The sequence below is a fragment of the Sciurus carolinensis genome, chromosome 16 (genome assembly GCF_902686445.1).
Source record: "Sciurus carolinensis chromosome 16, mSciCar1.2, whole genome shotgun sequence".
NCBI classification, from domain to species: domain Eukaryota; kingdom Metazoa; phylum Chordata; class Mammalia; order Rodentia; family Sciuridae; genus Sciurus; species Sciurus carolinensis.
Window position 1 is genome coordinate 48,557,799 of NC_062228.1, and position 54,612 is coordinate 48,612,410.

Genomic DNA, 54,612 nt, shown 5'->3' on the forward strand with positions numbered 1-54,612 from the left:
GCCAGGACTTACTGGGAGATGGTAGAAGTGCTGGCAGAGAACTTTGGCCTCATATTCAGACTATTGACTTGAATCTCAGGACCTCACTGTGAGACACAAGGTTTGTTGGTTCTTTGTCTTGTGAATTCAAAGAATGAAATCCACAGACATGAAGGGTGAAAGCAAAGTAACAGGATTTATTAAAGTAATAGAAAGAAAGCCAAGCTCCTGCAGTGGGAGCCAAGTTGCTGCTAGGTGGATGTTGTCAAAGGGTTTAATATGATGAGATTAGTGGGGAGTAAAGTGGCCTTGAAGGCCACAGGCTAGAGATATTTTTTAATATATATATATATATATATATATGTATATATGTGTATATATACATATATATATATATATATATATATATATATAGTTGTCAGTGGACCTTTATTTACATGCAGTGCTGAGATTCGAACCCAGTGCCTCACACATACAACAACCCCAGCCCTAGATTTTAAAGAAGTGGGTCTGTGAGTCCAGTCACACCAGGACACCTGGTGTTTATGCGACCCTTGTTTAATCAGGATGTCAATCATGTACCACTTCAGCTCAGGGACTGGCTCAGGGTTGCAGGGCATACCTTCAGGCTCCAAGGGAGTCACCAGCCACTAGCTATCTACTTCATTTGTAAACTCTTGGGCCCAGAGGGACCCTTAACCCTGTCTGCCTAACACATTTTTTTTGGGGGGGTGCCGGGGATCGAACCCAGGGCCTTGTGCTTATAAGGCAAGCACTCTACCGACTAAGCTATCTCCCCAGCCTGCCTAACACATTTGTATCTCTGCTCTCAACAGCAAGATTAAAGAAAGTGGTTGGCACTTGGCATGGTGGCTCTGTGCCTGTAATCCCAGTGATTCAGGAGACTGAAGCAAGTTTGAGGCCAACTTCTTCAATTTAGTGAGGTCCTTAGTAATTCAGAGACACCCTGTCTCAAAATAAAAAAATAAAAAGGGTTGGGGATGTGGCTCAGTGGTAAAACACCCCTGGGTTCCATCCCAGAGACCAAAAATAGATGGCTGGCAAAAAACCTCAATTGCTCAAAGTAAACACCATACTGATAACTCAGTTAAGGTTCTTCATATATTGTGCCAGAAGGGAGGCTGCATATGGGTAGGGTCTCTGACTCCTGGAACACACTGACGACTTTCTTGCCTTAAGACTTTAGCATCTGCTGTTCCTGTTGCTCGATTATTTGTCCTTCTCCCTTCTTATCCTTCAGAGTTCATTATCAAAGTCACTTTCAGCAAGGTCTTTCACAGCCCAACTCAAAAGTTCTCTTACTAGTTTCCATCCTAGTTGTCAAATTCATGCCCCACTGTTTTTTAAAAAAAAATTAATTTGTTCTAATTGGTTATATATAACAGAATGCATTTTCACATGTATGCCCCACTGTTTTTAATAATGTTTTCTTTCTGTGTGTGTGTCTCACTGGGGTCTGAACCCAGGAGTGCTCTCCAACTGAGCTACATCCCCAATGCTTTTATTTTTTATTACTATTTTATATTTTATTACTATTTCCAATACTGTGTTTAAATATATTTTTAGATGTCGATAGGCCTTTATTTTATTCATTTATTTATATGTGGTGCTGAGACTTGAACCCAGTGCCTCACACATGCTAGGCAAGCAGTCGACCACTGAGCCACAACCCCAGCCCTTGAACTTATTTTAATTATGCTGTTGACTGTCCTTGTCCTCTACTTCTGTGCCTGCCCTTCCAAAGCGCCCCCTCCCCCAGCATTTTTTTTTTTTTTTTCTTTTTTGGTACAGGGGATTGAACCCAGGGACGCTTAACCATTGAGTCACAATCTCGGCCCTATATTTTATTTAGAGACAGGATCTCGCTTAGTTGCTTAGACTGGCTTCTAATTCACGATCCTCCTGCCTCAGCCTCCGGAGCCGCTGGGATTCCAGGCTTGCGCCCCGCTCCTCCATCCCCCTCTTAACCGTCAACTCATGCCGCCCTGCCTCCGGAAAGTCTTCCTTGACCCCCAATCTGGGTTGGGTGTCTTCTTTGGCTCTCCCCTTTTCAGGTGGGATCACTCTACCTAGCTTCCCCAGCACAGCCCTGACGTGGGTCTGTGGCTGGCGGGTGGAGAATTTCTCCCTATCTGTACAGGGAATCCTGGAAATGGGGTCATCACCTGCCCTGGTATTCTACCATCCCAGCCCCTGTTCACTAAACCCTAGACTTTCTGCAGCACAGCCCTAATCACTCTTGTCATCACTACTCGGGAATGCTCCTGTCCAGTGAACTAGGACCACAGCGGGGTCCTCAGTGTTGCGCCACGAAGTAGGCGCTCAGTGAACGCTGAATTTAGGAATAAATCCCTGACCTACAAAGGAAAGCTAAAGCAAGAAGGGCAGAAAGCCACAGGTTTCCAAGACACGTGTGCCGCCCACTCAGAGGCCTGGCCTGAAGAGAAGGCACTCGGAGGTCCTCACCAAGACCCAACAGCAAGCGTGCCAGAAGTCTCGGCATTCAGCGGCTTGATCCCCAACCCGACAGCTACCCATTGGGGCGGAGCCAATAGAAGCCCCGCCTCTTTCCCTGCGCCAGGGGCGGGCCCAGGTGCGCCAAGGGCGGGGGAGCATCCTCTCAGGTGCCGGCTCTCTGCGCCTGCGCTGTGCACGCCCCGCCTCGCCAGGTGCTCCCCGCCCCCCTGCCCGGCTGCCTCCTTCTAGCCGCTTCCAGGCGTCCGCCATTGGCTCTGGCGCCCCCCTGCCAGTTTGGCGGTGTGGCGCGCTCCTGAGTTGGGAAGGGTCGCTGAGTGCCGCGAGGGGCAAAGGGAAGCGTGGGGAGCGGACCGAAGCGGCGAGCACGAAGACAGTGTCCGCCCACCGAAGGTGCGAGAAAAAGCTTTCTGAGCCTCGGGCACCTCACAGATCCCGTGGGGGCAACCGCACCTGAGCCGGTGGGCCTCCAGCGCGCGTGCGCGACCAGGGTCTTCCCGCACCTGATCGCGAGACCCCAACGGCCTGCGGCTCGAGGCCTCGGCGGCGCATCCCGGGCACCCGTCATGGCGCAGCTGTGTGGGCCGCGGCGCTGCCGGGCGCTCCTCGCCCTGCTGGCATCGCTGCTCCTCTCCAGGGCCGAGGTGGCCCACGGAGACCGAAGCATCCACGGTGAGGGCCCGATGGGTGTCCAGGGAGGAATGGAGGCCGGAGGCGGGGCTCTAGGGGCAGAGTCTGGGGGTAAAGTGGGTTCGGGGCCCGGGAATTGCGGGGGAGGAAATTGGGGGCGGCTTGGGAATGGTCAGGGCGCCTTGCGATTGAGTCCTGAGGAGGTCTGGGGGCTCTTGGGAATGCACGGCGGGCGGAGGAGAAAGGTTGGGAAAGTTTCCTTAGGAGGAAGGAGGGGCCGAGGGTATTGACCAAGAAGGAAGTGGCCTTGGCCCTCCCTGGGGCAGGAAGGGGGTGAGGAGCCGCACCGAGTACTCTTCCTGGCAGCGGAAAGTTCCATGGCCAAAGAAAGCCAAGGCAGGCCACGCCTCTGAGGGTTGTGGGTTGGATTTGGTGACCTGGTGGCAATTTTGGCTTCAGGAAGAAACCCCCATCGCCATCTCTTTGAATATTGAGCCACAGTCTCCAGAAAGTTTTCTAAATCAGTCGCAGTTGGGTTGATGCCCAAGATGAAGGGGTTTCTTGGTGATGGTCGAAAAAAGGAAGAAAAGAGGAGCAACTGGTGGCCGGGAGAAACCTTGCCAAGGTGCAGAGATGAAGCTCCTTCCTGCCAGAGAGTATTGGCAACCAGCAGCTGGGGTTGGCTTCTTCAAGTGTTGTTATAAGCTTAACCGCTTCAGACAGGTACCAGAGGGTTTTGAAAAGAACTCTGGAAAGAAGAATCCATTGATTCAGCGAACTTAGCCTCTGCCATGTGTCAGGGACTGTGCTGGCAGTGGTGACAACAGTTGATTCCACAGAGCTTGGCATTCACAGAGCTTGTAGTCCAGCGGGAGAGATGGTGTACATCTAAATAAAGAGCCCTGACCAAAGATTAAATGACTAAGAGGTAAATGAACAGGGTGAAGTACAGGAACAGAGTGACAAGATGAGGGGGGCTCCTTTAGCTCCAGTGGTCAGGGGAGGTCTCTCCGAGGAGGTTGGCATCTGAGCTCTGACATGAAGAATGAGGAAGTGGCAGCCACACAAAGACCTTGGGAACCAGTGTTCAGTTGTCTGGAGATGATTGAGTGCAAAGGCCTTGAGTGTGGAACAAGCTCATTGAATTCAAGGAAAAGAGGGAGTCATAGCAGAAGTGAGAGAGGGGGACTGGGAGGAGGGAGAAGTGGGCAGGAACTAGGCGGCCCAGGGCTTTATAGGCCAGCACATTGGGTGAAAAAAGAGAGGAGCAGGATGTGTGCCTGCCAGGTCATCATCCCCTGTGGTAACTTCTGGAGAATGGTCAGCTGCCCTGTTGTTGAGGTAGGGGGAAAAGGAAAAAGTTGTCCAAGTTGTCAGGAGCCAGTGGAGAGAGGTACAGTCCTAGAGGGCCTGGAATGAGGAGTGCACGTGTTGACTGTTGCAGTACGAACCAGAATTTGTCAGCCCTTCTGGGCTTTTTCAGATGAAGAAATGAAGTTAGGATGTGTCTCCAGTTACCTGGCCTGGGACTGCTTGTGGTTACTGCTTCCTCTGAGCGCAAATGTGTTGTGGAAATAACCTGTCGTGGTGGTGACATGACAGGCCTGCTCATACAACAGTCATTGACAAAGCCAGGTCTGACTGCAGAGGCCTTCTCTGTTCTTTGTGTCTCCCCAACCTGACCCCACTTTTCCCCTGATTCTGCTGGAGCTGGCTGGACCTACTGACCTTTCAGAAGTTCTAGTGTCTGACGGGGTGAACTATTGCCCTCACTTATCTGGAGTGTTGTTTTTGTTTGATTCAAACAACTTGATCTGAGGCAGGAGGCAGTTTTGATCCTGCCCCCCTTCTCCCGTTGCTTTGGTTTTCTCACAAAGAAAGAATATCTGCTGAGCAAGCTGTTTGTCCTGGCACGTGTGCTGCCAGATGAGTGTGTGGAGAGACATGAATGGGGGGTGAGTCTAAGGGAGTGATTTTCTCTGCAAAGACATGAGGAGGCTGAGGAACATGAAGATGGCAAGGCCGACAGCTTGTTGCAGTTGAGGTTCTAGAGAGAATGATCTAGAGAACAGGATACATGGGCAGTGATTGTAGGTGATGAGAATGTGGTTCCAAAGAGCCTGCTGTTATTGAGACAAGGTCTACCGTGTGACTGTAAGAGTGAGGAGTTGGGAGGACAAGTTCACTGGAGGAGGGAAGGTCAAAGAACTGAGGCCAGAGGATCATCTTTCTGGATATGGAAACGAGAGTGCTGAAAGCAGCCTGAGAGGCAGTGAGCCCAGATAAAGATGGTGGAGAAGTGAGGAGTAGGGACATGGGTCAGATGAAGCACGTGGGCAGTGAGCAGTCTGCTCTGATAATGTGGCTTGGGGAGGCTAGGGGAAATGGTCTGGAAGCAGGAGGTTCAGGTTCTAACTAGGGTAAGGTGACAAAAATGCTCAGAGAATTGCAGAAATGAGCTTTTGCTGAAGGGTCCAGGAATTGGGGGTTGGAGATAGGACAAAACAGGCTGTGTGGGGATGAGGATTCACTCTGGGGAGGTGTTTTTTTTTGTTTTGTTTTGTTTTGGGTTTTTTTGGTACTAGAGATTGAAGCTACATCCCAACCTTTTTGATTTTTTTAAATTTTGAGAGAGGATCTCAGTTGCCAAGGGTCTCTCATGTAGTTGCTGAGGGTGGCTGGCCTCAACTTGTGATCCTTCTGCTTCAGCCTCCGGAATTGCACTCTGGGGCTTCTTGTCTGTGATCAGTGTCTCCTGGTCTGAGATTGACCATGTCGGTGAGGCTCTTGAGTGATGGAGGGCAGTGGGAAGGGCGTGGCAAGTACACGGGGCTTTTGAAGGCCTGGAGGAAGAGTCCTGACTCCAAACCTGCAGACAGGTAGGGAAAACTTTCCTTGTGCTGGGTTTTCCAGAATCGGGATAAATCTGTCTTCCATAGAAAATGGCCCCTTCCTGGGAAGCTTCACGAAATCTTTTGGTGACTTGGGTGATTTCTAGAGTCAGGAATTTCTTATTTAAGACGTTTGGTGTCTGGGGTTGTGGCTCAGTGGTAGAGTGCTTGCCTAGCATGTGGAGACACTGGGTTCGATTCTCAGCACCACATAAAAATAAAGGTTCATCCACGACTTAAAAAAAAAAAAAAAAGACATTTGGCTCTTGGCTTTGCTTGAAAAATAAGACCTGGTGGAACCTGCCCAGAACACAGGCCTTTGTTCCCACATAGCACTCATGGACTGGAGCCTGGAGCCTTCGGGGAGGGACATGTACTCCTCTACCAGTCTATAATTATTTACATTTTGGTACTGGGGATTGGACCCACGGGTGCTCTACTGCTGATCTACATCCTCAGCCATTTTTAATTTTTTTATCTCTCTCAGCCTCCAGAGTAGCAGGTGTTACAGGTATGCACCACGGTGCCTAGTTTATTTGTCCACCTTTTATATCTGTGGGCCTTTGGGTTGTGGCCCGCACCTTGAGAATATGCTTCATTTTAAAAAAGGAGATAGATGACATCTAACAGCTTTTAGAAGTTGTACAGTACTAGTGCTGTAAGGGAGGTGAAAAAAAACACTTTATCATGCAAATAGGCATGATTTTTTTTTCCTCTTCTCTCCATGTGATATTTGGGATTTTTTGTTTTGCTTTGTTTTAAAATATGTGTTGTTTTTTATTTGTAGATGAACACAATACTCTCATTTTATTTACATGTTGCTGAGGATCATACCCAGAGCCCCACACATGCTAGGCAAGCGCTCTACCACTTAGCCCCAGCCCTATTTATTTTTTTATTTTGACACAGGGTCTTGCTAAGTTGCTTAGGGGCCTCTCTTCAGTTGCTGAGGCTGGCTTTGAACTTGTGATTCTCCTGCCTCAGCCTCCCAAGCTGCTGGGATTATAGGCATGTGCCACTGTGCCCTGCATTTGTTTTATTTTTGTGGTACTGGGAAGTGAACCAGGGGCTCATTTATGCTAGGCAAGCAGTCTACCCCTGAGCTATATTCCCAGCCCTTTTTTCAGTTTTTGTATTTTGAGTTGGTCTCACTAAATTGCCTAGGTGACTTTGAACTTGTGATCCTCCTGCCTTAGCCTCTTGTACTGGAATCACAAGTGTGTGCCACCACCACACTCAGCTTAAATTCTGATATTTAAGGGCCCTGAAGTACATACTTTTGACCGGTACAGTATTTCAGAGATTAACCTTGGAAATTCCTTTAGGAGCTGTCATTTAAGTGTAGTTCATGCTTCCTGTAACTTTTTGCCTGGCCTTGGGCGTCAGCTCGTGTTAATGGTTACTTGACTTAGGGTTCTTTGTGGGCTGCTCTTGGGAATTTCCACTGGAGCCTGGCAAGGCAACATTCATTCCACAACCTCCACTGACTTCCAAGCGATCTGCAGTTTCCTTAAGTTAATTACAGCTTCCCCAGACTTCAACACAAGGTGGACTTTCAAGAAAATCTCCAGTGAGTATGTCAGTCACCATTCCTTTCCCTTCCTCCTTATTCCCACAGATAGTTGTGACAGATGGTCAAACTTCAGATGACACGTAAGAGCTCAAGTGTGCCTAGAGTTAGTAGCTGATCAACATCTTATGTAATTTTTATCGTTTATAGAAGAGGTGCTTGATCTGCTTGCAGGCAAGCCACATTCAAGTGCTTATTCACTGATATAAGCAACAATTTTTTCCCCCAGTACTGGGAATTGAACCCAGGAATGTTTTACTTTTGAGCTACATCCCATTCCCCGCCTCTTTTTTTAATTCAATTTTGAAACAGGGTCTCACTAGGTTGCCCAGGTGGGCCTTAAACTTTCTGCTTCAGCCTTTCCCCACCAGCTGGGATTACAGGTGTGTGCCACAGTGCCAGGCGAGTTAGCAAATATTTATCAAGCACCCCTCAAGTGCCAAGGCACTGTTTTAGGGTCTTAAAATAGAGCACTGAACAAAACAGACACACCTGGCTGTTTTTTTGTGACGAGAGGAAGATGGTGCTGTAAACAAAGAAATAGGTCAATATCTGTGCTTTTAACATGAGTATTGTGGGGTTTCTGTGCTTAGTGATGATGACATGGGCTTTGGGGGCTCACGGATTACAGTCCCTACAGGATGATGAGGACCTTGACTTTAGGTCCACTGAGGGAGAGTGTTTTCTTTACAACAGAAACATTTCTTTGCTCAGCCTGGGATGGAGAAAGGAAACCTTTCTTCCACTCTCCTTCATTATACCTGTGGTCAAGGTCATTTGCACATTCAGGCTTGTCCTTGGGTAGCTGGCCAGGCAGCTAGGCCTCTTGTTTTTCTGTTCTGAAGCCAATGGGGAGGCCAGATAAGGGATGAGTTGCCTGTGATCCATGCAAGAGAGGAGAGAGCTCTGCAGGGGTCACACTGAAATGACATCATCCATCTGGAGGCCTTAACCCAGTGGGCACAGGACAAATGAGTCACAGATGACTCCAGAAGCATCAGAGTATGGATTATGGGTTTGTTGTATGATCCTGGTTACAATATCATTTCACAAGTTTGTTTCTGAGAAGATTTTTTAGAAAACTTCTTGTGAAAGAATGAAATGTGAGCTGGGCATGGTGGCACATGCCTGTAATCCCAGTGACTCTGGAGTCTGAAGCAGGAGGATCGAGAGTTCAAAGCCAGCCTCAGCAATTTAACAGGGTGCTAAGTAACTCAGTGAGACCCTGTCTCTGAATAAAATTTAAAAAAGGCTGGAGATGTGGCTCAGTGAGTTCAATCCCTGCTACCAAAAAAAAAAAAAAAAGGAAAGAAAGGAAAAAAAAAAAAGAATGAAGTGCCAGAACGTTGGATGCTGAGGCCCAGGAACTTTGAAGTTTAATTACTTTGAAGTTTATTTGAAATGCATTTCTCATTGGAAATCATTTTACCTTTTTTTCTTTCTTTGTGGCACTGGGCATTGAACCTAGGGGTGCCTACCACTGAGCTCCATCCCCAGTCCTTTTTATTTTAAGATAGAGTCTCACCAAATTACTGAGGCTGGCCTCGGAGTTGTGATTCTTTGGCCTCTTCAGATGTGTGCCACTGTGCCTGGTTCACAATGATTCTGAACTGGGTTCTGGGTGCATGACTTCGGAAAAGTAAATACATAAATTAAAATCAAATTTCATGGGCCGATTAGAAAAAATGTGTCTAAAGGGACTCCTTAGAAGGATGATGATGAAAAAAAGGTTAAATCATTGTTCAAGTGCTAGTCTTTGCTAATTTCTCAAAGTTGGTCCTTGCTTCACAAAAGGACTCCGGAATGAATTCACAGAACTGGTTCTGTGAAGGACTTGGAAATGGTTCGTTTCCTTCCAAGTGCTCTAATGCGCCACTCAGTTCTTGCTGTGGACTTAGGTGAGGGTAGAATTTAACAGTTCTGTTTTAGTGATGAACATGAAGTGACGGTAGGAGTGGTGGTTTACCTTGTGCTGATGGTTTATGAAATATAAGCTTTCATACCTAAATATGTCAAAACTTTATATATAAAACACCAAGATTTTATAACCCTTATAATTTAAATTGGATTTGTCATTGTAAATGTTCTTACCTCATAAATAGAGATTATTTTAAAGTTTCTGAATGAGTTGTCCTAATAATGACAATTTGCAGATGCCCAAGCCTAGAGGAGATAGATGGGTAATTGCTTTCTGTACTGGAAACTGAAGCACTCAAATGTGTGCAATCTGTTCACCTAACCAAAATAGGTGGCTTCATAGAGCACCATAAACTTAAGGCTGATTATAAAAATACCTTTGGAATTTTACCTGGTAGAATTAAAACTTCTTTTTGGGAGATTAAAGTAGGAGAATCTCTTGAGCCCAGGAGTTTGGGACCACCTTGGCCACACAGCAAAACCCCCATCTCAAAAGTAAAAGCCAAGCAAACAGCCTCGTGTTCCTCTTTGGTATTCTCTACCTCTTCAGTCACACAAACCTTGTAAGCTTTCCTCGTTCCTTAGGAAGAAGGCACTCAAAATCCAGATGGGTAAGCAGAGCATAATGATTTTTGTTGTTCTTTTTGTGGTTTTTGTTCCCACTCTGCCACTGGGCTACATCCCCAGCCCTCCCACCACTGTGGGTTGGTGGTGGTGTTTTGGTTCAGGGATTGAACCCAGAGGTGCTTTACCACTGAGCTGCATCACCAGGCCTTTTTGTTATTTTGAGACACGGTCTAAGTTGCTGAAACTGTCCTGGAACTTTCAATCCTCATGCCTCAATCTTCTGAATCACTGGGATTGCATGCATGTGACACCACTCTGGGCTGTTGTCCCTGTCTTATTCTGGTCCCTGGAGGCTCTGCAAATGGTTGTGCAGCAAGAAAATCAAGGGGACAGTTGATACCTGGGTTGATGTCCTCAGCTATTTGGCTCCAGGTTGTGCTTTGGTTTTCTGTATCCCATGCATCCTATCAGTCACCACGTTTGGTTGGACTTTCTAGTGAAATGTTTTGTCCTTCATCTTCATTCCCTCTGTTCCTATATTATTAGTCCAGTGTTCATAAAAACACAGTATCTACTATTTATTAAAAGCTATTGCCACTGGGAATGTAGCTCAGTGGTAGAGCACTTGCCTAGCATGTGTGAGGAGACCCTTGTTCATTCCCTAGGACTGCAAAAAAAAAAAAAAAAAAATCTTTTGCCAAATATTATTTTAAGCACTTCTAATGGGTTAAAAGCTCCTTAATCTTCACAACACTTGGATATTGGTACTGTGTGTCAGAGAACAACTTCCCATTTGCATAGTTTTTAAAAAATGAATCTGCAAGCTTGTAGAATATATCTTTATGGGGCTCATGGAGAAAAGCCAGCTGTCTCCTCACTTCCTTGTTTACAAGTGAATTCAGGTTACAGGTGGTATGTGCTACTTCCCCAAACAGCCAGAGATTGGGCTAGGGAGGTAGCCCAGTTGTAAAGCCCTTATCTGGTATAAATGAGACCCTGGGTTCAATCCCCTGTACTGCAAAAAAAAAGGGGGGGGGCACAAGATTAATGGGGCAATTTTTTTTGTTTCTGTTCTTTTGCATTAGTGGGGATTGAGTCCAGGGGTATCCACCACTGAGCTACTCTCCAGCCCTTCTTTTGTTTTTTTAAATTTCAAAACAGGATCCCACAACTCAAACAACTTATTTATTTATTTATTTATTTATTTTTGTGCCAGGGAATAAACCCAGGGACACTTTACCCACTGAGTCAGATCCCTAGATCTTTTTATGTTTTATCTTGAGACAGGGTCTTGCTAAGTTGCTGAGGGCCTCACCAAGTTGTTGAGGTTGGCTTTGAACTTTTAATCCTCCTGCCTCAGCTTCCCAAGTTGCTGGGGTTACAGGCATGCGCCACTGCACCCAACCCTAGCCTCAAAATTCTGATCCTCCTGCCTCAGCCTTCTGAGTAGCTAGGATCACAGATATGCACCACTGGGTCCAGTCAAAGGGTAGTATTTGCTAACAAACTTGTCAAGAAATACTTTGGTGTCAACTAGATTCAAACATGTATGAATCACATAAGGAAGGTCTTCACCTCAACTTAGGCCCAGTTATAATGTCTTATTGTCTAACATTCACAGCCTTCGCCCTAACCCAGGGAGACATGGTGGTTCCATAATCAGAGCTTTGCTTTATTGTCAAAGCCTCTAAAGTCTGTTTGCTTGCTTGCTTTGTATTTTGAGGTGGGTCTTCCTATGTTGCCCAGGCTGGCCTTGAACTTTCAGTTCTGCTTAGCCTCCTGAGTAGCTGGGATTACAGGTTTGCATCATCACATCTGGCATATTTTTCTATTTTTTAACAGCTCCAATTATTTCCTTTTGTGGTTATCTTAAGTTATTTACCCAGACAAACAAGATGTCATGGTAGTGAATTTGCAGCTGTTTTAAGTCTGTGAACACCCAAGCCCTTTGTAGATGTGGTAATACTTGCCCTAGTTTTTTGTAATTCTTGAATTAAATGACTTTTTTTTTTTTTTTTTTTTTTTTTTGCATTTTGATACTAAGGAGGCCTATTATCTGTTCTTTTCTGTATAATATATGATTTTCAAATATGTGAGGATTATTGTTGCAAATAACCTCCTTTTGGTCCTTGGAATTTGAAGTGGCTGTTTTGAAGAGTAGAGCTGTTTAGCAGTGAGTAGTGGGCTATGGCGTTTTTGGCAAAGGACTAACCTGAGGAATGTGGTCTGTTTTAAGGAATGCGAACCCCAGGAATCTGGGCTGTCGGTTTGGCCCCCACAGGAGAGACTTGGGGAGTTCCATCTGAGCAGTGTTCTTGTACACCTTCTCTCAAGAAGGCCTTGTCTGGGCTGGAGTGGGGCTGGGGTTGTGGCTTAGCGGTAGAGCACTTGCCTAGCACACATGAGGCACTGGGTTCCATCCTCAGCACCACATAAAATTAAATAAGTAAAATAGAAGTATTGTGTTCATCTGCAACTAAGAATTAAAAAAAAAAAAAAAGAAGGATGTGGTAGACTGCGGCTTGCGATACCACCTGCCTGGGGCCTGTGAGCTGAGAGGTCTAGTTATTAATTTTTTTTTAATGGTTGAGAAAAACCCAAAGAAGAACATTTTGTGTCATATGATAATTATATAAAATTGGAGTTCAGTGTCCATAAATAAGTTTTATTGGAACACAGCCATGGTCATTTATTTCCATACTGTTTATGGTGCTTTTTATGCTGCAGTGAGAGTAGTTGCAGCTGAGACCATGTGACCCATGGAGCTATACAGGCAGGGTTTTCAGCATAGGAACTTCATTTCCTGACTCCATGAAATTACCTCTGACCCCCAACAACAGGGTTTAAGTTTCAGTCATCGCGGTTTGTTAACTGTGACTGTTTGGGTGAAGTAGAAGTGCCAGCTGCTAGCCGTTCAGACTGCAGATTCCTGTAAGTTACATCCAGTCTAGAGCCTGGCTGCTGCATGTCATCCCTTGGTTCATATGTCCACAGCACAGCATGTAGTTGCGTGTCTGCTTGTCCCTATGATAAAACCCCAGAGTACAGCAAAGAGAAAACAGAGTAACTTCTGAAGGTGAAATTCCAGCCAAGCATAAACGAAGTGGCAGAAAAGCCAGCTGGGGGAATGTTGACACTGCCGCCATTTCAGAGGCTGTGGCTATGTGACCAGAGGAGTTTCATGACTGCTTTACAGAAACCAGAAAGGTAACTTGTGGGTGATGTCCCAAAGCAAGTCATGGCAGCAGAAACCTACAGGGAAGCAATTCTCAGGAACACTGTAAGAGCAAAGGGTAAGATGCTGGAAGCCAGTTCAGATCTAGAAAAGCTGCACAGTGTTGCTGGCTCCATGTCATATGAGAATCATTCTATAAACATTGTTCATTTGGGGGGAAGAAATTAACACTTTAATTTTCATATTTGAGCTTACTGTGTACTAAATACTCATTTCACACTTGTAATTGACAACATTTTACAATGTTTTGACATCCCCCACCTACCTTTTTCAGTTTTTTTTCTGAGACAGTCTGGTTAAATTAGGCAGGCTGGCCTTGAACTTTGTGATCCACCTGTGTAGTTAGGATTATAGACATGTTCCACCACACCCAGTTTTGAAGGCCATGGAACAGTCTCCATTGATTGAAAGATTGCTTTGCTTGACCCCCAACACCACAGGTTACTGCCTGTATTTACTGTTTGGCCCTGACCCATGCTCTGGAGGAAATAGATATTGCTGGGTGTGGTGGTGCACACCTGTAATCCCAGCTATTTAGGAGGTTGAGGCAGGAGGATCCAAAGTTCAAAACCAGCCTGGGTTGGTTGGTTTGTTTATTTATTTTTGATGCTGGGGATTGAATTTAGGGGTGCTTTACCACTGAGCCACATCCCCAGCCCTTTTTATTTTTTATTTTGAGATAGGGTCTCCCTAAATTGCTGAGGTTGGCTTTGCACTTGGATTCTCCTGCCTCAACCTCCAGAGTCACTGGGGTTACAGGTATTTTGCCACCATACCCAGCCATCCTGGGCAATTTAGTGAGACCCTGTCTTAAAATAAGAAAAAAAATAAAACAGGTTGGGAATGCACCTCAATGATAGAGTGACCCTTGTTTCAATCCCTGGTACCTCACAAAATAACCATGAAAACAAAACAGCCAGTTATGGTGACACACATTTGTAATTCCAACAGTGTGGGAGCCTGAGGCCATCCTGGGTAAGTTCGTGAGACTCTGTCTATAAATAAATAAATAGGGCTGGGATGTAGTTTAGCAGTAGCACCCTGGGTTCATCCCCAGTACTGCAGACAGAAAAACAGATGGGCCGAGGGGGAGGAGCAGAAGGACCTCTTCCTGATGGACTTCAGTCTGGTAGGTGACCCAGAACTCTCGTGACATGTCTGTCAGACAAGAACACCATGTGCTTCAGTTTATAGCACCCATGGGAGTCTAGTGTATCAAGGGCTAGAACTCTAGGAGTTATCTTTGCTTGTTTTAAAAAGTAAGCTTCAGGGCGGGGTAGCTCAGCGATGGAGTGCTTGCCTCGCACGCCTGAGTTGCTGGTTCAATCAATCCCTTCACCACACATCAAAAGTAAGGTAATAGGTTCTGGGCTGTGGCTCCCGGCAGAGCGCTTGCCTAGTATGTGTGAGGTACTGGGTTCGAGCCTCAGCACCACATATAAATAAATGAATAAATAAAGGTCTATCAACATTAAAAATATTTTAAGAAATAAAATAATATACTCTGAATGGATATAAAAAACATGAATAAAAGATAACACCAAGTTCAAGTTGATCATGAATTTGGGAGAGAGGGAGAACAGGCAGGATTGAAGTGAGAACTATATGGAGGGTTTCATCTATTTGTGTTTTAATGCTTTTTAGTTAGATTTTGATAAAACAGGAGTGACTATACCAGTGTTAGGGTATTTTCTGTAGTTTTCAGTATATTTGTAAAGTCAACATACTTTGTAACAAAGTAGGCACAACTCCAGCTGCTGGGGTTTTTTTCCCTTCTTTTTTGGAGACAGGGTCTGCTAAGTTTTGGAGGCTGGCCTTGAACTTGTGACCTTCCTGAGTAGCTGGGATAACAGGTTCCAACTGTGCTTTTTTGAAGAATGATTAGGGACTATCTTCTCAATCTTGTAAAATTAAATTGACTTGGTAGTGCCTCAAGCCTGAAATTTCAGTAATATCCTTGTTAGAAGGTGACAGCAGATCATTCCAAGTGGTTCTGTCAGGTGAAGTTATTTGAGCTCTTGACTGGTTGTCTCGTTAAAGCTCTACTGACCGCAGAACCAGAGAAACTTGTTTTCCGTGATACCATTCACCAGTTTGTTTCTCAATTTGACAGCAGCCAGTGTTCAAACTGCCTGCCAGGATCTTAAGTTAGGGTCATATTTCAGAAAATATGTGATTTTTAACCTTTTTTGGTTTTTTTTTTTTTTTTTTTTTTGCTTCTGCAAAAGAATGCTAGTTTTCTAAAGATGAGTTCCATTTTTTTATTTCACATATTATGAAGTGAGTGCTTCCAAATTTGGTTCCCATCAGCTTTTTCTCGTTCTTCCTGTTTATTTTTTATTTGCAGTACTGGGAACTGAACCGAGGGGTCCTCTACCACTGAGCTACATCCCCAGTACTTTTTAAATTTTATTTTAAGATGGGGTCTGGCTAAGTTACCCAGGCTTGCCTTGAACTTGCCCCTCCTGCTTCAGTCTCCTGAGTTGCTGGAATTACAGGCATGTGTCATGCCGGGCCCTTAACCTGTGTTTTGAAAACATGTTGAATGTAGTTAATTTTGCATTTTAGCATTTGTGAGCATACAAATAGGACTTGAGATACCTTCCATGATTGCTTCTCAATAGTAGTCTAAGGCCAATCATTTTATTTATTTTTTATTTTTAAATTTTTTGGTAGCAGAGATCAAACCCAAGGGCACTTTACCACTAAGCCACATCCCCAGCCCTTTTTATTATTATTATTTTTTTTATTTTGAGACAGGGTCTCACTAAGTTACTGAGGGCCTTGCTAAGATGCTGAGGCTAGCTTGAACTTGTGATTCTCCTGCCTCAGCCTCCCAAGGTGCTGGGATTATAGGTGTGTGCCACTGCCCTCAGCTGTTGTCATTTCTTAGTAATAATAAAAGAACTCATTAAGGAATAACTTCCTGAAATTATGTCCAACCACATCCCCCGAGCCTTGGCCAGTGCTTTCAGTATGTTTCTCTCCATGACCTGTCATTTAAGTGTGACTGGAAACAGGCCCCAATGAGGCCTCTGGAGAAGGGAAATGACCTTGTTGAGCTCTCAGACTGGGATAACAGCCCTGAGGAATCTTTGGCTTTTAGGCAGCTCAGTTCTGTTTCTGCTGCCTGTGGAAGGCTCCCTACCCGAGTGCTCCAAGGGATGAGCGGGAATTCAGAACCCAGCTCTGTTTATTGCTTGCCTTTATCCACCCCAAGGCTCAGAGTCCTCTTTTGAAAAGTAGGGGTGTTACTTCATGGTTCACTTTTTTTTTTTTTTTTTTTTGGTACCAGGGATTGAACCCTGGGGCACTTAACCACTGAACCACATCTCCAGCCCCTTTTTAAAAATATTTTATTGAGAGACAGGGTCTCGCTGAGCTGCTTAGGACCTCCCTAAGTTGCTGAGGCTGCCTTTGAACTCGAAATCCTCCTGCCTCAGCCTCTTGAGCCACTGGGATTACAAGAGCGTGCCATATTTCACTTTTATTGTGACCATTAGAAATAGGCACATGATATGCCTGGCATAATGTTAGGTGGAGGCAAGAAGTGGGGTGTCAAAAAGTAGGTAATGCTCTGCATGTCAGTTTTTTTTTCCTTTTCCCCCCAGTACTGGGGATTGAGCCCAGGGGCGCCCTATCACTGACCTACATCCTTAACCCTCTTTGCATTTTATTTTGAAGACAACCTCACTCACTAAGTTGCTGAGGCACACCTTGAGCTTGTGATCCTTCTGCCTCAGCCTCCTGAGTTGCTGGGATTACAGGGGTGCATCTGTATGCGTGCTCATTTTTTAAATCTGAATCTGCCGTGGTACTTTAATTTAAAAAAAAAAATTTTAAGGAAGATGACAAATCATGGAAGTCATCATAAATACCAAAATATTTCTGGCTTTTATAAAAGTTTTTTGGAGAGCAATGAAAGAAAAAGTTCATTGGTGTTATTTGTGGTAAAGTGAAGACTGTATGTGTTTTATGAAGGAACACTGCCTCCTTTAAAGCAAACACACAGACTAAAACAAAGTCGCTTTCCATGACCTCAGTTCTCTCAAGCCTGCAGAATAAAGGTTCATGCCGTACAAGTTTAAATGCAATTTAGTAGTCAGGCATGGTGGTGCTCTCGGTGGTCCTAGCTACTTGGGAGGCTGAGGCAGGAGGATCAAAAGTTTGATGCCAGCATGGGCAACTTTGAGAGAACCTGTCTCAGAATAAAAAGAACTAAGGATGTGACTCACTGATAGAATGCCCCTGGGTTCAGTCCCCCAGTGTGGGGTGGGGGCATTTAGTTAGTGAAAGTATGTTGACAGAAAGAGACTCCTGGGGGCTGGGGTTTCTGGCTCACTGGTGGAGTGCTTGCCTGGCATGTGTGAGGCACTGGGTTCAATCCTCAGCACCACATCAAATAAATAAATAAACAAAGGTATTATGTCCATCTACAACCAAAAAAATATATATTAAGAAAAATAAAAAAGAGAGAGACTCCTCCATTCTGAGACACTTCCTTTCATACTCACAGAAAGGCGTCTCCCCCCTATACTGGAGCTTGAACCCAGTGCTCACACATGCTAGGCAAGCACTCTACCACTGAGCTACAGCCCCAACCCCTCAAGTTTTCTTTTAATACAGATGTTTTGACTTCCTCTGGGCCATCAGGGAAGTCCTTCATCCCTCTTCTCATGTAAGCAAACCTGAAAACAAGGCTGCTTTTTGGATCTGTGAAGTTAGTATGTGGTAATTTAGAACTGTCCAGACAGAATAGCCTTCCAGTCCCCCAGAACTTGTGACAAGGGTGCTCACATCCGAAGAAAGAGCTTTGTACTCCCTCAGGGTGCCGGGCCACAGTGTGCCAAGAGGTGTCTCTGAGGCAGGCCCTGGCGGTGGGTTCAGATGCGGCCAGGAGTCTTTGCTCTGCTTCTGAGTTCCATTGGCGAGAAGAGCCCTAGAATCATTCAGTGAACGTCATTGTTCTGACTGCAGGTGACTCCCAGTGACCTGCTGCATGTCAGCTTGCTTTCCCAGGTGGTGTACTGGCAAACACAAACCTCTGGCATGCTTGACAATTGATTTCTTCTTGGATGCTGGTTATTTAGCGTTTAGGTTTCCTGTATTGACCTGTGGGCCTTGTTAGCGCTGTCAGCATGCCCATGTCTCCTCAGGGACCCTGGTACTCCTGCAGATCTGAACCTATAAGATGAGGGCTACCTTTAGGCACTGTGGAATTCACTCATCCTTCGGTAGATCTTTTTTTCTTTTCTTCTTCTTTTTTTTTTTTAATCTTTTTTAGTTGTTGAAGGACCTTTATTTTATTTACTTATATGTGATGCTAAGGATGGAGCCCAGTGCCTCAAGCACTCTCCCACTGAGCCCCAGCTCTAGCCCCTTCTTTTTTTCCTCTTTATATACCCTCAGGCTTTTGCTTCCCAGCATCTAGCATGTAGCTGTCACCCTTGCTTATGTAAAGCCACCAGTTGCTACCATGATGCCATGGTCTGTGGTGTCCGGTGGTTCCCTCCAGACTGCCTTGAGCTTTGTCGGCCCTTCCCTCTGGTTTTTGGTCTTCGCTTTGAGATTTAATTCACATACTATGGACTTCATCCATTTAAGGCAAACAATTCTTCCCTAAAGTTTTTTTTTAATACCAGAAACTGCTTAGGAAGTGTGACTGACATAAAGCAGAGTGATCGCCAGGGCGCTCAGCATGCCTAGGCTCTGGTGGGCTGTGGCTACTACTGGCTGCTCCTGCATAGGTGATGCTTTCAGTTTGGGATTGTAACTGGATCCCGTGGGTCCTCTTCATCTTGTCCTGTGGATCGCAGTGCTGCCTCTGGGCTTGACGCGTGTGAGTTGGGCTGAATAATATGCTGGAGGACTCTGTTCTGCATGTTTTCCCTCAGCCTTGTTGATCCTGTGTTGTGTGACCTTTGGTGCATTGTCAAAAGTGCCTGCTGCAGTGGATACCGGATGGTTCTGGTTCTGGTTGCCTGGGACCTGTTGCGTTGCCCATGCTGACCTCAAAATTGTAGGCCTCTGCCTCAGCCTCCCAAGCAACTGAGGCTGTGGATGCACAGGGCACCCAGCCCCCCGTTGGCGCTGCTTTTAATTCACATGCCATAAAATCATTTAAGTATACATTCCAAGGATTTTTACATTTTACAAATTCATGCAGCTATCACCACAATCCAATTTTAGAACATTGCCATCCTCCCCCAAAGATCCCCATGTCCATTCTCAGTTACTGCCCATCCCACCCCCAGCACTAGGGAATCACTGAACCACTTCCCCCTCAGTCAATTTGCCTTTTCTGGACATGCTGTGTGATTTCATTCACATGAAGCGTTCAGATAAGGAGCCTTTTGGCTGATGGTTTAATGGATGGTTGCTTTCAGAGGATCACTTCCTGCTGCAGAACATGCCTTTTCTGCCTGCTAGTTACCTGGGACTTCCTGGCATATGTGGGAGCTCCTGGGGGAGGGAGCGTGCCTTTTGCACAGTAGCAACCTTTTTCATGGAGAGATCAGTGTTTCCAGAAACATCTGGTTTCATGCCTATCATGCAGTATTTTGGAGACACAGCAGTCTTGTATGCTTTCAGAGGTTGTTCCCAGTTGGTGAAATGCGCCAGGCAAACATGGAAACGACTAAAGAGGGGTGAACAACCACCCATGAGCAAGTGTGCCACCTGGATGCTTGTATCCAGACCTGGTTATCATGCACCCTTGTGCTGGTCCCCACGCAGATCAGGATTAGTGGGGGCTGGAGTGCCTGGGAGATGGGGAATCGCATGGTCGAGTTATTTTTGGTGGTTTCCTCTCCTGGGAGTCATCAGGAGAAATGTGATTTCTCTAGGCTAGTTTTTTCGCCCTTTCTGAGAGGCCATTTAGCCTTTTATATGCAAATGAACTGGTTGGACTTTTATAACATTGTTTTTTATTTCTCTGACCAGAGCGGGACCACATTTTAGGGACTCCTGGAAACCCAACTCCATTTCCTTGTGCTCAGATGGGAACCACTGAAGTTCTGGGATGGCGGTGTGGCCTGCATTGCCTTTGAGGATGGGAGAACTAGAGTTGGAACGCTTGTTTCTAAGGCTCTTGTGACTTGAGTGGCCTGTCTGGTTGGAGAGAGGATAAAAAAAGTTAGGAAAGTTGCACTTGGGGGTGCTTTACCCACCGACAGCGCATCAAAGACGAATGTCTTTGATAAGGGGAGCAAGGGCAGAATCGACTCGCAACGTTGTGTGGGTGGGCCAGGCTCCTGCTGGATGGCGTGGTTCTTCCCGCACAAGGAAGGACTCGCCAAGCAGGCCTGAAGGCAGCTCACAGAGGGACTGGCTGGACCTTAAGGCTCTGTCTCTTAGAGATCTGGAAGATCGTGGGCCGCCTCCTATAGGAATGTCCTTTGAAGCCAGGGTTGCCCTGTCATAGCAGCTGGGTTCTGTTTTGTGTTTCAGACTTTTGCCAAGTTTCGAAGGTGGTGGGACGATGCCGGGCCTCCATCCCCAGATGGTGGTACAATGTCACTGAAGGGTCTTGCCAGCCATTTGTGTATGGTGGCTGTGAAGGGAATGACAACAATTACCAGAGCAAGGAGGAGTGTCTTGAGAAATGTGCTGGCGTTACAGGTGAGACCTTGGTAGTGTGGGAGGTCTTGTTTGTTTATTGGCTATGGACACCTCTGGCTGTCGAACCTGTCAGAGGTTTAAAAAGCAGAACAAACTAGCTCAGTGTGCTGGTCCCTGTGGCCTCACAGTGGTTCACAGGCCTCTCCTCTTCCCGAAGGGGAGAGCAGACCTTTTCTGGTGATTCTGAGTGAGGGTACCCCCCAGCATAGTCCTGGAGAATGGGACTTCAACCTGTTCTCAGGCTGCTCTTCTGTTCCCTGGGCCTTTGGGTTATTTTTACCTCTTGGGCAAATGACACAAAAAGCTCATACAGCCAAGTTATGAGTTGACACTGGAATGTGGGTCATGGGATCAAGATAATGTTGATCCTGACAGCCTAACTGTTAAATAAAAACCCAACACCCCCACCAGCAGGCCCTGGCTCATCCCCAGCCTGGGAGGAGGACTCCTTGAGAGGTAGTGGTGGGGAGGTGTTGGCCTTCTGGGACCTGATCCTTCCCAGATGTTCCAGAGCCCACGGATGGGGCCGTCCAGACAGTCTTGTAAGATTTTCAGTGACACTGTTTTAAAATCAGTATGTGACTTCTTGCAGTATTGGGGGGTGGGGGGAAGCAGGGGATGGGTACAGGGATTGAACTCACGGGCACTGGACCACTGAGCCACATCCCAGTCCTATTTTAGAAACAGGGTCTTGCTAAGTTGCTGAGGCTGGCTTTGAACTCTCGATCCTCCTGCCTCAGCCTCCCGAGCCACTGGTATTACAAGCGTGCGCCACCTCGCCTAGCTCACACAGCTTTTCTTGATGACTTGGCTTTAAGGCTGTGACTCTTCAGCATGGACCCTGTGTGGACCCCTCAGGACCTACGACAGCCCCCAAGCCTGCCCTGCATCCTTGTCTGGTGCTTACAACTTTCTGTCTTTACCCACTGGCTCTAATTCCTCTTTGCTTTGCTGCGCGTTCAGAGATCAGATAAGCTTATTTAAGTTTGTAAAGAGGGGACAACAAAAGTGGCCTTGGCAATGACCTCAGGTCTAAAGCAGTGCAGGAACACATGAGCCCAGCAGTGCGCCCCATAAGGGGCAGTTTGCTTTTCTCTCAGCAAATTTGGAGAGCTGAGGAGGCAGAGTGTGATCTTAGATCAGACGGGTCAATCCCTTACCTCTCGGGGTAACTGGGAACTTTCCAAGATGGTAACTGAGGAAAAAAGGGTTTATTTTTCCATCATAAGTGATGATGCCATGTGGGGCACTGTATTGTGCTCCCTCGCTGTGCTAGCCCCATCTTCTCAGGATGAGGGTTGAGGTATTGGGGACACGCAGGGGATAGTGGATGTAAGCAGGAACATGGCTGCTGGGGGCAAGGGTTGTGTTTTGCTGGGAGAAGCAGGTTCGCTGATTTCCTGGAGGTGGTCCAGAGCCGGGCCCAGCTGCAAGGACCTGAACGCTCAGCTGTGGCACCAACTGCAGCTCTTGAGGGTCTCACAGCGGCCTGTGAAGAGCTGAAAACTGCCAGAGCCACCAGTCCCCAGAGTTTTGCTAGAGTATCTCCCTCCTAGGCAGCCACGCTCTGGGGAGGCCAGATGAGAATGGGAATGCCAACTTATTAATTTACAGCGATAACTAGAACCGCCTAGGGGACAATACTCCTCAGCCCTTTTCTTTTTATTTTCTTGAGACAGGGTCTTGCCAAGTTGCCTGAATTGGCCTTGAACTTGTGATCCTTCAGCCTTAGTCTTTTGAGTAGCTGGAATTACAGGAATGTGCCACCACGCCTAGCACTATTTAAATTTACACTGTTGTGTGCCCCTTAACTTTTTAATTTATTTTTTAAAATTTTGAAACAGGGTCTCTGAAAGTTGCCCACGCTAGCCTCCCTTCTTAAAAGTCACTCAGCGTGTCTTTGCTCTGATTTCCTTAGAGTTGAAAACTCAGAGCCAGCCCGGGTTCTTCATGACTGAGACATGGCATGCTTGTGGTCCAGCATGCGATGAGCCAGGTGCCATGGTGCACGCCTGGAATCCCAGCACCTCCGGAGGCTGAGGCAGGAGGATCTCGAGTTCAAAGCCAGCCTCAGCAACACAGTATGTCCCTGTCTCAGAATAAAAGATAAAAAGCTGGGGATGTGGCTCAGTGGTTAAGTGCCCTCCATTAAGCCCCAGAACCAAAAGAAAAGAAGTGGGTTGCTAAGTGGTGTGCAGGACCCACTCACGCCTGCTGGCCCTTCTTCACCAGACAGCTGGGAGGTGCTTTCTCACTGCATTATTTGTTCCCTTGCAGAGAATTCCATTGATGGTCTGGACACCAGCAGGAGTGGAGCAGGTTCTTCTGTCCCCAGTGGTAAGTTTTTAAAAGGACCCCAAAGGAAATGAGGGCCTCCCAGATGGTAATCGAGAAAGGACACTGTAACTTGGGAGTCGTAGAGGCTTCCACCTCCTGGTTCTGTTGGCTCAGGATCGGTAAACATGGCTCTGCCTGGGTAGCTGGCTTTGGGCTGCAACATTCTGCCACTGAGAAGCTGTCCTTGTCCTGCCCACAGGAGGGTCAAGGGTTTCACGGTGCCTCCTGGCTGCCCAGTGGAGGCTCAGGCCCCTGCCTTGGCCCGCGGGCCTCGCCTGCTGTGCTATCTCACTTCCCACCCCAGCTGTCTCGCCTGTTCTCCCTCCTTTGCTCCCTGTTGTCTTGCCGTCTCCCGTGCTCCGTCCTTTGCTGCCCGCCCGCCTCTCCGCCTGCTGCAGTCCTGATCTCGAGCTTGGCGTTAGCTTGCTTTGTAGTGCTGACAGTAGCCGCCCCACTCCTCCTTTATGCTTAAGGACTCTGCAGCTGGAGCCTGGGTGAGTGGCACATGCACTAGCAAAGGCACCTCAGGGGCCAGTGACCAGGCAGTGGGCTCGGGGGGCCTGAGAGACCTGCCCTGCAGGAGGGAGGGACTCTGCCCCACTCTTGTTCAAGGAAGAGATCCCCGGGTGGCTCGTGCCCGTTCACTAGTTGTGACCTGGGCTTTGGCCTCTGACTCACACTAATGCCTGTGAGAGTGTTTTGGTGAGGTGGCTGTGAGGGTCGGCTGACTTGTAGCTTGCTACTTGTGCTAGGCCAGGAAACCGTGCCTGTCCTGGCCTTTCTCTGCCTGGGTGCCCTGTTCACTCCCTTGGCTGGCCTCTCAAGTTCATCCAGAACCCTGGCCCCACCATGGTAACTCAGGTGTCCAGCCTGTTCAGAAAAATTTCCTCAGGAGAGTGAAATTTCTAGTTGTATCAGGAAGTGTCTAATCACAACAGAAATGGCATCTGGGTCAGTTTCCATAGTGGTCTCTAGGTGGGACTGTTCTTTCACTGTGTTACGTGCACTGACTGGCAGGTGCTGTGGTCCACACCCTTCCTTAAAGGTGACACTTATGTCTATGCTCCCATAGTGGGCCCTTTTAGACCCAGTCCCCACTTGGCCATGTGTCCTGTATCTGTCCCAGCTTCCCTGACAAAGATGTTTGTGTTTCAGTTCCCAGAAGGCAGGATTCTGATGACCTCTCTGATGGTGTTTTCAACTATGAAGGTATGACTTTTTAAAGAAAAATTATGCATGGGCAGAACATGGTTTCTTACCTAGTGGGCAGTTGAAAGTTTCTACTGAGGGAGGAGGGCCGGGGTGTGGCCCAGTGGTAGGGCACTCGCCTAGCACGTGTGAGGCCCTGGGTTCCAGTCCCAGCACCGCAAACAGCACAAAAAAAGAGAAGAAAAAGAATTGTAGAATAGGGCATTTTGGCCTTTCTGAGGTGACAGCATTCTAAGCTAGGATGGGGGTGACAGTCCCTAGTAGATGCTCCAGGCTGTGCCAGGGGAGAAGATTTATTGGAAGGGAATGGAGTGTGTGGATCTAGAACTTACCTTCTGCTCGTCTCTCACCAGCTGTGTGACTGTGGGCAAGTTGCTGTCGCTCCACCTCACAGTTCCCGGGTGTGAAATTAGGGTCCCAGGACAGATCTTGTAGAGTCTGAGTCAGGACACAAAAGTTGCCAGGAATAGTCCCTGGCGTCGCGTCATCAGTACGTGAGCACAGTCCTGGCTGTAAAGAAGCCATCTGAGGATGTAGGGCAGAGTGGGCCGTCCATAACTCAGCAGGTCCTTTACCCAGGGAGATCTCTCCATGGAGATTTCTCCGCTGTGTCTGCTGAGGCACGTTGTAGCTCTTCCCTCCTCCTGGGCCCCGCTGATTCGTGCCACCTTGCCTACAGAGTACTGCGCTGCCAAGGCCGTCACTGGGCCCTGCCGGGCAGCCTTCCTGCGCTGGTACTTTGATGCTGAGAAGAACTCCTGTGACAACTTCATCTACGGAGGGTGCCGGGGCAATAAGAACAGCTATCTCTCCAAGGAGGCCTGCATGCAGCGCTGCTTCGGTGAGGCTGAGTCTGTGGCCCTCCCGAGGACTCGAGTCCCTCTCTCCATCCCTGAGATGAGGGCGTTGGGAATGCTGTTCTTTGGACCCCACCAGAGCGGCAAGGCCTCAGCCCCTGACAGCTAGCATTCCCTCAGAAAAAGTTCCCTGCAAGGACCCCAAGGCTGAGGCGAGCCTGAGGGGCAGCCTGGATTGGTGGCCACTCTGTGAGCTGGGCAGGGCCATGAGCTGACCTCTCAAGAATTGTGCGCTCTCTTCCAGGAAAGGAGCCGTATCCTGTCCTCCCCCCTGGCACCAAAGGTTAGTGACCTCTTGCCTGTCACCTTCCTTTCTCCACGGAGCTCAGTCTGCTCAGCTGCCTGTCACCTTCCTTTCTCCACGGAGCTCAGTCTGCTCAGCTGCATTTTCTTTAGGCTCATGTTATCTTGGCCACATTGTCTTTTCACTCTAAATATCTTTTTGGTAGAAAGCTCTGTCTTTACATGAGATGGTGAGGCAGCTTGGCATATGTGGTGGCCGTTTGTCCCAGCATACTTTGTACACAAATAGGCTGGTGTGAGTCAGTAATTCCACAGGCCATCCCTGCCACCAGGCTGACCTGAGGGTTGAAGGGAACTTGGCTGTTGTAGGGTATAAACAGTTGGTCATGGGTTTCAGAGAGGAGAGCCACATGAGCCCCAGGCCAATGCCATCGTCCCCAAGCAGTCTGGCCTGACAGAGGCTCAGCATGCTCTCACTTTTGTTTCTGAACCTGAGTTGTAAATGGTGATCTTGGCACAAATAACTTGCCACACTGGTTTGGCCCCTTTCTTGACCTGTTTACCTGCTAGGAGCCAAGACCTGACCTGCAAGTCTGCCTTGTTCTAGAAGCTGGAACCTGGTTTCCCAGGTGTGGGTTTGGAAAGCTGCCCAGGTCTTAAGAGTTGGTTGGGGGGCTGCGGTGGACAGGGGAATCCCCAGAAGCCTGGGTCTGAAGTTCTTGAGCCAGCGGAGGAGGGAGAGTCAAGTGGCCGCCCAGGAAGCCATGCACCTTAGGCAGAACCCTGCCTGGAGAGAGGGCATCTTCACTGAGCAGTGGGCAGCCACGGGCAGCCACTGTTATATCTGCCCAGCAGGTAGGAGCGCGGCCCCTCCCTCCCAGCGCAGCTCCACCTGGTGTCATCCCAGCAGCAGTCCTCTTAGCCACCTGCAGGGTCACATGTTTTTCTCTGCTGATCAGGAGTGTGTGTGGACACACAACCTTTGGGATTTGATGTTACTCACCACAGGGAAGCTTCGCTCCCTGGTGTGCATCTGTTGCACTCCCATGTGGTTCGACCCAGCTCATGGCAGGGATCTGAGTAGAAGTGGCATGTTTCAGAAAGGAGGAACACAGAGCCACCTTGTGCATGTGGCACGGCACCTCCTTTTTCAGGGGTTCTCCTTGGTGACTTCCCTGGCAGGCTGTCTCCCCAGTTCCAGTTCTCCAAGCCCTACTGGGTTGTTGGAGGTGTCTGTTCCTTGTCCAGCTCATGTGGGCTGTCGTGTGTCCTTGGGGAGCTGTCTCTGGCTGCTTGCCTCCTTACTCACTGATCTCCTGTCTTGTCCCCAGCGGTGGTCCTGGCAGGTCTCTTTGTGATGGTACTGATCCTCCTCCTGGGAGCCTCTGTGGTCTGCCTGATCCGGATAGCGCGGAAGAAGCAGGAGCGTGCTCTCCGCACTGTCTGGAGCTCTGGAGATGACAAGGAGCAGCTGGTGAAGAACACATATGTCCTGTGAAGGGCCTTGTCGCCAGAACGGGGAAGGAAGGGGAGAATGTGTGCTTTTTAAAAACTAGAGTGATTGATTGTATCTGCGAGATCATTAGGGCTTTGGTCTGTTTGTTGCTCCGAACGGTGAGGAGGTGCTTCCTGAGCCAGGCGGACTTGCTTGGGAAACCCTCATGGGCAGGCGCTGCTTCTCGACCCCACCGCTGGCAGCACCCACAGTGGGGTCCCCCTTCTGTGCCCAGGTGTCGTTTTCTGTGCTCATGTCGAACCCCATTGCCTCCTTTCCCACCACGAAAGCAATGTTTAAAAGTTTCCTTGGTTTGTTTGATTCATGGTTGTTGTTGTTGTTGTTGTTGTTGTTTTTAAGTAGAAACAAAAGGTTTTTTTTTTTTTTTTTTTTAAATTAGGGTTCTGAAAGGAAGAAAATAAAACATGTAAGTTTAATAAAAAAGGGTCTTTCCTTTTAAAAGAAATTTCAGCATGTGCTTTATGTCTTCATTGATCTACAAATTTATACTCAGATTATCTCAAGACTGGACGTGGTATGTTCCATTCCAGAAACTGACCCTTCAAGTATCATCTTTCAGATCTTTTTGAATATAACCCACAGTGTGAAATAAATTTTACATTATTGTGTGCCTGTGAAGTTTCACCAGACAGCATTCAGCTTGACCATCTGTGGACAATTCTGGTACTGACACCAGGCAGAGCAGTGCACTCCTGTGATCCCAGAGACTTGGGAGGCTGAGGCAGGAGAATCACAAGTTTGAGGCCAGCCTCAGCAATTTAGTGAGGCCTTAGAAACTTAGTGAGACCCTGACTGAAAAATAAAAGGGGGCTAGGTGTAGTGGTGCACACTTGTAATTCCAGCGACTCGGGAGCCTGAGGCAGGAGGATTCAAAACCAGCCTCAGCAACTTAGGCTCTAAGCAACTCAGAGAGACTCTGTCTCTAAATAAAATATATAAAAGGGCTGGGGGCGCTGGGGCTATAGCTCAGTGGTAGAACACTTGCCTGGAACGTGTCAGGCACTGGGTTTGATCCTCAGCACCACATAAAAATAAATAAAAGTGTTGTGTCCATCTATAACTAAAAGGGGGTGGGGGCTGGGGATGTGGCTCAGGGGTTAAGCATCCCTGAGTTCAAACCCTAGTACCAAAAAATAAAAAATTCTGGTGCTGGGCCAGGCATGGTGGCACATGTCTATAGTCCCAGCTGTTTGGGAGGCTGAGGCAGGAGAATTGCAAGTTCAAGGCTAGCCTGGGCACCTTACTGAGACCCTGTCACAAAACAAATTGTTAAAGGTCTCGGGATGTGGCTCCGGGGTAGAGTTCCCCTGAGCTCAATATCCAGTACACCCCCCCACCAAAAATAAAAAATAAGAAACTGGTGCCAGGCACAGTGGTGCCTACCTATAACCCCAGCCACTCAGGGGGGATCATGAAATCAAGGTCCGCCTGGGCAACACAGCAAGACCTTCTCAGGTGAAAACAAAAAGTTACGACCACAACTAAGTATTGATCGCCGGGACACTAATGGCCAGAAACCCCCCTTTGAAACACTGACTCGGAGGGCACAAGAGGGCTGGGTAATGTGCGTCCTGTCAGGGAGGACCCTCCTGGATGGCGCGGTCGAACCAGCGTCACTTGGAGTCTGATCTGTGTCTCCTGCAGTCTCCCACCTGGGCAGGCCTGGCTCTCCCTTCCCCAGCTTTTCTGGGAGGACTCCCGCCTGCCCTGTTGACGAGGAACAGAGCCCTGCGCTGCTGAGTTGGGTCCCCAGGCCAGGCTCAGCCCTGCTTCCTCCCGTGACCTTCCCTTCTGGACTGGAAGCCCCTTTCTTCCCTCCCTTTCCAAACAAGGTAGTCCTGAAGGTCTGGCCGGCATCCTGCACGCCCCGCCGCGGCCATAGGAGCCTGGGCCTCACTCCCGGGTGCACAGATGCAACTTGACACTTTGAGATGTTGCTTTGGACTCTCCTTGCAACAAAAGGACTTGGCGTCCTTCCCTTGGCCCTTCCTAGAAATCCCTGAAGGCTTGAAAACCAATTCCAAAAGCAAGTTGGGCAAATGCCTCATGGCTCCTTCCGCGACCCTTTCCCGTGGTGGGTGTTGCTGGTGGACTCTGGCCATCCCTGCTGAGCCTGGCAGTCCTTCGCCGCCTGTTCAGGCATCGAGCCCATTGGCTCAGCTGGTGAGCAGGCAAGGCCTGCTTGCAGCATCCCTGGCAAATGGAGAGCCCAGAGCTCCTGGAGAGCTGGGTATTGGGAAGAGGCTCCGTCAGTGGCTCTGTGCTAATGCAAGGGCCACCTGAGCACCCAGAAGCAGGTCTCCCTGGCCGGCAAAGGACCCTCCCTCAGGGGCTGCCCTGGCTGCTGCTTCCTCACGGTACCAGGGGTCTGACCATGGTGGACACTTGCCTGGTCACAGTGCTGCTGCTACAGGCTGCTCAGCTGACTCCTGCCATGCCCTTGTGATGCTTGGTGCATAACTGTGTCAGGTTTTCTACTTTCAGCACCATTTCCTGGCTGACAATGGTGCTTTTTGTTGCAGAGGCTGCCCAACGATGGCCAATAGCTATGGCATTCAGTGAACGTTTCCCCTTCGTCATCCCAGGCCGCTGGCCTCACTGAGAGGTAGGATGGGCTCTTAAAATATCAACCGAGCCAGGCATGGTGGCACACGTCTATAATCCCAACGACTCAGGAGGCCGAGGCAGGAGGGCTGCAAGTTCAATTGCCAGCCTCAGCAATTTAGTGAGGCCCTAAGCAACTTAGTGAGACCCTGTCTCTAAATAAAAAATATAAAGGACTGGGGATGTAGCTCCAAGATAAAGCACCCCTGAGTTCAGTCCCCAGTACCCTCCCCCAAAATCAACTCAGGTACAATGGTACATGCCTGTGCTCCCAGTGACTAGGGACACTGAGGCAGGATGGTCCCAAGTTCCAGACCAGCCTGGGTTCACTTCCCAGTACCCAAGGAGGTGAATGCAAGGGCCTGCAATGTGACTGAGTGGTAGAGGGTTCCCTGGGGATTGGACCCAAGACCTCACACACACGTGCAAAGATCTCTCACTCTTCCTCCTTGTCCACACACTTGAGGGCAGAGAGTGTGGCTCATCCCAAAAAAGTTTTCTCCCCAGGCCATCTGGGTAAGGATCAGTATAAAAAAAATCGAGGTTATATATAACGTTCATTGTGTTTTGGGATGCTGGGAATTGAACTCGGGGGCATTTTACCACTGAGCCACATCCCCAGCCTTCTTTAACTTTTATTGTGAGGACTGGGGAGATAGCTGAGTTGGTAGAATGCTTGCCTTGCAAGTACAAGGCCCTAAGTTTGATCCCCAAGACCACCAAAAAAAAAAAAAAAAAAAAAAAAATTTGAGACAGGCTGGCCTCGAACTTGAATCCTCTTGCCTCAGGCTCCCAAGTTGCTGGGATTACTGGCATGTGCCATCACACCTGGCTAGAGTATTTTTAAACTCTGGAATTCTCCCCCTATCATTTCTGAGTGTGATGAGTTTTTCCTCCCCCTAACATCAAGCCCTGACTATAAGGGGACCTGCTCAGCTCCGGTCAGCCTTGAAGACAACGGCCACTCAGCTGGGAACCTGTTTGCCAATCCTCCCACATGGGCCAGAAGGGGAGCTGGAATGAGGCTCTCCAACAACAGTGGAGTTTGCAGGTGGGAACCACCACGGTACGTCTCTAAACACAAACAGAACAATAGCTCTGTTCCGATTTTAAAGATATTTTTATTTATTTTTGTATCTGGGATTGAACCCAGTGGTGCTTAACAACACTGGGCCACATCCCCAGCCCTTTTATTTTGTATTTAGAGACAGGGTCTTGCCAAGTTGCTGAGAGCCTCCCTAAGTTGTTGAGGGTGACTTTGAACTTGCAATCCTCCTGCCTCAGCCCGCAAGTCACTGGGATAACAGGTGTGCACCACCATGCCCAGCTACTTCATTCCAATTTTGCTTATGTGAAGTCATGTGCCTGACACCTGAGGAGTCCTGGGTAGTACCCTCCGTGGCACCTGAGACCACATTCAGCAGCATTATCCATGTTTCCGAGTCAAGTTTAACAATTCCAGAGCCAAAGTACCCCGTGCCCCTCTCTGCAGGTTTTGTGTTTGTGCTTGGGGAGGTGGGCCACAGGATGTCTCTCTGCTGGGAAAGATGATTGCCCTTTAGCCCTGTGGTGACACTAAAGATCAGCAGGTAGAACTAAACTTCCTTGTGGGGGCCTAGCATTAGATACATCCAACCTGTGGAATTAAACCTGGACCCTCCCCCAGGCTGCTGGGTGGCATGCTGCAGGCTTAGGCTGCTGCATATTGGTCTCCTGCTGCCCGGATTCCTGTTGACAGAAGCTGTATGAGACAACACAAGCAAATTTGGTCCCAGTCTCTGTTGTCAGATTAATCAGTGACCATTAGCACAGCACACTTGTGAGATTTTACCAGAAGCCAACACCCTGTAAGATTGGGGAGTGGATTCTGGGGAGAAACAACCTTCTCACAGGGTCTCTGCCCCTGCAGGTCTTGGGTAGGCCAAGAATGTGTAACCCCAGCTGGGCACAATGGCACATACCTGCAATCCCGCGACTGGGGAGGCTGAAGCAGGAGGATCTCGAGTTCAAAGCCAGCCTCAGCAACTTAGCGAGACCTTGTCTCAAAACAACATATAAAAAAGGGTTGGGGATATCATCCAGTGGTTGTGCATCCCTGGGTTCAATTCCTTGTATAAAAAAAAAAAAAAAAAGTGTGACCCTGACAGCTCTTTACCCAGGATTAGGTTTGCAGCAAGCATCTTGAGGGAAGAAGGAATGACTCCCTTTGGGACAAAGAGCAGGCTTGGTGTAATGTGAAATTTCCCAAACCCAGCGTACTCCCTCCTTTGAGAGTGTGTGTGGTGCTAGGAATTGAACCCAGGACCTTGCATGCTAGGCATGAGTCACACCCCAGCCTATTAATGTTCCTTTTTGTAACATACCCATGGTGTGGGCAAGTGCCTACCGGGGCCCTCGGCTTTGCCCACAGGGCAGGGAACCCAGCACAGATACTACACTACGCTTTGCTCACCAGGAGTAATGAGGTCCTTGCCTGTGGCCCCGGAGGCTGGATGCTTCTGCCTGTCTGTTTGAAACAGTGACCAGCCAGCAGGTTAGCTGGTAAGTCATAAAACCCGTCCCAGAGCTGACAGCTGGATGGAGGCCGAGCGTGGACCTCCCCAGCTGGATTGTCAGCCCTTGGCACCTGCCAGAGAATGGGCCGTCCAGATTTTCTGATTATTGATAAATATCCCAGGACATCAAGGGCCAGAGCAAGATGGGCTGTAGTCAAAGGCCAGCGCAGCGTTGTTGTCCGGTGGGAAAGGAAACAGCCTCTGCGTGCTGTGTGCTTCAGGTCATCCGTCGGCTAGGATGTGGTTGATTTCAAAGAAAATTTTCCAGAACAGGGATCATGATGTTTATAGGGCTGGGCGCTCCACCCTTGTGAACTCCAGGAAAGACTAAACCTAGTTGCTGCAGATGCCTTTCCAGTCAACCATGTCAGGCCCCAGATGCTCAGGAGCACCAGGCCCACGGGGGACAGCCCCTCCCCTCAACCCACGCCATCCCACGCCACCCGGACTTCCCTATCCTCAAAGTCAGAATCCAGAAATCTCTTCCTAAATTGCAGCAATTACGTAAAAGCCTCAGGGTCATAGTGGTCCCTTGAGGATGGCTGCTTCCTTCAGGTGAGAAGGGTCCGCTGTAGCCGGGAGTCAGTATTTGTTTTACTTTGGGTCTAGACTGTCCCCCAAAGGCACGTGTGTTGAAGGCTTGCTCCCGGGTGGTGGCGCCATGGAAGGCTGGTGGAAATGTGAGGAGGCTGGCCTACTTGGAGGTCGTAGGTGACTGGGGCGAGTCCTTGAAGGGTATATCTTGTCCCCAGCTTCTTCCTTGTGATGGAGCTTGGTCTCCTAGCCACCATTAGGTGAGTAACTTCGCTCTGCCACACGCTCCCCGCCATGACGGTCAGCCTCACCACAGGGCTAGAGACAATGGAGCCAAGTGACCATGGACAGAAACTGTGAGGCAAAGTAAACCTTTCCTCCTTTACACTGAATTTCTCAGGCATTTTGTCACAGCAATGAAAAGCTGACTAACACAATACTGCTGCAGATCAGTTGAGATGACAGGCCCCTTTTACCTATAGGGAGAGGATGGCGGTATTGATTCTTTGCTCCATGGCATTCTAGGTAGAAATGATCAGGGACAAGCAGGGGAGGGCAGAACCATTAGATGCCAGGGCAAGACCAACAGGAGATTCCATACCTGACCTGTACCTGTGGGCAGGTGAGCAGAGGCCAGAGCCAGACAGGGCCTGGGAAGGACAGACAAGCTATCGTCCCTGGCCTGTTAGCCATGGCAGACAAGAACTGAGCGGTGAGGAGCTAATATTTTCCAAACAGCAGAAGGCCGGCTGGCCTCGTTTTCTTTGGACCTCACACCTTGTCTCATACCAGCGTTTCTGTGTCCACTTTCCCAGCAATAGCTGGCCCCATTTGTAAACCTGGGGTAGGCAGAGCAAGGGAGAAAGGGACACTCACTGCCACCAACAGGGAGTGACAACAGAGACAGGCTCCCACCTCCACTTCTCCTTTATTTCAGTAATAGAAGTCCCCAGGGTTTCCTGGGCACGGCCGCCCACCTAGGAATGATACTTCCCAGCCTCCCTTGCAGCTGGATGTGGCCCTGTGTTGAAGTCCTGACCAATGGGTTGTGAGCACATGGGTGAGTCCACCTTCCTGGTTATCAGGTCCTTTTTTTTTTTTTTTTTTGCTACTGGGGATGGAACCAGGGATGCACTACCACTGAGCTGCACCCCCAGCCATTTCAATTTTTTCCCTTGGAGTCAGTTTCCCTAAGTTGCCAAGGCTGGCCTAGAATTTGCAAACCTCGAGCCTCAGCCTCCTGAGTAGCTGGAATAATGGGTGTGTGTCATTGCACCTGGAAGTCCTTTTTTTGTTTGTTTGTTTGTTTTTTCTTTCTCTTCCTTGCTGTGCTGGGAGCCCAGGGCCTGGTACATGGTAGGCAAGCTCTACCATTGAGCCATACCCCACTCCGGGTCAGGTCCCCAGAAGGAAATGTTGGGACTGGGGTTGTGGCTCAGTGGTAGAGCGCTCACCTAGTATGCGTGAGGCCCTGGGTTCAACCCTCAGCACCACATAAAGACAAAAAAGAAGGTTTTGTGTCCACCTACAACTAAAGAGTATTTTAAAAAAAAGAAAAGGAAATCGTGCCCCCAACCAGCCCTTATTCTTCCTGAGAACACAAGGGTAGAGGCCAGCCTCCATGGGCAACAGTGAAAGGGAAGGAGCCTGGGCCCCCAGACGATCCTGTGGGCAGCAGCTCTGATTCTCCACCAACTCAGGCTTGCTTGCAAGAGAAAATGACGCCCTTTTGCTAGGCCTCTGTCCTCCGGGTCTCCATAAAAGATCGTAGACCCACGTCCCAACCACGACCCAGCAGTGGGCGTGGGCCAGGAGGGCAGGGCCGCGCTCTCCCTGTGCCCTTGACCTGCCCTGAAACCTGAGTGCGGCCCTGCTTATCCACAGAGCAGCAGGGACAGAGCTGCCCCGTCAGCAGGCTGGCCCAGACTTGTGGTTGGTCTGTGCCCGCTCTGACCTCCATTAGCCATCTTGGTGGCATCAGGTAACCTCACTGGTTCACCAGATGACAGTGAGCAGCAGTGACGGGCACAGTGGACAAGGTCCCCACCCTCATGGAACTGATGCTCTTGCAGCAGAAACACCCTGTCTCCATATCCTGCTGTCAGCTGTGGGCAAAGCCACAGTCGTTCCTCACTCAGACGCAGAAAGACGACTTACAGGGACCCACCCCACCTGCCTCTCCTGACCTCACTGCTGCATCTCCACCCTCTCTCCTTCTTCCACTTTGACCTGCTTGCACTTCCTTGGACACACTGGTACACTCCTGTCTCAGGGCCTTTGCACTTGTGGTTCCCCTGCCTAGAGCACTCTCCTTCCAGATCTTTAGATTTTTCACTCAAGAAACGCAAACAAGTCAGGTATCATGGTACACTCCTGTCATCTTAGCTACTCAGGAGGCTGAGGCAGGAGGATCCCAAGTTCAAGACCACCGTAGACAACTGAGCAAGACCTTGTCTCAAAATAAAATTTAAAAAGTACTGGGGGTGTAGCTCAGTGGTAGAATGCCCCTGAATTTAATTCCCAGTACCTTAAAAAAAAAAAAAAGCTGAATAGGACCGTGCTGTGTGCCTGTAGTTCCAGCTACTTGGGAGGCCGAGGCAAGAGGCCTGGATTGTTTGAACCCAGGAGTTCAAGACCTGCCCCAGCAACAGCAAGACACTTACTCAAACTAAAACAAAACAGCTGGGCATGATGGCGCATGCCTGTAATCCCAGCAGTTTAGGAGGCGGAGGCAGGAAGATCACCAGTTCAAAGCCAGCCTCAGCAATTTAGTGAGGCCCAGAGCAACTTACTCAGGGTTTAGAAACCCTGTCTCTAAATAAAAAATAAATAAAACAGTCTGGGGACCCGGGATGTGGCTCAGTGGCTAAGAGCCTCCCAGTTGGTTCAATTAAAAAACAAAACAAAACAAAACAAAAAAACACAAAAATATTCGGTGAGGCTTTCCCTGGTAAGTTTAAATGCAAACCTTTCCCAACATACTAAATAATTATTACCTATTCTTCTTTCACTTGTATCTGTCTTGTTTTTTTTTGGGTATTTTTTTTAAACTTTACTAATGTATTTTATTTAACCCATAATCTAAAAAATTATTTCAACATTGATATTGCTTTTCCCATTATTAAAATAATAATGAGATATTTTACAATTTTTGGTACTAAGTCTTGAAATTTTGTATTGTATACTCTTAGGCCATCTCAGATTAGACTAGTTACATTCCAAGTGCTCAGTAGTCACATGGGACTAGTAGCTAGTCAGCTAGTGAGAAGATCCATAATTGAGGACCCTAAGGGGAAATTGGGACCCTCCCAGACCTCCAAATCAGGAATGGTCCGGCTGCGTTAGGAGCCTTGTTTTTGTTTAAATGCAAGTAATGGCTACTTTGAAGATACCCTCCAAGGTCACACGGCCCAGCCACCCATCAAAGGCATAGCTGCCTATTGATGGAGTATGGGGTCTACGGAATCTCACAGTGCAGAGGCAAGTTCCCTCGGGGAAGCCAGGCCCCAGGGACCTAAACTCCATTCAATTGGATACATTCTAGCTTTTGAAGGAGCGGTTTTCCACTAGGATCTTCCCCAGGACCTGCTGGTGTATCTCCTCCTCAGGTCACTGTACAGTTAGCTGCTCTATTCAGGTGCAAACTCAGTGGCCATATTCTGCCATACAGACTGGGATTCAGAAGAACAAAGAGCTTCCAGGGTTTCCTACAATGCCCAATCGCTAAAGGCCGAGTTACCTTCCCCGGGGCTCTGAGACGTTCCTCCAGCAGTAAAACAAGTTCTCCTTGTCACTTCAGGTAATCTCAGTGTGTTCCAGATGCTTGCAGCCAACAAGTCTAAAAGGCCTGCCTGGCCCAGGGGCCCTAGGCACATTCCTGGGCCCAAATTCAGCAAGAGCCTGTGTCCTTACCTCAGACCCTTCTAAACGGCAGTGGGCCATTCCACTTTGCCCCCACATCTGATCTGATTTATGGGGATTAGTTAGTAGCAAGGCCACTCCAAGGAGAAGAGCAGAGGTGGTGGCACCGCCTCCACCGCGCTAGGTGGTCTGTGAGAGGGCCAGGCTCTGGCACCATTCCTACTGCCTCCCCCACACCCTCAGAACCCAGGCCGCCCGCTCTGGACCTCCGTCCTGGCCGCCTCACACCCACAGCCCTGTCTCTCTGCCCGTGGGTCCCAGCTGGCGTCCTGTGTGCCTCCCTCTCATTCCTGTGGCTGTTCAGCTCTTGCTGCCTTCTGCTCTGGCGCTCATGGGGAAGTTGACAGTCCCTTGGTGGCAGGGACAGCGTTGATCAGCACTTACCTTCTCAGGTTTCTTCCCACCCATCTTCTTCCTTATAGTCAGTGAGAAGTAGATAGTCAATAAATGGTCACTGAAGAGAGGAAGGACAGAATGGAAGAAGAAGGGGAGTGGGAAGGAAGGAAAGAATCCCTAGGTCAGTCATTTAAAGTGGAAGGTAGGGCTGGGGAGATAGCTCAGTCAGTAGCCCTGGGTTCGACCCCCAGCACCGCAAAAAAATAAAACCAAGGGGAGCCAGGCAGAAACCAGACTGTAGTCAGCAAGGTGCCATCAGGGCAGTGCAGGAATGACTTTTGGGGAGAAATCAAGAAGCCTTCAGCTTCATCATTCTGATCCAATTTCTTTAGTGGAATTGTGCAATTTCAATTCACTTCTTTTTTTTAATTTTTTTTTTTTTTGGTGGTGCTGGGGATCGAACCCAGGGCCTTGTGCTTGCAAGCAAGCACTCTACCACCTGAGCTATATCCCCAGCCCCATTTTTTTAATTTTTAAAATTTATTTATTTTTAAAATTTTTCCTCTTAATTTTTTTATTATTAAAATCATTTTTATTTTTACAGACTGCATTTTGATTTATTGTGCACAAATACGGTACAACTTTTCATTTCTATGGTTGTACGCAATGTACATTCACACCATTCATGTAATCATATATGTACATAGTGTAATACTGTCTCATTCTACTATCTTTCTGTCCCCCACCCATTGTCACGCACTTATCAGAGAAAACATTCGGCCTTTGGTTTTTGGGGCTTTGCCTATTTCACTTAGCATGATATTTTCCAGCTTCATCCATATGCCAGCAAATGCCATAATTTTATTATTCTTTATGGCTGAGTAATATTTCATTGTATACATATACCACAGTTTCTTTATCCATTCATCATCTGTCATTTGAAGGGCATCTAGGTTGGTTCCACAGTCTGGCTATTGTGAATTGAGCTGCTATGAACATTGATGTGGCTGCATCACTGTAGTATGCTGATTTTAAGTCCTTTGGGTATAGGCCAAGGAGTGGGATAGCTGGGTCAAATGGTGGGTCCATTTCAAGTTTTCTGAGGAATCTCCATACTGCTTTCCAGAGTGGCTGCACCAATTTGCAACTCTACCAGCAATGTATGAGTATGCCTTTTTCCCCACATCCATGCCAACACTTATTATTGCTTGTGTTCTTGATAACAGCTGTTCTAATCGTCATTAGATGAAATCTTAGGGTGGTTTTAATTTGCATTTCTCTAATTCCTAGGGATGATGAACACTTTTTCATGTATTTGTTGATCACCTGTATATCTTCTTCTGTGAAGTGTCTGTCCATTTCCTTAGCCCATTTATTGATTGGGTTCTTTGTGTTTGGGGTATAAAGTTTTTTAAGTTCTTTATAAACTTTGGAGATGAGTGCTCTGTCTGAAGTGTGTGTGGAAAAGATTTTCTTCCACTTTATAGGCTCTCTTTTCACATTATTTTCTGTGCTGAGAAAAAAACTTTTTAGTTTGAATCTGTCCCATTTATTGATTCTTGCTTTTATTTCTTGCACTATGGGGGTCTTGTTAAGGAAGTCTGGTCCTAAACCAACATGATGGAGATTTGGGCCTACTTTTTCTTCTATTTGGTGAAGGGTCTCAGGTCTAATTCCTAGGTCCTTGATCCATTTTGAGTTGAGTTTTGTTCGGGGTGAGAGATAGGGGTTTAATTTCATTTTACTGCATATGGATTTCCAGTTTTCCCAGCACCATTTGTTGAAGAGGCTATCTTTCCTCCATTGTAAGTTTTTGGCACCTTCATCTAGCATGAGGTTACTGTACTTATGTGGGTATGTCTCCGTGTCTCCTGTCCTGTACCATTGGTCTACCTGTCTATTTTGGTGCCAGTCCCATGCTGTTTTGTTACTATTGCTCTATAGTAGAGTTTAAGGTTTGGTATTGTGATACCTCCTGCATCACTCTTCCTGCCCAGGATTGCTTTGGCTATTCTGGGTCTTTTGTTCTTCCAGATGAATTTCATGATTGCTTTTTCTGTTTCTATGAGAAATGTCATAGGGATTTTAATTGGAATTGCATTAAATCTGTATAGCACCTTTGGAAGTATGGCCATTTTGATAATATTAATTCTGCCTATCCAAGAACATGGGAGATCTTTCCATCTTCTAAGATCTTCTTCAATCTCTTTCTTCAATGTTTTGTAGTTTTCATTGTAGAGATCTTTTACCTCTTTTGTTAGATTGATTCCCAAGTTTTTTTTTTTTTTGTTTTTTTTTTTGAGGCTATTGCAAATGGAGTTATTTTCCTCATTTCCCTTTCAGATGTTTCATTGCTTGTGTATAAAAATGCTTTAGATTTATGCATGTTGATTTTATAACCTGCTATTTTGTTGAATTCATTGATGAGGTCTAGATGTTTTCTAGAGGAGTTTTTTGGATCCTCTAAATAGAGAATCATGTCATCAGCAAATAGTGACAGCTTGAGTTCCTCTTTTCCTATTCATGTCCCTTTAATTTCTTTGGTCTATCTAATTGCTCTGGCTAGTATTTCAAGTTTGATGTTGAATAGAAGTGGTGAAAGAGGGCATCCCTGTCTTGTTCCCATTTTTAAAGGGAATGGTTTCAGTTTTTCTCCATTAAGAATGATGTTGGCCATGGACTTAGCATAAATAGCCTTTACAATGTTCAAGTACGTTCCTACTATCCCTATTTTTTCTAGTGTTTTGAGCATGAAGGGGTGTTGTATTTTGTTGAACGCTTTTTCTGTGTCAATTGGAATATCCCTATGATTCTTATCCTTAAGTCTATTGACATGATGGATTATGTTTATTGATTTATGGATGTTGACCCAACCTTGCATTCCTGTGGCGTTTTTTGTTTGAGACAAGGCAGGCCTCAAACTCCGGGCTCAGGTGATCCTCCCTCAGCCTCTCAGGCAGCTGAGACGACAGGGCTTGAGGCCTGCCCTCGGCTGGATTTTCTTCTTCTTCTTCTTCTCTTGGTACTCAGGGGTCACTGAGTTATATTCCCAACCCTTTTTCATTTTTAATTTTGAGATAGGGTCTTGCTGAATCACCAAGGCTGGCCTTGAACTTCCTATCATCTTTCCCCAACTTCCCAAGTAGCTGGGATTACAGGCACATACCACTGTGACTGCCATTTTCCTTTTTTTTTTTTTAAACTTTCAATTTTATATATGAATGCTTTTATTGAGATATAAGTTACATAAAACTCATCCAATTCAATGGGTTTTTTGGTACCTGGGACTGAAACCGGGGCGCTTAATCATGGAGGCACATCTCCAGCTCTTTCTGAGACAGGATCTCACTAAATTGCCTACGGCCTAAATTACTGAGGCTGGCCTCAAACTTTCGATCCTCTTATCTTGGCCTCCTGAGTCACAGGGATTACAGGTGTACACTACCATGTTTGGCTCAGTTCAGTGATTTTTTTTTGGTACCAGGGATTGAACTCAGGGGCACTCCAGCCACATGAGCCACTGAGCCACATCCCCAGCCCTATTTCGTATTTTATTTAGAGACAGGGTCTCACTGAGTTGCTTAGTGCCTTCCTTTTGCTGAGGCTGGCTTTGAACTCGTGATCCTCCTATCTCAGCCTCCTGAGCTGCTGGAATTACAGGCATGTGCCACCATGCCCAGATCAATTCAGTGATTTTTAAAGATGTTTACCAAGTGGTGCAACCATCACCATAAATCAGTTTTTACAACATTTCCACAATATGACTGGATTTGGTGGTGCACACCTGCAATCCCAGAGACTCTGGAGGCTGAGGCAGGAGGATGGCAAGTTGGAGGCCAGCCTTGACAATTTAGTGAGCCCTTCAACAACTTAGCAAGACCCTGTCTCAAAAAAGCATGAAATAAAATAAAGGACTGGGGATGTAGCTCAGAGGTAAAGCACCCCTGGGGTTCAATCCCCAGTTACAAAAAATAAAACAAAAAGCTTTTTACAATATGTATGTATTATTTTGAGACAGGGTCTCACTATATTGCCTAGGCTGGACTCAAGTTTCTGAACTCAAAGGATCCTCCTGCCTCAGCCTCCCAGGTAGCTGAGACTGCAGGTGCCATTGCCATATGCTGTTGAGAACATTTTAATCACCTCATGTGCACTTAGTTACTCCCCAGTCCCTCCCTTATCAGCCCCCTAGTGACCATTAACCTCCTGTCTCTGCAACTGCCTTTCCTCAACATTGCATGCAAATGACATCACGCCTTACAGTCTTGCATCTGGCTGCTTCTCCCTAGCATTGTGTGCCCGAGGTCATGGGTGAGGCAGCACCATGTGTCAGGGGCTTCCTCCTTATCATAGCTGCATAGTATCCCACTGTAGAGACACACCACATTTTCTCCATCCATTCACCAAACAACAGACATTTCATTTGTTTCCAGTTTTTCCCTAACCTAATCTACATTTTTATCGTTTTCCTCACTAGAATTGTCAATCCCATGAGGCTGATTTTGTTCACCTGTGTGCCCCTAGCACTAAAACTGTACTGGATACCTAAGGTGCTCAATAAATGTATGCCAAAGCAATAAAGATCACAGGTAACTAAAGATGGCTGTAAGCGTGGACTGCAGGCCAGGGGAAAGGGGATGGAGCAACAGGGCCAGGGGCTGCCAGCTGACGGGGCGGGCCCCTCTGAGAACGTTTGGCTGCCTAGAATCCCACTCCATGCAGGTTCAGGCCACCCAGCTGCCTGAGGTTGGTCTGGGCTGCGAGGGACACGGTGTCACAGAGGCTCCGGCCCCCAGGCCCCATTCCTCTCCTCGTCTGACCCCAGGCCAGTGCAGGGGTAGGAAGGCTGGGCTCAGCTGGACAGCCCTTCTGCTCAGAGGCCCGGGGTGAGTCAGAGCCAAGCTGAGTTTTGACTTCAGCCACATTGCCGGTGTTTGACCCCAAGTCTCACCTGTTCCCGTGGTCCGTTCCGCATCTCACCGGTACCCGCTCGGCCTTCTTCTCTGTAAAATAGTAACAAGACTACTGTCCTGGACTGGATGCCTGTGTCCTCCAAATTCACATGTTTAAGCTCAATCCCAGCTGATGGTATTTGGAAGTGGGACTCTTGCGAGGTCCCGAGGGTGGAGCTCACAGGAATGTGATTAGTGTCCTCAGATCTTGCTCTTGGGCAGGTGAGGAGGTAGGGAGAAGGCAGCTGTTCCCCAGCCAGGAAGTGGCCCTCCACGCACTAGCGCTGCTGGTACCTTGGTCTGGAACTCCCAGCCTCAGGATTGAGAAATGCACTGTGGTTTAAGCGGCTCCATCTGTGATGTATTTGTTAAGCAGCCCAAACTAAGACACCTGCCTTTATCCAAAACCAAGCCAAACCAACACGTGGCACTCTCCAGGGTATTAATCTGCCTGTGCCCCAGCCAGTCCAGGACGCCAATCCACCCAATCTCTCAGCCCGAGCGGGTAGCTGTCTTCACCCGGAGCGAATCAACTTTCTGGAAGTCGCTGTGCTGCTGACACAGGCTCCCAGCTGCGCCTGGAAGGCAGCAGGCCCCCTCCAGCCTAGGCGGGCGAGGGCTGAGCCTGAGCGAAATACTCCAAGAGCCTGGTCAGGAGCCGCCCGCACTAGTGCCTGCCAGGCGTCGCTTATTATGGGATGCAGGGACATTCTTTCAGGGCAGCCTTCTGACCTTTTGAGAGGAAGCTCACAGCAGCCCTCAATCCGCTCCCCAGGGACCTGCCCGCACCCCAGCCCCACCCGTCGGAGGCCTAGACCCGGAGCAGGCAGCTGACTTTTCCTACAGGGAGGGGCGGGTGAGTCAGGACCCAGTAGCTGCGGGACAAAGGTTGGGAGGGTGGGACTCGTCGGAATTCCTGGGGCGGACAGGTTTGGCCGCCCCGAACCCGCCCTGCGACACTGCCAGCCCTCCGGGCCCTCGGGACGCACCTGCTCCGCACCACCATGGAGTTCGACCTGGCAACAGGTGAGCTCCTGAGGAGTGAGTTGCGGTGTCGCGGGGCAGACTGCACGGCGGTCACCGGAAGGCCATTGCCACCCCCCCACCCGACCCAACTTCTTTCTCCGCAGCCCTGGACTCCACTTCCAAGAAGCCGGAGGGGGCAGGCCAGGTGAGGGACCCCAGGCACAGTCCCCCCAAAGCTCAGGGCCGGTCAGAGACAGGGGCACCTCCGCAACCAAGGGTAAGTCACCTCACCACCAGGCACGCAGAGGGGGATGGGGCGACCAGGGCTTGGCTCTGGTCCTGATCTTGTCGCACCTCGGCTTCCCGACTTGGGGGTGGGGGGTCTGGGCAAGGGGTTCCCCGCCCTCACTGTCACCCTCCCACACGCCCAAGCATGGCGGTGGCAGCTCCTCAGACTCCAGCAGCAGCAGCAGCAGCTCCTCCAGTGACTCGGATGCGGAGGGGAAGGTAAGAGCCGCCCCTCGCCCAAGGCAGGCCAGGGCTGGGTCGGCGCCGTCCCGCTTCCAGTCCAACCCAACGCCTCTCCCCGCGCTGCCCTCCGTCCCACAGTCCCATGCTGCCGGCTCCAAGCAGCACGAAGCCACCTGGGGCCAGGCCAAGAAGCTCAAAGTGAAGAAGAAAAAGGAGGAGAAGGGCAAGAAGTCCCCGCAGTGATTAAACCTTCCCGATGGTGCCGAGCGCTGCGTCTGCCTCCCGCCCCGCCGCGCTCCGCTCCCGCGGTCCGGCTGCCCCCTGCCGGGCGGCCGCGCCCCTGCCCAGCGCGCGTCCCAAGGACGGAGGCGGCCCCAGTCCATCAGGCTTTATTGTTTCGGTTGTGCAGCTGGAGATCTCAGCACCTTGGGGAGAGGGGCGCGGGCGGCGGGCGACGACCCTGCCCAGACAGGCGGCCCAAGCGGGCGGAGATGAGTGGCGGCAGCGCAGGCGCCGGGAGCGGTAGCTGGGGGCTGGGCGGGTGCCCTCACCGCACCAGGTGGAAGGTGAGCCAGTACATGAGCAGGGGCTGCGCAGCCGCCACGGCCATGGTCAGGTACATGCGCAGCTGGTTCCGCGCCCCGCGCACTGGCACCCCTTCTGCTGCCGCCTCCGCCAGGATCTTCAGCCGCAGCGTCCGGATCTGGGTGGGGAGGGGACCGAGAGGGCACAGGGTTTACCTTGGTGCAACCAGCCTGTGAGGGAGGACTGGGCATACTCTAGCCCCTTCCCTTAAGTACCCCGCAGCTTAGGACAAGATCCTGCCCCTCTGCAGCCTCGGGTTCCAACTCCTGAGGGGCTCGGTGGGCAAAATATGAGGGTTCCAGACTCAAATGCCAGGTCACAATTTTTTTTTCTCTTGGTGCTGGAAATCCAATGCGGAGCCTCTCACATGCTGGACAAGGCTCTTCCACTGTGCTACACCGGGCACCCTCCGGGATGGCCATCTTTAAAGACAAGCTAGAACCCCAGCCCCGCCCCCAAACCCTAATCCCAGATTGAACCCAGAGATAGCCTACCATTGAGCCATACCCTCAACCGTTTTGAGACAAGGTCTCACTATTGCCCAGGCTGGCCACTGGGCCACTGCGCCACGCCACTGCCTCCACCCCGCCCCTGCCTTGCAGATAGGGTCTCCCTACGTTGCTGAGGCCGGTCTCCAACTTGAGTTCTTTCCACCTCAGCCTTTTTTTTTTTTTTTTTTTTGCGGTGCTGGGGATCGAACCCAGGGCCTTGTGCTTGTAAGGCAAGCACTCTATCGACTGCGGTATCTCCCCAGCCTCACCTCAGCCTCTTGAGTAGCTGGGATTACAGCTGGAAATGTGCCCAGCTAGAAAAGCTATTTTCTAAAATATTTTAAATGTGTTTTTTTAACTTTGAAATGATGACATCAGTATATCTGGCTCTTGGTCACGTGCAGTCCTGCAGCCCTGCACCCCCGGGCTCCACCCTCTGCTTCTAACCTCTCAGCACCCTGAGGTGCAATCATCACCATCCCATTTTACAAAAGGGGAAACGGGTTTAACCCCAGGACTGATTTGCCCTGAAGGCATGAAGCTCAGGCAACCCGATCCAGGGCCGTTGGCCAGCACCCCACTCCACATGGAAGGGCTCTTAGACAATGTCCTTCCAGGGACATTTTGGTGGGAAAGTCCACCATGTAAGGGGAGTGGAGCAAGGGTGGGGCCTGGATCCACCCAGCAGCCCCACTGGCGCATCCTGCAGCTCCTCCAGCCCAGCGTGGATACCTCCTCTTCCAGGAAGCCCTCCTGACCCTGACCCTGGGGCTGGGGCAGCCACTCCATGCCCCCCTCGGTTTGCAATATGGTCCTGATCTAAATGCCTTCTCTGTCATCCCCTGCTTGGATGCCCGATGCCCCAGGGGCCCCAACTGTGTCCAGGAGGCCTGTGTCCTCATCCTGGCCCACCCTGAGCCCCAGCTCACCATGAACACAAAGATGGACACGCAGCACCAGCCCAGCACCAGGTAGTAGCCAGTCTTCCCAAAGAGCAGGCCCATGAGGACCCCGCCGATCATGCTGGAGAGGGAGAAGGGCTGGTCTGAGGGAGAGGCCCAAGGGCTGGGGCTGGCAGGCAGGGTTGGGGGTACTTACCCGACGTATTTGTAGCCCAAAAAGGCCACCAGGTCGATGGTGGTGAGGTCGGTATTGACAGTGACCAGGTAGAGGCTAAGCAGGATGGCTAGCACCTCCAGGGTCAGCCAGGCCAGTGCTGAGCTCGCCTGCAGGCCCAGGAGGTCTGGGGAGAACCTGTGGGTACCAAGCCGTCACTCGGCTGCTGGCTCAGACCCCTCCTGAGCATCAGCCTGGAGACAGCCTTGTGGGGGGGGAGGCTAGGGGCCCAGCAGTGACCAAGATGGACCTGGGCCTGTCCCTGTGGACATCCCATTCTGGGATTCCAGCTGGTATCACTGTTCCCAGCAGTGACACCCAGAAGGGCCGAGGCTGGGCGGGTGAGTCACAGGGGTTGTACCAGACAGGCTCGAGGGCGGCGGAGGGGGCTTCTCAGGAAGAGAGGACAGCTAAGCTGAGGTCTGAAGGAGTAAGCAGCGGTCAGAGAGGGCTGTAGCCTCTGCCCTGTCCCCAGGGCCCCAACAATTAACTGCTTCTAATGACAGCTGTTTTCAGTGCCATAAAGTAAAGGACGGGGACTATGCGGGAGAGAGGGGCGCTTAACACTGGGTGGGGTCATGAGCAGGTGAAAGGGAGGAACCTTCCCCTGAGCCAAGGGAACAGAAGTGCCCAGCCCTGGGGCAGCACCAGGCCCTCTGGAGTGGAACGGGACAGAGCAGCAGGGCAGAGAGCACAACGAGGACAGACGGTGCCAGGCTGAGGAGTGGGGCTCACTTGGGGGCTGCTGGCATCTAGGTCAGGGTGGGGCATGGCCTGGACTGCAGGGCACATGAAATCTTCCTGGATGCCACTGGAGCGAGGGCAGCGGGGCAGCTTGTAAGGAGAGAGAGGATGAGGGCAGATCTGGGGTGGAGGCTACGAGGAAGGATGGACTTAGAGGGTCCCCAGCACAGGTCTGACGAGCCCATGTCGGAGTCTGTGGCTGGGAAAAAGGGGAGGCCAGGTGACACTGAGAGTGATGGTGAGGGCGCAGTTCTGAGGGGACTGGGACCTCCCTGCTGTGCCTCAGTCCCCCAAGGCCACCCCACCCCCTTACCTATCCTGTGTCCCCAGTGCAAGGCCAGCCACCAGGATGTAGGTGATGAAAGCCATCGCTGTAGAAGGGCAGACAGACAGTGGTCAGAGGAAGGGCCATGTTGGGCCTCTGGCCACCCAAAACTCTGCCCCAGATGTGCCCAGGGGAGGAGGGTGTGGGGCGGGGCAGGGTCAGACCTGGAATATAGAGGTCAGGAGCGTTGACATCGAAGCGGGGGGCCACTGGGGTGTCCTGCTGGTACTGCACCTCCCAGTCCTGTGGGACAAAGGGGAAGCGGGTAGGATCCCCAGAGCAGGGCTCCTGCTGCCCTGCTTACAGGCCAACTGCTGGCCCCAACCCGAGCTGACCCGAACCCTCAGTGCAGGGCTAACCTGGTGCAGGTAGGGGAAGACGAGCAGGCCCAACTTTTTGCCCACGTACACGGTGTCCACGGCAAAATAGTACTTTAGCTTGGTAACAGGGATGAAGCGGTCAATCTGGGGAGGCAGAGCTCAAGCCTGAGGCCGTGGCCTCAGATGTCCCCCCCAACTCCCACCAGCCCCGGTCCACGGTCCACTCACGTTCTTGTCCACCAGCTCCTTGCCCTGTGCGGCCAGGGTGCTCCCATAGGCCATGGCCATATTGGACACAGGATCTGCCATGAAGGACGCCTGTGGTGAGGCAGAGCTATTGGGGTAGCCCAGGCCCCCGGGTGCCCGCTGGGCCCCATAGCCCCGGTTCTGGGCTGAACTCGTGTCATCAAAGAGCTGGTGGGGGTCGGCCATGCCCGGCGGGGATGCAGGGGTCCTCCGCTTCGAGGCTGCAGGGGAAGAGAGGGGGAGCTCGTTTATTCTACAGTCTCCTTCTTGCTCCAGCCAAAGCAGGGGACTGGGTCACCATTAGAGAGTGCCATTATGTTAGGTGGGCTCTCAGGCGCAGGTTCTGCCCGTCATCCCTCTACCCATCACCCAGCCATCGTCTGTCCACCCGTGTCTCTATCTGTCATCCACCCTCTATATCCATCACCCATCCAGTACCCATCATCCATCCATTCATCTGTCACCCACCCACTCATCTATGTGACAGTACCCATGGTGATGGTGACAGCTACTCTGTACTGGGGTCTAATGGGCACAAAATCCTGCACCAAGCCCCTTATAAACAAGGGCTCTGTCCCGCTCTACGCTCTCTCTCGCTCATTCAGGTCCAGCCACCTCGGCCTTTCAGTCTCACCAACATACCTGCCATCTACCTGGCCACACCCGCCTCAGGGCCACTGCACTGGCTGTGCCTCTGCCTGGCACGCCCCCCCCACCCCCCCGCGGTCTCCTCCTTTCCTTGCTGAGTGGGGCCTTCCCTGATCACCCTGCCTACGGCTGTTACCTCCTTTGGGGCAGAACCTGACCCACCTTCCCGGTCTCATTTATGACCACAGAACTCAGCCCCAGCTGACTGACAAGTTGTTTTCTTCCTTTTACTCATTGTCTCCCCACTGGACTGCAAGACCCCAGGGTGCGGATCTTTACCATGTCCACAGCTGAACCCCCAGTCCCCAGAACAGGGCTAGAGTAAGAGCTGATATGAACCCTGTGAATGAATAAATGGCTGCCCATTTGACAGATGTGAAACCAAGGCCCATGGCTTGTAAAAGGACCAAACTGAGTTGAATGGCATAGGAGTCCAGCACAAGTCTGTCTGGCGAAGATCACAATGATTATACCCTGACAGATGGCCACCACAATCCGTTCCTGTAATCCCAGTGACGCAGGAGGCTGAGGCAGGAGGATCGCTCGTTCAAGACCAGCCTGGAACTTAGCAAGACACTGACTTGATAAAAAATAAAAAGGGCTGGTGGTGGAGCTCAGTGCTACAGTCCTTATCTAGCATGAACCCATGAGGCCCTGGGTTCTAAGCAGCGCGCGTGTGCGCGCGCGCGCACACACACACACACACACAAAATCCCATAAAAGTCTGGAAAAGTTCCCTCTGGCTTCATGGAGAGAAAAGAATGAGGGAGGGGTATGGGCAGGAAAAGGAGATAGCTGAGGTGGCCCGGGTGGAAGTGGTGGCAGGACCGGGGCTGGGGCATGGGGATGGGCAGTTTTTGGGTAGCTCTCCCAGGCAGGAGGAACGGGCACTTGCTGCGGGTGTGCTCAGCTGAGTAGGGGGGTGACGGGGGAGTGTCTACTGAGCGGGGAAGACAGCACCCTGGCTCCAGGGCTCCTTCCCTGGTCACAGAGCAGTGCTACCCCAGCAGACATTTGCTGGGAATCTGCTATGTGCCAGGCACTGCTGTGGGTCAGGTGAGACGGGGCCGGGATGTGGGAGAGGAATTGGCTCTCCTCATCGGGGCCTCATCTACCCCTCGGTTCTCCGCTCCTGAGTGGAGTTAACGGTCCCCCACGCAGGGCTGTTGTGAGGCCAAGTGGCTGCTCAAAACTGCTCGGCTCCACAAAAGCAGCCCGTCCATGTTCCTTATTATCGTCCCCAGTTCTTCCTCTCAGTTTTTCTTTTTTTCTTTCCTGTTTTCCCCCTGCGGAGCTGGGGGTGGAATCCAGGGTCCCCTGCATGCTAGGTGGGTGCTGTTCCACTGAGCCCCAGCACTAGCCCCTTCCTCTCGAAAACATAGACCTGGTCACTTTAATCACGAAGGAAGCAGCACTGGCCCTGGCCTGGTGCCCTACTTCACTTTTCCCTCTCACCCTTCTGGTCAGAGGACTGGCTTCCTGAAAGTTCAGGGCAGGTCTTCCTTCCTCCCTGTCATCCCTTGGCACTCGGTATGTGGGGCTCTGCTGTCACAGGCCTAGGCCATTGTTCCACTCTTATCCAACTCGATCCCCTGTCACAGCTCCAAATGCCAACCCCCAACTCTGTGGCTTCTGTGACCCTGCACGCACCTGTTCCTCATATCTGTCAGACCTCACAAGCATCTGCTGAGCACACCCTGCATGAGGCCCTGCTGCAGGCAGAGCGCACGCAGCAGTGGGAGGAAGAGACCCGTTCCTGCCCTCGTGAGCTGACAGGCTCCAGACTGGTCCCTCCCTGAAATGTGCGACCCAGTTTTCTACCCTTGCCCTGCCTTCTGCCTCTCACCTACAACAATCCCATCTGCAACCAGCTCTGACCACTGCAGTGTGCCTTTGGTTTCTGGGCTCAATCTGTAGCCACGGTTTTTCTACTGGCTCCAGACCCAGGTCTGACCTCTTCCCAGAATTCCCTCTGGCTGACCCTGGGTCCTTACCTCAGTGTCCAGACCCTCAATTCCCCTTTGCCTGTCAACCAGTCAACAATTTCTTAGTTCTCATGCACTATGTCCCCATGTTACTCTCCCCGCTCTGACTCTGTCACCTCCCACCTGATTTAAATGCCTTCCCCGATGGAGTCCTTTCTCAACTCCACCAACCTTCTCTTGAATGAGCAGCCAGTGAGGCTTTCAAGTGCCATAATGTCCTCTGCCTAAGATCAGTGTCCCCTGCGCTGAGTCAGATTCTAACACAGATGGCCCTGTGTGGCCCAGCCCTGCCAGACACCTCTGTCCTAGCCACAATGGTCTCTCCTCAGGCCCTGTCCTGCCCAGCCCTTGCCCCGCAGGCTTTTGGATGTGTGGTACTGCCACCTGGGAGCACTTCCCTTCCTCGTGCCTGCCAATCACACCCAGGCCTTGGCCTACGGGCTTCCTTCTCGCAGGTCTCCCGAGTCCTGATACAAAGCCTGAGCCCTGTTTGCGTATACCACAATTTTCAGTAGATATTCATCTGCCCACTCATTTCCTCAGAGCAGACCTCCACTGCCTTCCCCTATCCTTACAAGTCTTCTCCTGGATAACTCATCATCAGATGGACGCTCTCCAGTACAGAGGCTGCACTGCCACCCAAGGTCCCAGGCCTCCTCTGGGCTCCTGCGACACCTCCATCCTGGCCTGGCCCCCTCTGCCTGTGCATCCCCATCCCTGTTCTGCGCTGCTCTCATCATAGCTCCATTACTTCAGACTGTTGCCGTCTTCTGTTCTGTACTACAGCTTCATGAGGGCAGGAACAGCGCTCTCTGGAAACTGTTGTATCTCCTGCATCACACACCACAGGGCCAGCCAGGAACTTGCCAAAGGTTGAAGAGTCAGGGCAAGGATAGAAAACTGGGTTACACATTTCAGGGAGTCCCTCAAGAGTCCTCCTCAACCCCTAGACACATCATGGATTATCTCCCCACGCCCCCGCGTCCCTCCAGTACTAGGGATTGAACTCAGGGCCTTGAGCACCAAGCTACATCTCTAGCCCTTTGTTTTAAATTTTATTTTGAGGTCTTACTAAGGTGCCCAGGTTGGCCTTGATTTTTCCATCTTCCTGACTCGGTCCTAATTATGATCACAGGCACTGGGATCATAGGTGTGCCTGGCACAGATTATTCTCGTTATAGCTCTTATTATGCCCCCAATTATCTGTTGCTTTGTTTGCTTCTTAGTGTGTCTTTCCGTTGAATTCTGAGCTGTTAAAATAGCAAGGACCAGGGCTATGCTGGTTACTTCTGAATACCTAGATGCCAGCACCGGGCCTGGCACAGGGGTGCTCAGGTAAGATATGCTGAATGAAGAAAAGAAACGCTGAAACGCACTGTGCTCATATGGAGATGAAGAGGAATTTAGAAATACAAATCCAAAGATGAGAAAAAGGAGATTAACAGTACAATCAATACGGGTTCAATCTTAAATGAGCGTGAACATACTCTCACGGAGGGCCTTGAAGGCCGTACTAACGAGCATGGGCGACAGCTCGTGGGCACCGGGGAGTCACGGAAGGGTGGGGAGCAGGGGAAGGAAGATCGCTAACTCCAAATGAATGAAAGTTGCGTTTCTCTGCACATCATACAACCTACTCCAAGTCGTTTTCTACTAAAGCAATTTCCTAAAGAACCTACCCCCAAAGCGCCCCCTACCCAGACCTGGCATCCCTGCGCTGTGCACACCTCCAAATTCCAGATCCTCAATCACTTGACCTCCGACCTGCAGTGACCTCGCCAACCGCCGCTGCGGCCCCGCCACGCCCCCGCCCGCCCGATTTCTTCGGCCAGCCACGTACGCCACTTACGCAGCCGGGGCGTCCCCGCCGCCGCCGCCAAGCCTGCCGGGTTCATCCTTTGCCGCCGCCACCTCAGCCGCGGTTCGTAACGTGGCCGCCCGGCTCCCGTAGACACACCCCAGCGGTGAAACGACAGCCAATAGGCTTGACGAGTGCTCGTAGGCCACGCCCCTTCACGGAGGCGGGGACGAGTGGGCTGGGGTTTACGTAAGAGGCGGGGACTGGGGCTCGTGGGCGTAAAGCGAGGGGCGGAACCTGAGAGTTAGGGAGGCGGGGCCGGGAACAATCCTAGGAGTAGGCGGTGTCGGGCATGACGGGAAATGTAGGTGTCACGTGTCGAGCGATGAGGTCGATGGGAAATGGAGTTCTCGGCAGGCCGGTAGTTTTTTTGGGGACCTGAGAGCACTGGGGAGCCAGAGAAGGGTGTGAAGAAGGGAGAAGAGATGCACTCGTGTTTCCAAGGGGCTGATTGGAGTTGTGAGAGCTCTAACGCTTGTAAAGTTTGGCACTCTTTAATAAAGTGACTAGAGTAGGAAGAGGACACCCAACAAGTTAGGTGAGAAGAACCGGTATCTTTCTTTGAAGATACCTTTAGGCAGTTTCCCAGAAATCTATTAAAACGTTCTCACGTTGCGACTAGGTTTTCTTTAAAACCAGAGACGCTCTATAACTTCCACTTATTTCAGGCAAAGAAAACGGTGGAAGTGACTTCTGGGCAGTGATAGCGCTCCGGAAGGATGTCAGCGAGTGACCCTATCGTTGTGGCTTCCCCTTCTTCCTCCGAGCTGTGGGTCTTTTCTGGGGGCCTTGAAAGGCTGCTCCTGGTTTCTCAGTAACGAGTTCTGGCTCAGTTGTGGTCCTTTTGTGTGAGGTGCCCCATTTCTCCCTACCTCTAGTTTAGAATCTGCCCCTTAGGCTCTACCACAATTATCTGTTGCTTCAAGATTGATCTCTTTTTCTGGGGTGGGGGCCGGGAATTGAACCCAGGGGCACTTAAACCACTGAGCTGAGCCACTTCCCCAGCCACCCCCCCCTTTTTTTTCTTTCTTTTTTTTTAGAAACAGGAACTCGCGGAGTTTCTTAGGGCCTCCCTAAGTTGCTGAGGCTGGCTTTGAGCTCGCGATCCTGCTGCCTCAGTCTCCCAAGCCGCTGGGATTACAGGTGTGCGCAACCACACCCGGCAAGATTGAGCTCTTCTTAACTATTTTTTTTTATTATTAATAAAGCAAGTATTTTGGCTCCCTATTGGCCTCCTGTGACTTCGGTATCTGGAGGATTGGTTTCGGGACTCCTTTGGCTACCAGAATCCTCACTCAAGTCCTTTATGTAAAACAGTAAAATCAGGCGCGGTGGCACTTGTCCGTAATCTCAGCGGCTCAGAAGGCTGAGGCAGGAGAACTGAGAGTTCAAAGCCAGCTTCAGCAATGTAGTGAGGCCCTAAGCAATTTAGCGAGGCCCTGTCTCTAAAATATTAAAAAGGGCTGGGGAGGGCCTGGAATTGTGGCTCAGTGGCAAAGTGCTCTAGCATGTGTAAGACACTGGGTTCGAGTCTCAGCACTGCATAAGAAGAGATAAGTACAATAAAGGTAATGTGTCCATCTACAACTAAAAAAAAATTTTTTTTAAAAGACTGGTGATGAGGTTCAGTGGGTAAGTGCCCAGGGGGGAAAAAAAAAAGATATCCTATTTGTGTATAACCAGTACACATGCTCCTGTGTACTTTGTTTTTATTTTACTTATGTTATTTATTTTGCTGTGCTGGGGATTGAACCCAGGGCCTGTGCTTGTGAGGCAAGCACTCTACCAACTGAGCTACAATCCCCAACCCTGTTTTAATTCTTTTGTGTGGTATTGGGGATTGAATCCAGGGGTGCTTTACTGCTGAACCACGCAGCCCCTTTTTTATTTCTATTTTGAGACAGGGTCTCACTACCCAGGCTGGCCTCGAACTTGCAACCCTCCTGCCTCAGTCTCCTAGTGCCTCCTGTATGCTCTAAATAATAATAATAGTAATTATTATTATTTTATTATTATTATTAATTTTTTTGGTACCAGGGTTTGAACTCAGGGGCACTCGAGCCACATGAGCCACATCCCCACCCCTATTTTGTATTTCATTTAGAGACGGGGTCTCACTGAGTTGCTTAAGTGCCTCCTTTTGCTGAGGCCAGCTTTGAACTCTCAATCCTCCTGCCTCAGCCTCCGGAACCACTGGGATTTCAGGCATGTGCCACCATGCCCAGCTGACACACCCCCATTTTTAAGACTGAATTTTCTCCTCAGGTTAATGGGAATTATATGGGGGTGGCTGAGGATTCAATGCAAGTGCGTGTGTCCAAGAGTGTTGCATGTTGTAACCCCTGATCACAGGTAGCTACTGTTACTGTCTTTATTTTTTATTTATTTATTTATTTATTTTTGTGTGTGTGGTACTGGAGATTGCTCTGAGTCACCTCCTTAGCCCTTTTTATTTTTTTTATTTTGAGACAAGTCTTACTAAATTACTGAGGCTGACCTTGAATTTGCCATCTTTCTACCTCAGCCTTGGGAATCCCTGGATTACAGGGGTATGCCACCACACCCAGCTCATTATTTTTTGGGGGGATGCTGGGGATTGAACCCAGGAGGCTTTTCCACTGAGCTACATCACCATGCACACCCCTTTTTTCTTTTGAGACAGGGTCTCACTAAGTTGCAGAGGCTGGCCTTGAACTTGTGATCCTTCGGCCTCAGCCTCCTGAGTCTCCACAGTGCCTGACCCAGTTAATTATTGTTTTTATTATCAGGTGTCTCTTCCCATGGATTTTCAACCCCAAATTGGTCTCTGTCCCAAGAATTGCCATGTTTTTTTTTTTTTTTTTTTTTTTTTTTTCATGGTTTTTATAAATAGAACCAGCTGGCCATGT

At 49.7% G+C, this 54,612-nt stretch overlaps 3 protein-coding genes, 1 long non-coding RNA gene and 1 other non-coding gene across 9 annotated transcripts; 2 read left to right on the forward strand and 3 right to left on the reverse strand.

Annotated features, from left to right (window-relative positions):
- Positions 1–703: 703 nt before the first annotated feature.
- Positions 704–778, reverse strand: Trnai-uau (transfer RNA isoleucine (anticodon UAU)). The gene has a single exon. It is a non-coding gene; the product is annotated as a tRNA-Ile (tRNA).
- A 1,889-nt stretch (positions 779–2,667) lies between these two features.
- Spint2 (serine peptidase inhibitor, Kunitz type 2) lies at positions 2,668–27,679 on the forward strand. The gene is made up of 7 exons (XM_047529346.1): positions 2,668–3,147; positions 20,735–20,905; positions 23,183–23,242; positions 24,398–24,451; positions 25,131–25,292; positions 25,553–25,591; positions 26,883–27,679. Exons 1-7 carry the CDS (start codon positions 3,042–3,044, stop codon positions 27,047–27,049), a joined length of 759 nt encoding a protein of 252 aa, XP_047385302.1. The 5' UTR covers positions 2,668–3,041; the 3' UTR covers positions 27,050–27,679.
- A 4,656-nt stretch (positions 27,680–32,335) lies between these two features.
- LOC124967361 (uncharacterized) lies at positions 32,336–43,648 on the reverse strand. The gene is made up of 3 exons (XR_007105519.1): positions 41,969–43,648; positions 37,066–37,135; positions 32,336–33,078 (listed from the first exon to the last, which is right to left on the reverse strand). It is a non-coding gene; the product is annotated as an uncharacterized LOC124967361 (long non-coding RNA).
- On the forward strand, positions 42,659–44,643 carry C16H19orf33 (chromosome 16 C19orf33 homolog). The gene is made up of 4 exons (XM_047529578.1): positions 42,659–42,995; positions 43,100–43,212; positions 43,368–43,442; positions 43,545–44,643. The coding sequence occupies exons 1-4, from the start codon at positions 42,974–42,976 to the stop codon at positions 43,647–43,649; spliced, it is 315 nt and encodes a 104-aa protein (XP_047385534.1). The 5' UTR covers positions 42,659–42,973; the 3' UTR covers positions 43,650–44,643.
- On the reverse strand, positions 43,780–51,825 carry Yif1b (Yip1 interacting factor homolog B, membrane trafficking protein). Of its 5 annotated transcripts, none has more exons than XM_047529574.1 (8): positions 51,716–51,825; positions 47,216–47,454; positions 47,027–47,131; positions 46,832–46,910; positions 46,656–46,713; positions 45,581–45,736; positions 45,412–45,505; positions 43,780–44,109 (listed from the first exon to the last, which is right to left on the reverse strand). In XM_047529574.1, exons 1-8 carry the CDS (start codon positions 51,759–51,761, stop codon positions 43,954–43,956), a joined length of 933 nt encoding a protein of 310 aa, XP_047385530.1. In that variant the 5' UTR covers positions 51,762–51,825; the 3' UTR covers positions 43,780–43,953. The 5 variants fall into 5 exon arrangements, with proteins under 5 accessions (XP_047385530.1, XP_047385529.1, XP_047385532.1 ...); XM_047529573.1 differs by having other exon boundaries at positions 51,707–51,813; XM_047529576.1 differs by lacking the exon at positions 51,716–51,825 and adding an exon at positions 51,594–51,694.
- Positions 51,826–54,612: the final 2,787 nt, after the last annotated feature.

Excerpts from the sequence above, each read along its gene's own strand:
- Spint2 (XM_047529346.1), top strand. The coding sequence starts at position 3,042 with ATGGCGCAGCTGTGTGGGCCGCGGCGCTGCCGGGCGCTCCTCGCCCTG. Across the intron at positions 25,293-25,552 it reads CTGCATGCAGCGCTGCTTCG|GAAAGGAGCCGTATCCTGTC; the intron begins GTGAGGCTGAGT and ends GCTCTCTTCCAG. Across the intron at positions 25,592-26,882 it reads CCTCCCCCCTGGCACCAAAG|CGGTGGTCCTGGCAGGTCTC; the intron begins GTTAGTGACCTC and ends TCTTGTCCCCAG.
- C16H19orf33 (XM_047529578.1), top strand. The coding sequence starts at position 42,974 with ATGGAGTTCGACCTGGCAACAG. Across the intron at positions 42,996-43,099 it reads GGAGTTCGACCTGGCAACAG|CCCTGGACTCCACTTCCAAG; the intron begins GTGAGCTCCTGA and ends CTTTCTCCGCAG. Across the intron at positions 43,213-43,367 it reads GGGCACCTCCGCAACCAAGG|CATGGCGGTGGCAGCTCCTC; the intron begins GTAAGTCACCTC and ends CACACGCCCAAG.
- Yif1b (XM_047529573.1), bottom strand. The coding sequence starts at position 51,761 with ATGAACCCGGCAGGCTTGGCGGCGGCGGCGGGGACGCCCCGGCTGCGT. Across the intron at positions 47,455-51,706 it reads GCCCCGGCTGCGTAAGTGGC|CCTCGAAGCGGAGGACCCCT; the intron begins GTACGTGGCTGG and ends CTTCCCCTGCAG. Across the intron at positions 44,110-45,411 it reads TGTCCATCTTTGTGTTCATG|ATCCGGACGCTGCGGCTGAA; the intron begins GTGAGCTGGGGC and ends CTCCCCACCCAG.